General features: G+C 41.8%; 1 protein-coding gene across 1 annotated transcript; it reads right to left on the bottom strand.

Annotated features, from left to right (window-relative positions):
* Positions 1-12025: 12025 nt before the first annotated feature.
* Positions 12026-35843, bottom strand: TBX18 (T-box transcription factor 18). Its single transcript, XM_083858516.1, has 8 exons — positions 35194-35843; positions 34297-34480; positions 32661-32762; positions 29566-29737; positions 23017-23184; positions 21765-21829; positions 18008-18102; positions 12026-15431 (listed from the first exon to the last, which is right to left on the bottom strand). The coding sequence occupies exons 1-8, from the start codon at positions 35456-35458 to the stop codon at positions 14707-14709; spliced, it is 1776 nt and encodes a 591-aa protein (XP_083714642.1). The 5' UTR covers positions 35459-35843; the 3' UTR covers positions 12026-14706.
* Positions 35844-72089: the final 36246 nt, after the last annotated feature.

Genomic DNA, 72089 nt, shown 5'->3' with positions numbered 1-72089 from the left:
CTAACTAAAAGGGGCAAGAGCAGCAGGAGAAAAGGTGGTTTCTGCTCATGAATTTTACTTGAGAAAAATGTTTTCTTCTACTCTAACAACTTCTTTTTACATGCTTCCTTCTTGTTTTGATTCTTAGTTAAACACAGATAAATGTTTCTGTATTTTAAATCAGAACTTTTGCAAGCATCATGATAGACAATCATATCCTTATGAAAAACACAGCATGGTTCTAATTAAATTTTTCAAACATCAGTATCTCAAGGCTTCAAAATATTTTTCTTTAGAAATGCTAATCAAAATAAAAACAAAATCTCTGTATTCACTGAAGTCTAATTGTTTGCAAAGATTGTAAATCACCACCAGTTAGAAATCTTAAAAGTCCTTTGTTTCCTTTTTTGCCACTTTTTATTTGTAGGGGAAGGTATATGGAAGTAATGAACAGTATGTTAGAGAAAAAAAAGCAACAAAGCTGACAGTTTTTTGGGCAAGTTTCAGCTCACTGTGATTTCAAGTGGCAAAGATTTAGAAACCCTCCCAAATCATAGCTGACAGGGAGAGACAAAGCAGTATCTGCTGAAAGGCATCCACTTTCCCAAAACCTAGATGCTTCGCTTTGCAAAAGTGGCAAAGTGCAGTGTTATGCAAAAACCTCTCATTTTACCTTCTAGGATAAGACAGCACTGCTGACAACTAATAATATACCACATCAAAAATCCTCTCTTTTTTTTAATATGAAACCCTTATAACATAGCTTGGTCTTAACACCTGGTGTATAGAAACAGCCAGCTCAAGAACAGCAAGATCTTAAGAACATGTGGACAAAATCTGCTCATGTGCTGGCATTTTAATTATGCTTGCCCTGACCCTTTTCCCATGTTCTATAAAACAGACCAACAGTATGAGGGGGAGGAGGAACCCACCTCAGTAGCACCACCTCAGCTAAAACAGATGAGCACCATGTTCAGAATATTATTAGCAAATGGAAACAAAACAAAAAATATATTGGAAATTAACAAGGAAGTTGAAGCTGATGCTCAAAATAATTGTGTAAAGAGCTGTTACATAATTCCTCTTAATAGCTTCAAGGACACCTTCCTCTGGCTTTTAAGCAGGGTCACAGGCAGTGTTTTGTGCTTTTGTGGAGTTAGATCATTTCTCTTCCCACCCTCCATGCAAAAGGCCAGCAGGGTGAGATGGATTACAGGGATTACAGATGCTTGTGATCGAACACACCACTGAATCAGGGGAAGCACCCTCCGAGGCGATGAATTCCAGCCTCCAGATTCAAACCCGAAAACAGCCTGGGTGGAATTATTCCATTTGGAGTCTGAATGGAAGAGCCAAAGTTCAACACAGCCAGGAGCCTTCTGACAGCCAGGGCACCTCCCTGGGCATGAGCACTATGTGAGGAACCCTGCTAAGCACATGCCAAGGACGGGTTGGCGTCACTTTTCTAATGGGGAAATTGTACTGCATGCAAAATGCTATCACATTGCAAATTCTCCACGGAGCCAGCTGAAGTTGCCAAAGTGAATGTGTTTTTTCTAAGTGTTCAAGTACTTCCATAGTTAAAGCCTAATTTTACCACTAATAGCACTTCTTTGTCTTGTTGGCAGTATTTTCAAAAACTAATTAAAACAAACTGATAGCAAGTCCACCTGGGACATGTTTTTGCCTCAGAGTCCTGTCATTTAACAGCCGAATGAGGTTATACAGATTGCATCTAGGAATATGAAAATCAATAACCAAAGAAAGCACAGGGAAGGCTTAATTCCTCCAATAGCAACACTTGGGCAAGTAGTGATGATGGACTGAGCAGAGCGTGAATTCCCTGCCCTGAGCCTCCAAACAGCAAGAAAAGAAGCAGATTAGCCAGTGATCCAAGCCACAGCTGTCCGTGACTCCTTGTGCAGAGTAGTAAAGAAGTGGAAATGCCTGAGCAATGCTGGAAGGTTGTTGGGGTACCTGTAGGCTCCTCAGGGATGATCTGAGGCCCTTTCACAAGGACAGCTGTTGCAGACTATTGCAGTGACAATGTGCTTCCAGAGAGGTGTCATTGTCATTACACACACTTTCTCTGTCCCGCACCTCGTGTCAGCAGGAGCAAGGCAGCACCTACTGGCCTGATCCTCAGGGAAAGCAGTTACCTGCCCCTACCACTCTGCTGCACCTCACTTGGAGTGTGAATTCACAGCTGCTCCAGTATTAACATAAAGCCCATTAGCCTGAGCAGAGGAAGGAAGCTGAAGTGGCAGGGACTATGACAGATGTTGTGAAACGTCGACTTATTCATAACAGAAAGTCAGGCAATCTTTTGAAAGCTTTTTTCTTTTCCCCCTCCCCACTATTTTTTTTAATGTGCAGACTTCAAAGCAATGAATTGTGGCATCTGTAACAGCTACCAAACCGTGCCAGTTGAAGCCAGTGGAGCACAGTCTACAGTGATAGAATGCAAGTCATGCAATTATTCGAGTTTGCAGTCCTGGTTTTTGAAAAAACATATGGTCTGCAGCAAGGAAGCCAGGATATTTTTAAAGAGCTCCTACAGGGTTTCAAACTTTGATTTTACAGAGGTGTGGGAAAAGAAGCAGACTCATATTTAAATACATGTGTTGTCGTTTTGCTTATTGAAGAGAGCTGTGCTGTGCTTTTACATGTGCAGGGTGTATTCTGAGTTTCTAAGACACAGGCAGCAACATATAGGTATTTCACACATTTCCTCCTTTTCTTTAACATTTAGAGAAACAGGGTGCAGTACTAGACCCTTAATATACAGCAAGTGATGTGAACAGCTTTTTAGAAAGTCTAACATATCAATGTGAGAAAATCCTTTTTAATTATCACAATGAAACTGTCCATCCAAGTATTCTTAGTCACTGACTATATACTGAAACACTGTTGTCAATGCAAAGTGAGGATCCATGAGATCCCATCAGGACTTACAGGCATAAAACCTGGTGACAAAATGGTGTCAAACACTTGGGCTGAAACCTGTCAGGTCAAAATGAATGATGAGTACCTGTGCTGTGTCCTTGCCTGTTCACACTGAGAGCTGCCAGAGCTGAAAGGCAAGCCCAGCCAAGCTGTGATACCATGAGCTCCAGTTTGCATATATTGATGATTTATGTATGTGCAAATGTCCCTTCAGTTTCCTCATTCCCTCTCAACCATGAAGACCTCTTAGTCTAAACTCCACCTTTTAAAAGACCTGAACCTCCAAATCCGGCTTCTGTGTCAGTACCTGTCTCCAGGACACTTTCTTTCATGTTTGGTACCTATATTTGCTTTAACAGAAAGAAATCTAGTAGCTGCTCTGTGGCTTTATCTTATAGCTAGCTACCTACCACCCTTCAAAAGCCCTTATCACTCTTGGATGTTGAAAAGCTAATCCTGGACATAAAGCAAGCCTTATATAAAGCATAAAAAAATCAACACTAGGCACTAGGCACCACAACCATGGTAGAGGATGTTTCTGTTTATTACATGAATTATAACTCCGTTTCCAATGTCACTTTTTTTATTGTCTGCCTTTTAAATATATTTTAAGTATCTATTGCCCAAGGCTAAGCTCCCAGGAAGTGTGGGACACCTTCTCTAGCTTTCAACACCAGAAAGTATCCCTGTCACATCTGGTTTAAACCTACACCTGACACAAATCAGAGCTCTGACTAGTAACTCCTGCAACAGGTCCAGGTTATTTGACTGAGCTGCAGCTGCAGCAAAGCCCTTTGACCTCAAATACAAGGAAAGATATTAAACCTGTTTTGAAAAGTTGACTGGGTTAGCTTCAGAGTGTGAGATCTTAAGTACATATTTTTCATGAAGAGGAAAGAAACCAGTCAGCTCAGAAAACTGTATTTTTTTTTTTTCATCAACCAGGTGCTGGTGCTTTATGGGACTACCCAAACTCTTTACCACATGGCTGTGTAGGCTTTCACCAATCTTCTCCACTTACTACTCTCCATCTCCACAGTCAGTATCTTCCTACACACATCATACTGGTCACTCAATTCTCTCTGGTTTAACAGCAGTCATCCTCTATGAAGTGTCTGCAATCCTCTACCCTATGCCCATGGTCTGAGTAATTCAGAAGAGTTCATACAGGAGAAGAAACCCTGCAAAGCAGTTTTCTCTTGAGAGGCTGAGGACCCAACCACTCTGCTTTCTGTTACACTTGCTCATAGATCCTGATGCTGCCTCAACTTTTCTTCTGGAATGTTTTCATAAAGGAATGTTGAAAGAGTTAAATGCATGAGGCTTGGCTACAGGATCACTGAAGAAGGTTATGATAATGTCTGCTAATATATGAGGTACATAAAAAACCTATGCAAGAGTAATGCTATTTAGGCTCACAGAGAATGTGTAACTATCAAGAATAGGATGGTAATTATGGAAGCACACAATGCAGGACTGTTTCCTAGCAGGAAGATTTATGGCTTATGAAATCATCCCTAATAGAAAGTTATCAGCAGTCAGGTCTCAGTCAACTGTAAAGCAAACAGAATATGTTATTACCAACACAGAAGTTACTTTCTATCTGATTGTGCCTTGGTCCCCAGGAGTCTCCAGTGTTCACGTGGCTTGTACAGAACTGACAGATATTTGTAAAGTCACTCTCTTATTCATTATGAATCATTAGTTTTAAATGGTGCTCCCATTCTAAACAACTTTCTCCCTATTTCTGAACCATCAAAGCCTTAACTCATACTTCTGTGCAAGAAGCCCTCGTGCCTAATGGAGTGTATTTGGATGCAGTTGGTAAGTCTCATCCTCTGCAAATTGCCACAGAGAATGAATGGAAAAGAATGTCCTCAGAAGTGGTTAAAGTAAGTTCCAAACCATTCTGACTTGTTTGGATTCTTGAATGTGGTCTAAAGGCTCTGTGCCTGCTTATAGAATAGAAGCTGAAGTTTTCCATTTTGCAGCCTTGGAAAAGATCTGCAAAAGGAGTAATTTATATTTGATTCAGTTTTATGCATCCTACAGTGGTAAGTGAGGAACCTTCTTCACCAGCCATTATGTGCTTAGAAGAGATTTTTGCCTCTCTGGAGAATGAAGCCACTCAACTGAGGTAGCTTAATGAATCCTTCTTGCATTGCATATGTTTTGCATGTGCGTAGACAATCTGCATGTAGCAGATCTTGTGCTTATGCAAACTTCCAAGTAGCAAAAACCCAACAAGTACAACAACAAAAAACCCCCTAAAACACAGTCCTTCCAGCTGCAAATTTGGTGTGCAGAAGCACACATGTAGGAGTGCAAATCAACCCCTCATGGCTCCTTTCAACTTCCTTTGAAGTCAGTAGCAAAATTCCCATTGAGTTCAATAAGAACAAGAGGCAGCCCTTGAACTAGTAAAAAGTCCTCATGAGGTTTTATAAGCTCTTCATACAAAACTTTATTCTAGTTGTATATGAAATATATTTTGACCCCATATCCACACACAAGATTGTGTGGCTGATTGCAAATAATGTGACACCTCCACTCTGCCCAGGCGGTGACTGTCACTCAAGCCCTGGCTGTGCAGATGTCTGAGGGATTCCAGGTTACCTAAGCAAGTTTTGCTTTTCAGAGAAGAGCCACTAAAGAGAGGATGACAGCTCAAGTACCTCATGTCCAGCTATTCAGGAGCAGGTTAGGTCAAGGCCATTTCTGGCCACTGATCCAGCCTCCCTCATGACAACAGACACATGACAAATGTCCCAGCTAATTCTGCTTAGTTTTGTGGTAGTCTTGGACACAGATCATCACAGAGTATTAATATCAAGACTAGAAAACCTGGCACAAGGAGATGGAATTGCATTAGAGCAGTTCCCTTTCACTCTTTTCTGATCATGTCCAAAGAGTGGTGATGGGCAGCTATTCCTCTGCTTGAGGGTGCTCAGCTGTGAATTCTCTAAGGGATCAACTCATGTTGCTTCAGCTGTTCTACATTTGTATGAAGTCTCTGCAAATTTGTGAGACAATTTGGAAAAATTATTATACTTGGTACTTTGTCTGGTTTCCAGCTGACTCAGAAACCATGGTCACTGGGCTTAACCAGTACTGACAGGAGTAATGCTTTAGCCAAAAGCCAGCTGTCTGAAAGTCTACCCCAAAAATACGGAAAAAATGGTGATTAACAAATATAAACACTGTTGGCCTGGCAGCAGTAGGACCTTCAAAGTGGTGATTTATAGCTCTGTTACCTCTCAGTTTGGTGGCACCCAGATTAGGAGATCCATGTAGACCAATCAGGAGAAACTCTGGGTATTCCAAGTATCTCCATAAAACTGCTGCTCAGAGACTCCATAGTCAGCTCTAGAGGAAAGAATACACTTCTGCACAAATGCAGGGGTCGTGCAGATGAAATGCACAGGCAAGTCAACTCAGTCCAGACTGTGTAGCCCTGTAATTTAGCCCTAAAAAAAATTATCAGACTGATCCACAATTCATATTCTCATCTTGAAAACATGAGCATTATGTGCCTCATTGGAATTTCTCTACAAAGTATGCAGTGGGATAGAGACCAGCAAGAAATGACTGATTTATGGTTGATTCAGCTACAAAAAGATGAATGTTCTGTTATTTAAAATATTTACATGAAAATAAATTTTCTTGGATTTTTGAAAACTTCCTGATTAAATTGTACCAAATTTAAGAGCTACTTCAGGAAGACAGACACTGTGATATCAGGTACTGGAGTCCTTTGACTATCTGGAACAAAGGCGAATGTTTTGTGGAAAAGTACCCATTAATAGACTGAATTCATTAAATGCTAGTAATTTTATCTCAGGTTAAAACATCTGAGCCCTCAACAGGTTCAAGGGCACAGTATTAATCAACAAAGAAAGTTTCTAATTGAATTTGGCCTTGGGAAATTCTCTTATATATTCTTTCTGGGTGATGTTATTGTTTTTTGGGAGCTTATCTACTATCTTGCTGGGAACAACTATCCACTTTAATAAAGTGCCTAAAATAATGTAATAAACACACAGCTTATATCAATAGCATCATATTTCCCCACATAGTATTTGTGTGTGGTTTAATTAGATGGAAGGATTACAGGAAAAGTTTGTGTCATAATGATTCTTTAAAGTGAAACCATAGATCAAAGTTCATAGCTGCCAAATATACAACTTTCAAAACAAGCTCAAGTGCTGCTATTAATCATGGCTGCTGGGGGATTTGATGACAAAGATTAAACTGCTGTAAAGGATACTGCTGTGCATCAGATTCTTGCAACTGTCATCAAATAGTCTGCCAACTATTAACAGGTCAGAAGAGTTGTCCAGCATTTACCATGGGTGGCTCTGTCACTGCAGCTGGTGAGGCCATCTATGCCATGGTGACAACGAGTGACACCCTCCCAGACAGGCTTTCGTGGGTTGTTATTTTTTACAGTGTGGCTGAAGCCTTAAGGTCTGCCTGTAGAGCAAACAAGAGAGGGAAACTGCATGACCTCAGCCTCAAAGCACTGTATCCTCACAGGAACATCCCTCGTGTGGAATATTTTCTCTCTCATTTTTCACATGGAGCACCTTCTCCTAACTGCATGTTAAGAGTGCCCACCTGTGGAGCTGAGGTGTTGTAAATTCACTCCTAGTATATTTCTCAGCAACCTACTTTGTATACATAAGAGAGGTACCCTCAGAGAGTACCTCAAGGAGCAGCTTTCATCCCATTTGCAATTACACCAACCCTCTCTCCTTCTACATTGGATCATGTAATATCCCTGTGGGAAGCTACAGCTCTCACTTAGGCAGAAACATAATATCAAGGAGGAATGCAAAGCACACTTTGCAGGGTGAGAGCCAACAATCTGCAACCCACCGGCCAGTGCTCCGTGGTGGGTCATCGATGGCCATTAGATGGCATGTAGAGAGCTGTTAACCTACAGACCTACAAAATGCTGCTGCCACTGTTCATATGTAACTGTGCTTAAGAAGGGGCCTGGCTTTCTGAGCTTCAGCTCTGCCGAGGCTGAAACTGGTATCAGAGACTTGCACTGAGCTGGTGGTGGAACAGATGCGAACGACAGTCTGACACAACAAGCAACTGGAGATTCAAACCCAAAACCACAGATTTGACTATAGTCTTCAAAGTTGAGGGGAGTTACAGATCTGAATCCAAACTTCACAGCTGCAGCCAGCTATAAAACAAACTTATCTATATAATGTGTTTAATTCAAATTACATCTGAGTATCTGTCATCTCTGGGAAAGTTTGGAGACACATCTGGCTGGAAATTTTTAAGCATCATCTCATCTTTGCTAACAGTATCTTTAAAATAAAAACAAAAACCAAACCAAACCAAACAAGAATGCAAGAATGTTAAGACTTATAATGGATGACATTCAAACTTAGATTAAGTAGTTCAGTTTACCAAAAGCTTTCATTCTACCCAACACTTCACAGAACACTCCTTAATCTAATTATTCTATCCTCTACTGAATGCAAGGATGTGACACCAGGCAGATCATTCTTAGACATTCATGATGATATATTTTGATGTCTAAAGGTCCTTACTCACAGACCAGTCTTTATTTGCCTTAATGTTTTTTTTCCCAAGGCTCCTCTCTTTCCACAAAAAAATTAGTGTGGGACTGGAACCTTCAGTGCTATAGCCCATAGATGCTTAGTCTGCTTCTCACCCTCACCAAAATGTTCAGAAAATTAATAGTTGTAGCAAAGTGAAATAAATGTCTGCTTAGATAATTGCTTTCATATTCACTGTAAGATACTTTTTAGTTACCATCACAAGGATAACTGGATTTCATGGGCTTGGCCTGCAATGAGTTCTCCCTGAGATCTGGTCTCTTAATGTAGCTGTGGGGTCTGTTTAACACTTGTGAGGCTACACTTCTGCATAGGATTACTAGAAACACATAAATGGCATTTGCTTGCACATCCTTGTGTGACACTGGCAACACCTGCCTGAGTATGCTGCAGGTAATCTGTAGTGCTCACTGCATCAGCCGGGCCTTTATCACACTCCAACAGCAGTCATCTGGGGCATGCATCAAAGGGTCTTTGCAGATGTCTCTGGAAGCATTAGTGTCCATATTGCACTTCAAAGAATACAAAGACTATCTGGGAATACTTCCCTGAATTGGGACCCATTTTCCTGTTTTTTTGGCTTCTGCCATCTTACATTTAAACATGGCATCTGGTTTTCTTCTTACTGAGAACCATATACCAAGTACAGTGACCAGGAAAGGGTGGGGAGGTGTTTTCCTTCGAGTTACTTAAAAACATTGCCTGAGGAATGGAAACACTGCTTTTCTTGTGATACAACCTCTATTTTTATTACTTTTCTCTGTAAAATACAATAAAAACATTGTGGGAAAATATATAGTCAATTATCTCCAGTGGAAAGGATACACCATCCATTGGCAAGGCTTCTGGGGGATGGAGCAACAAGTTGCAGGCCTGTCTTGTCTTTCAGTCTATGGCTCAAAAACTGCAGAACCACAAATTTAAAAACAAAATACAAGAATATGAAATGCAAAAAGGCAGTTTTCCATCTGAAAAACATCATAAATGGACAGAAAAATGGCCAAGACCATTATGACTGCAGCTGCAGTGTGGGTAAAGCACTCTGGAACAGAAAGGGGGATGTCTTAGGGTCTGAAAATATGGTATCCATAAAGTTCAAGTCAGTGGCAACATTACCACTGGCTACAGTGAGTCCAGATTTCCTCCAATGTGCTCTAAATTTATTCTTGGCTCTCTGTTCTAGCATCTAAATAAAACCAATGGTGTGCAAATGAACACAAGGGCATGGAATAGTCAAAGTGGCAGCAGCATTGACAAAGGCCAAGTCTGTGCTGGGTTGTGTTTAACACTCACTGCCATGGCCCAGCTTTCAGGTAGACCAAGGATTTTCACATCACACTTTATCATTCCTGGCCAGCCTTTGATGTCAGTTCTCAGTTTAGGCTACAGCCTCCTGTGAGAGGTGCACTGAGATATGTTTGGTTGAACTACACATTGTGGGTGCCCCCACAGCACCTGTGACATTCCAAAAGTGTGTGGTGGCACTGGAGGCTCCATTTTGTGATCTCCATGCCTCCTGCCACTCCCTGCTGCAAAACTGGAGCCCAGCTGCTTGTCCTGAAACCTGGATGCTCCCTCCAGCATCTAAAAAGGCCTCAAAGAAAAACACTAGAAATTTATCCATCTCACAGAAGCTTAATGTTCATTCTGCAGTAGTGGAAGATGTGAGATATTAACTACTTAAGTGCCAATATACCACTGAAAGTGACACACAAGTGAAATTCAGGAGAGTGTTTCTATATGCCCACAGTATTTGACCAGATTTACTGATGCTTCTTAAAAATATTTACTTTATGGACTTCAAGTTCTAAAACTGAGGCAGAAGATTCAAATTCTCATTTTGCTGTAATTGCTCAGTTTGGGCACCAGCTATCTGAGATGTTTTTATGGCCAATTCAACACTGCTTTTCAAGAGTAAGTGGTGAATACATAGGATTTCAAGAGGAAGTCGTGACTGCAAAGGACTTCTTTTTTTGGGTAACAAACACCTTTTCAGAGTTGGAATGCAACAGCACTGACAAAAAGCATTTAAAGCAACTTGAATTCTCTAGAAATGTTACTTGCCAATGATGCAAGTCATCACCTCTTACAAGTGTGTGTCACATTGTCAAGTCAGTGTTTTGAATCAACCATGTAACTGAAGAATATGATGAAATATAAGGCAGAAAGTAAATTTTCCTGTTGTTTTGAATATCTTAAATGACATATCTACAACTTTGTGTTACATACAAGGCAAAATATTGAATCTTGAGGATCACATCAATGAAGAGCTCAACTGACAAATTAAGTTTTTGTCATCTGAAGTGCAGAGAGATCCCAAAAAACCCATTAACTCATTAAGATGAATTGCAACCTTTTAAAACACACTTCTATACAGATTAATTATATATATTATGTTTAAAAGAAAAATATGCACATATAACTTGTGAGCTACTTCTGAGGACGATTTATATTTTTTTCTGTCGAACTGCTTAAGGTACAGGCTTACTAGTATTAATGACAACAATGTCCATGACTTTCAAGTTCCTCCAGTTGTCTGCTGAAGCAGAAATGAGCCTTCTTAGAGTCTGATGGTGCTATTCAAAAAGACTGTTCTCTTATTAAAACCAGAAGCTTTCATTCTCTCTGGAGGCCTGATATTTATGATCAAGCATTTCATGCCTACTTCTCTTGTCCTAATTCTGGTCATTTGCAACAATGCTGGTGTTAAGTGACTATGAAACCCTAGTCTCTGAAGTAAGCAGATTTTCAGGCCCTGTGCCCTACGTCACATGGAATCATTTATTGCAGTACAATAGGAAATAAGGCCACTATGCCTAACAATATTTCTGGAGGGAGAAATGCTGCTCATTGCTGAGTAACAGTATACCCAGATGATTATTGGTTGTAAATCCTGCCTTCAAAATCAATGGCTTTTTGCATTTAGAACTAGCAGAATCAAAGGGCAAATTACCAAAGAAAAAGTGCAGAGTACCAAGCTCCCGCACAAGAAACTGGTCACATGGAAGTGCCAACTTCGCAGATCCAGTTGACATAGGGCAGCAACCTGGTCTTGGCAGCTGGGATGACATGGGCTTTGAGAAGTACCAAAGTTCCATCACTGGATAAAGACCCTGGCAAGCAGCTCAATTCCTTTTCCCCACATAAAAACCCTATAGCTCTGCTTTGAGCTGAGTATCTCCTTACACACATCCCTTACTGGGATGATTCTCTTACATAGAAATAACTAGAGAGCTTCAACTGCAGGTGGTTAAAGAATTGTGGACCTGTTGGAGCTTGCTGTATTAAATCTGAAATTCACAGCTTACCTTCAAATCACTGCCTTTGGTCTTGTTAAAGCTGTAGTGAAAAAAACAGGCCCAAGCCTCTCAGTTTTCCAAATGTAGTAAAAAGTGTTTGAATACACACTTTAATATATTTTCTGTGGCATTTTTTGTAAAATACAGATATATAATTATAGATATAATGCATATATAGCATTTACTGTATTGATAAAAAGCTAGTCTTTTCACAATGACAAGCCAGTATTTACAATATGATTCAAATTTTAAGGAACAAATAAAACAATATTGTGTGGTTATATGATAAGAATAATTTGAGGAAAAATAAGAGACCAGTTTTAAAAAATTCCCAGACAATAAAGTACATAGTCTTGACAGGAGCACCACCATGAATATCCATGCACAACCCTTTTTTTTTTTTTTTCTCTCTTTATAGGAACATGCATGATTTAGCTCTTCCACATTTCTACCTAGTCACAGCTCTTAAGTTGATATGGCTACTTATGCTTTTTCAAGTATTGATTAATTGTACTATCCTTCCACTTAGGTGTTTTTCCAACTGTAAAATTTCAAAGTTTTGGCTAGAGCAGGAATAACTATACACAAGTTACTTAACCAATAGAGCTATGATAATTTGCATAGCTGAACTTCTCCACATCTTCTCCACAACTTAGAACCATTTCACAAACCATTAGCATGAGTTTAAATAGCATTTTTAGCATTGCAGGTCTTTTATAGGAAGTTTGCCTCAAAGGACACTGCACTGCCAAGACCAGCGACAGAGCTGAATACACGAATGCTCTTCGTTATCCTCATATATGAACATTACCCAGCCATTCATCTGTAACATACTGTCCACAGCACAGTAAATGTAAAGATGATCTTCATCTTCAATGTACTTTCACCCTTTCCTCAGAGGAAGAGAAGTGCTATTACCACATTTTCCAGAAGAAAAAACTCTGATAGAGACTGAGTGAACTTAGGTTTACTCAGAAAGGTCACTTAGGAAGTTTAAGACATCAAAGAAGCAAGCCCAGATCACCTCAATTGCATCCTGTTGTCTTTCTAACTTTGAATGAGAACTTTATACATTTCTTTAACAGAAACAAATACATAACTGATAGAAATAAAGCATTCTTCAGGCACAGGCTTAAAGACTGCTATTCTGTTCCCACAAAAGAGGAGGTAGCAAGAGGGCCATTTCTGCATGTATTATCTCCATCCCACTGAAGAAATACTAGCTGAAATGAGTCTTTTTTGAAGTGAGAGTGGGTAAGCCCACTATTTGCCTGAAAAGATAAAGCAACTCTTGAGAAACGTGAAAATTCACCTTCACCAAAAGAATCCAACAAACATAAACCCGAAAGACCTTAATCTCCTTCAATGCTGACTGGGAAAGCATTTTCAACTACATCTTTACCCACCTTAGAAGGCCTTTACATCACCTGCACAGTATAAATGAGGATTAGCATACTGTTGAAGATGACCTGTTTTCTAGAGCACTGAAATTTGTTTCACAACCTCTGCGGTTTAGCTCTGATAGATGGGCAGCTGAAAGGCAGCTTTTGCAGAAGGACTGATACACACCTGGCCTGTGCCGGTGCAGATTAGGGAAGAAATTTCACCATGTAAGTGCCTCCCTGTGTCCTTGTCACTCTGGGGAAGTCTGGTCAGGAGTAAATGGTGATCTACATTCTTACAAGTGCCATTTAGAAACCAGAGGTGGGAATGAAGGAAAGCTCTCCAACACCAGGGCAAAACCAGAGCAACAGAAAGGCAGCTATGACAACATTCTGCTTTCAGAAACACTTTTGGGCAAACTGAGTCACCTGCCTAATTGATACAAGCAATGTATTTTTGAAAATACTGAGGATGCAGGACCTTTCACCCTTATTAAAAAATAAACCAACCAAGCAAACACAAAAGAAAATACCAAACCCAAAACACAATACAGGTAAAACCAATAATGGAATTTCTCATCCTGCTCACTTTTTTTTTTTTTACCTAAATCAAACTGCATTTTCCTTTAAAAAAGTAAAAATACAAAAACAAAGATACATTAAAATATCCTACTGTCCAGTAAATGTCTTATAGGCAATATTTATGGAGGAAAAAATGCATCAAGCCCTACCTTTGACAAAAATTAAGCACCCCAACATTCATTTCATACAAAGGAATGCTGCTTCTAGTGCTGTTGGTTTGAATTATTGCTATCACCACAATTTGAATACACACTATTTGTCTTCAAATATATAACCATAAATCTAGACTAATGCTGAAAAAAGCAAATCCTAGTGAGAATGCTGTGCCATTGATAAGCTAAAAACAGCATATCATGAGAAGGCAAACTAATCTTTCTGTTTACCTTGTAAATAATTCATTAACTAAACTTCTATTTTAGGCTGGATGCTTGATGCTTAACACTAAGAAGTCCAAATATCCTTTGTATCCCTTACAATAGAGAAGAAACTTGTAAAACGCCTTTGGTGCATCAGTTTATGGTATGAATGTTTTAAAGAAACTCACTAGTGCTATAGGAAATGTAAGTGGGCTTTTCTGTGTTGTTTAATACTCCAAGTGTCACTTCATTCTTTAAAGGGGTTAGAACAGAGGAGGGGGAAAGGGGAGGAAGTCTTACTTAATTTGTTGCATATGTCCCAACGTGTTATACAACTAAGTGTATTATACCAGAAAACTAAAGCAGTCTGCACCGCAGCAAACTCTGTATAACTCAAAATAGGAGAAAATTCTGGCCACAAGCAAGTCAAAATTTTAGTGAAACTTCCTCTCATATTATATATACACACTCTTTACAAGCTACATCAAGTGTCCTTTCATATTCCAAAAGAAATACATTGTAGACACCAAACATACTGTATTTTTACTTAAAGGCTTCATCAAACCATATGTGCAGACACTTGAGAAGATGAGAGTGTCAAGCTTCCTAGGGTCCTAGAGTCAAAGAAATTCTGCTGCCCCCCACTGCTAAGTAAGTGCACTCCTTCCACGGGGGGCAACATCTGCCGATCCGTCATGGTTCCACTTGGCGAGGACCCCAAGAAACTTCCTTGGGAAGAAACAATTTTCTCAGGACTGGCAGCCAGTTTAGGGGATGTGGAAAAGTTATATCCATAGAGCGCACAGGGACTGTGCAGTCTAAACGTGTTGTAGGAGCCTTGGTGGGTTTGATTAGTGGTAAAGGCATTGCTGGATGGGGAAGGCATGATGTACTGGAGCTGTGGAGACATCCCTGAAATCTGCATGGACAAGCCAGTCTGCGGGCAGCTGAATGCATCCCCATCATTGCCACTCATAGACATATTCACAGTTGTGCTACTCGACACACCAACATAGGAGGGAGTCCTTGGGGGTGCAAAGGTCTCACTGGTCTGGTTTGTGAGCCGGTTGTAGGTCTCAGCCAAGGAAGTGCTGTATCTGTTCAGGGTCAAGCCTGAGCGGGCACAAGCTGTGTAGTCAGCTGGAGCAAGGGTGCACAGCTGGCTAGTGTTGGGGCTGAGGTGGAAGGCTGGAGATGAGCAAGGGGAACCCGGTAAAAGGTGTGGATGGGTAGATGGCACTCCACTGCCAGATCCCTGGAGTAAAGTAGAGGAACCTGCATTTCCTGGAAGAGAATATTACAGTGTAAGAAGCACATTGGGAGAGGACCACTTCCTAGGTGAAAGATCAAGACCTTTGTCTTTTATAATAACCCTTAAGATTAAATCCAACTTAAATTAATTTAAAACTTCTATATACGTGTGCAGGGGAATGTGTGAGTAAACCACATGCATATTTCTAAAGAAACAACTTGACCAAGAAAGAGAACTGAAGTTATGTTTTTACAACCATCACTCAGTGCTTAGAGCTCTTGCCCAAAAGGTTAACTGCCTCTTATATGACATGGAAGGAAACTGCATGTCAGTTAAGATGTAGCCAAGTGAGTACCACATCACAGGAAGCCTTCTTCAAAATTATGGTTTTTGGCTTGTCTGTGCTCTCACTACAGTTTGGAATGTGTTTCAAGCACTCTGTGCCTGACTGTCACTGTCAGAGCACCAGCTCAGGAACCAGCTCCTTAGCTCAGAGGCTCTCACAGATAACAGTTTCAGGAAAGCTCCCAACTTCACAACAAAATTTCAGAACAAAAAAATTCTGACTTTAAACAAAAAAAATCTGAGAACAATGAAAAAATTCAGAACAATTTCAGGAAAAGTGTAGGCTGAACACTGCACATAGCTGCTTCATTTCTTGAATGGATGGGTTTGCAGCAAACTGTTTGCAAATTGTTCATTTACTGATATCAGAACTTTTTTATACTACAAACACCAGTGCTGAAGGCTCTTGAAAACACACTGCTTGCTATAAGTGAAACCTTTTCTCAGGACTGAAAGTTTCCCAGCTGCAAGAAACATTTCCTTTTCTTAAAAGATCGTATCTTCCTGAAACTGAGTGTAGAAAAATTATCTGGGGCCTTTTACAGTCTTTTAGGAAGAAGACACTTAACAAGGAAAACCTGTTTATCAATCACATTAACAATCAAACAGCTTGATGCTGCAAAGAGATACATGCTGTCAATAAGTTAACAGGTTATCATAATAGGTGAGATAGTAAAATGAAAAATACATTATTAATGAACACTGCTTGCAGCTGCTTCTCTGTTAACAGGACACCACAAGCACATTAGACACTGCCACATTACACAAATGCTAGTGGTATAAGACATACTTTTTTTCTAATCTTCATCCATGCGTCCACTACCTTAAGATGAGCATTTTCAGCATTAACAACCAGGAGAAATTTCTAATGGGGTCTTTTGGAAAGCAGCTATGTCCAAGGTATACATGACTAAAGATTTTGCAAGGATCATATTTGCCATCCTCAGAATATCAGCAATAACTTCAACAATCTTCTTAACCTCAGGCAACAGCAGAAAAGGAAGTGAGAAGTTCACAGCACCAGTTCCCCTGCTACCAAACAATCTCCTACATACAAACAGCCAATAAAGCCGGTCTGTCTCCTAAATGGATTAACTGCATCCTCAGTTCCCTTTCAGTCTTACACAGTGTGACAAGGTGCTTCAGGTCTCATTCTATCTTCTCATTAAATGCCTTTGATGAGACCGTCCCTCACCCCCTGCTACTCCCGAAACTCTGCCAACGCTCATCCAATGTATCTATGATTTGGCATAAAATCTCCTTTTAGTTGCCTACACTGAGGACTAATACTCAAGATTTCTCAAAGGAGTGAACTAAGAAGCTGACAAAAGTGATTTCTCTGAATTTCTTTATGTTCTGGATTTTTGTTCTGAAGATGTTTAACAACTTTGTAATCAATACATTATAAAGAAAGCAGACTGGATGATTGTAAATTTGGTAGCAGAAAATTTAAAGAATTGGGAGCAATATATGTCAGATTTAGCTGGGAAATGGCTGAGAGGTTTTATATGTGCACTGGCATACTGTGGATATAAAAGTACTCAGAAAAGAGTACAGAGATTCCACTTTCTGTCCAAATAGACCATTTAAATATTTTTCTCATTCATTACACTATCTGCTCAATGAGGAAAGTGGAGACAAAGAGGTTTCCAACAAAGAGTGAGGAGCAGGAAAAAGCAAAATGGAGAGAAGAGCCATTTCTTTAAGCTCTAGGATGCAGATAAAGTTTGTTGGCCCATTTACTGAACAATTTTCAGGTCTTTAAGAATCAAGAAGGGGCTCTAAGAAGAAAACAAATTAAGCTTCCTCCCATTTACTCACTACTTAAGAGAACATTTCTTCTCTCATTCCTTTTTTTTTTTTTTTCCTTAAAAACACAAGTAATTTGTACACTGCAGTTTGGATGTGTATAACAGAAGTCACCTCTAAGACATCTTTACCTTTTGTTTCTAGCCAGAGCGTAACACTAAGGAATAGATTATTCAATCCTTAAATAACTGGCATTCTCCTCCACACGTCATCTGATTTTTCTTTACAATTTAACATTTTTATTGCCGTGGTGGTTGAGTTAGCTTTAGTTTTCTAACTTAGAATAACTCTGATTAGAGGGGATGGCTGCACTGTGATTAGTCGGTTGTTTCTGTCTTGCGAGTGACAGACTTACCTAGACCTTTGTAAGGTATGATGCATGACTCAAACCACTACAATGGGCAAAGCTTCATCTTTCATTTTTGTAAAGAAAGAACACAAAGACACTTGTTACCTTGTTTGGGTATCCCAGGTATGTCTTCAAATGTAAGTGTCCTCAGTGAAGGTCTCCAGAAGGCGTAAGACTCTACCAGAGCTTCCAGTCCCATTCTATTTAGAACAAAAGAATCACAGTGTCATGAAAGCAAGTTGTATTTTGTCACACATCGCTATTGGATACTCTACCTCAGAAACACATAAAAATAGTAACATTTCAGGATTATTTTCAAGTTGATTTTGCTTTTTTAGAAAAGAGCCTTACAGCCTGTCCATGAGACCACAGAGACCTGCAACCACTGGGCTGACAGAACACAAAGTGTTTTCCAGTTCCACAAGCCTGGCTCTCTATTTCAGTATTTTGTGCCTTTAGGGAGGGCTGTTTCAGTGGGAAGACTTGGCTAACATGATTTAAAATGTTTTGCTAGTATATTTCTTAAAGAGATTATCCCTCTGGCAGTTAAAACTTTAACTGCCAGAGGGATGGTCTGCTATTTCTTCCTAGAACAAAGGTGATCCACTGGCAACTTCTGTTAAAACAGGATTCCCAGTCATTACTGATGAGCTGGAAAATCACACTTAAAACATGAACAAGGCATGGATGTACAGCTGTTTTGCTACTAAAATCATGTATAAAACAATGTTGTTCTGCTAAGCAAAATGCCTTTAGAAACTAAGTCTTCACTCATTTTCTTGCAACAATGTCCTGAGAAAACAGAAGTAACTGTGTAGACAATGGTGGTAGACATTATTTAGAATAATCTCTCTTTCCTGAAGGTAAAGGCCCATTTTTGTTCTGACAATTATTTATGAATAATGCACCTCAGAGATATATAAACTTAGATTTTGGTGTTATTTTTGGCTGCTAGGCCCCAGAAGCCTGTTGAGTGTCAGCATCAGGCACACACCAAACACAAGTGCTTGCCTGTGAACAGCAGTACTCTGTAAACTTGAATTGTGCAAATAGCGCAATTTGAAGCAACCAACACGTTCTCATACTACTCCTTCCAGCAGGAACACAAATGTCTGTCAGGAAACATTTATAAAGCTTTTATTAGCTGAAGCTGGACTAAAAAGATAGTCTTAATTTTCTGCAGTAATGGTGAATTTTCATTTCTAGTTAAAGTGGAGATAAAAGCCACCTCCTGGAGGAGTGCAGCCAAGGCGGTAATTTATACAAGATGCCTTCGATCAATTCCCACATTTTATCACCACTCTAATTTGCACTATCAAATGCCCAAGTTTATTTAACAAAAAAGTTATGTTTTTCCTGAAGTATTTAAAGGGAGAAATTTTGGTCCTTTCCTGCGTAAAAGTTTTTATAGGGTCAAACTTAAGGACCAACTGAAGAATGAAACTCTTCTCAGCACATAAATTCTGCTGCACTTTGCAAATGCATGGGTAATGTTTTTAAAAGGTGAAGCTACTGATTTCTATAAAATAGCCTGTGGGACTGAATTTTCTATAAAATAGACTGTGGGAATGACCCAGAAGGGCATATTTTTAATTAAACAGAATTACTGCATGCAGCAGTGCAGAGTAAGATAGCTGCATTAAAGCAAAATTGAAAAGTTGGGTATAATTTTGCCACAGTCGTTTTTTAAACTTGTTGCAGACTAAAATGCCTCAATGATAAACACACTGGCTAGAACGATGAGGATAACAGAATCTTAACATTTAATTTCAGTATTTAACAGAGCAAAATAACAATCCATCCAGTGAGTATACCAATAGAAATTTTCCTTGACAATTAAAATTCTGGGCTGAATTCCAGACACACTTATCCAGTAATGCAGACTATAAAAGAAAACAGCGATACTGACTTCAGTAAAACAATGTCAATTTGCAGCAAAGAAGGGTTTGCAGAGTCACTTCTGTAATGAGTCTGTTTGTAGAGTAAAAGCACTCAGCAGCCTAAAGGCTGCTCCAAAACATTTCAGAGATGCTGGCTTTTCCTTCAAGACTTGCCTTCTTAATCCATTTCCATAAAAAAATAACTTTCAATCAAAAAATCCTGCTTTTTTTCTAATACCTGAACCAGACTATTCCTAGCAGCCAAACAAACAAAAAAATTCTCTCTAGATATACCCAGTCCAATAACTATACTTGTGTGGTTGTAGATGCAGTATTCTTACATCATTCTCAGGTAATTCCAGAGCTGTCCTGGCACATTAAAACCTGTTCAAAACTGGCTTCTGAACAACTCTTTCCTTTCTGTCTATCTAAAGGGTATCTTCTCTTGTTTCATATAAAAATGTGCAACAAATTCTAAGTCCACCTAAATCTGTACATTTCAGAGGATCATGGTTTCGCACTTCTTAGGAGGTTCCATAGTACTTATTTTATAGTTCTGCAAACAACAAGCATACCAGAGACACTGTCTAAGAGAGGGAGGGGGAGCTTTCAAACAGGGCACGTATGGCAACCCTTTTCTTCCTAAAGTACACACAGCATGCTTTGCTTCTTCAGTCACTGCATTTACCTGGAAGTTATTGTTCACCTAATTTCTAACTAGAAGGCTACAAAAGAGTGCAAAACTCTATTTATGTGAGTGGCTACTGAACATGGATACTTATGTCTTGCTAGAAGACAAAATCTCAGACATACTGAAAAGATACTTACAGTGAATGCCTGTAAGTCTTTACAACTACCTCATCCCTTCCATAAGTATTCATTTTCCCAAAACTACTCTCATTTGCTGTCCAGTTTCAGGTTTTATGTAACTCAGGTGTAAGCACAAAACAGGCTTTAATGCTCAAGCTCCTGCTAACAGAGAAGCTCAATAAAGCAAGTATCAAAAATAAAGTCTCTTATCATTCCTACCAGCACAGTCTGCTCTCTTCTCTGCAAGACCTGGTCATAAACATATAGCAGCTGCAGACACCAAGCAGTGTGGTCACTGGAACTGATGTATACTATACACCACAAGGAAATATTGCCTTTTTATAGCTGAAATAGTTAACATACAATTCAAAACAGACTTAAATAGCTTGAATTAAACAGTTGTTAGATGAAATATCTCATGGGCATTGGCAGCCCAGACCAGGCCCAAACCTCCACTTTGCACTACTCAGAATTCCCACTGCTATTTTGAAAGATTCACTGCTATTTTGAATCTTTCAAAATAGCAGTGGGAAGTCTGAGTAGAACAAAGACAGTATAAGACAGTATAAGTAATTAATCAGTCCATCCGCAACAGAAGAGGTGGAAATCAGTCTCATTTCACGGTCGTGTATAGCCTGCTAGAAAAGACATTCACCCAGGAAGGGTACTTAAAACTCCTTAGACTAAACAGACACTTGAACACAGGTCTCCCACCTTCCAGGCAAGTGTACTAAAGGTGAGGTTACTATACAAATGAGTTTCTCCCACTTCATGAGGAAACAAGCCGCTCATCCGTGCCATATGCCACTTACATGCAAGAGAACCTGGGCTTGTAGTTCAACAATGGTATCTGCAACTTGTGTCTCTAGCCAGGAGAAAGAGGAGATTTCAAGGACAGCCTGAAATCATGGACCATGGAGTGTCACTGCTTCCACTGAAAGGAAACTTGAGTACATGAGCCAAGCCAAGTGCCAGCCTGTTCTGGACCTAGGTGGTCAGAGGTGTAACAATGGGAGCTCACCACAGAGAACATTACTGCAAAGTCTGAGTGGTCCCTCAATGAGTATGAGTTCACAAATTAGTTTGTCTGTAACTGCAAGTGTGCACCTTGAACAGCCTTCACAATCTGATTCTGTCAGCAGGAACAAGCCCAGCTCCTTCCCAGCACCCACCTGTTACGGCCTGAATCTCTGAAGCCTTTGGCGAATGGATTCCTATCAATCTTCAGACGAGTTATCTGTGAATATAATTGAGAGAAAATATTACCTATAAACTCAGATAAGCAGCATAGAAAACAACTCTCCTGACAGAAATAAGCTGACAGCAGAAACATCTTCCTTATTTATATAGTTTAAGATGGTTGCCCTGAAACATAGCAAAATAAGGGCCAATCTTCTGATCATTATTTTTGCAGATCCCTGGAGAAGCTAATAGGTATTTAAAGCTTCCAAATGGCAGCTAGAATTACCAAGAAAAAACTTCAAGCAAATGTCATTCTTCACCTAAGAGTGTACACTATCTAACTGCAATACAATTTAAATTAAATTTTATTTCTGAACTGGTCAAGAAGGAAATGTGAAAAGAGTAATTATCTCTAGGTTATTATCCTCCACTAAAAAAAACCCAAACCAACCAAAAAACCTCAGAAAAACACAACACATTCAAAATAACTGTAATTTATTTTAATAAATGGGAAAGCCACCAAATACTTATATTTGAGTATTTACATCTCTCCTGCTCTTCTCTTTGTAAAGTTATCAATGCATATGTAATTTCAAAAAATACAGCTGCAATAATTTATATGGAATTAATAAAATGTCACAACACTAACTATAGTGCCATTATATATGCTAATACTTAAACAAGAGGTAGAAAGAGCTGAGCAATACAACCTGCAGTTTACTTTTGACTTTGAATCCGTGCGGACCCAGACAAATTGCCCTTAATAACAGAAGCTGAATGAAATTAATAAAAACAACTGCAGCTTTCTTCAGAACTCAGCTTCTCCATTAACGTCCTGGGAGTATTAAAAGCACTGGAGTCAGGAACAAAAGTGCTTTAAAAATTCTCTCCAGACATGTATCTACATTTAGAGGTACAGAAACACCTTTAAAAATTAGACTGCTCTTTGCCTTGTTCTTCAATGCTGCATTTATAATCAAGACACCATTAAGCATGCTAATTAGACTGTGTGATCTCCATAATACAAATGATTTTTTTACATGCAGCATCTCTGAAGGCTCAGCTGTAGCCTCCAGGCCCTACAGCAATACTGACAGTGAAAGCTACTTATAGTAAAAAAAAGGTTTAGATAATTCTATTTTAATAAGTGATATAATGAAAGTATCTGCTTTTCTCCTATCTCTTACATCTCTGGTTTGCTCTGAAAAGCCTGTAAAGTGCTAACCAGAAAGCCCAAATTACCTGTTGATTTTGGTATGCTGTGACAGTAGTGAAAACTGTCTCTGGGAAAGAGAAGGCTTTCACCCCTTCTCCTGAAGGGATGGGCTTGACAGGGGACAGATCATCACCACAGTCTTTTCGGATGACGTGCACACGAGGCTGGTATTTGTGCATGGAGTGAAGGATAATCTACGCAGTTGTGAAAGAAAAAAGATAACATTTATTAGAAAGGACACCCTGCTGTTTCAGGACTAATAACTTTTTGGAACTGATTATGGTATGTGTTTACCGCACCACTTACTGGAAATCAAATGTTTTCTTTAACCTCTGAAGGTTCTTGTTACAGTAGTCTAATCCCTGTGCATTTATGTTACTGCCAACCCTAAGCATTTAAAAATTACGACTCACGAGTTCCAAATTCAGAGATTGGCTCAATTGAAACTGGCTAAAAGAAAAAAAAAAAAAAAAAGAAAAAAAGGGGAAAAAAAAAAAAAAAAAAAAGAAATCAGGAAGTCAGGTCCTACTGGAATTATGAAAGCTTTGTCACTTTTTTCCACTGAAGTCTGGATTTGACCTAACAGGATTAACAGCAGCAGAAATTTGCCTTTTGTTTTTGGAACCTTCAGGATATGGTATTGGAGCAAGTTTTTCCTTGTATCTCAAGGGCTGGAAACAAATCTTGTTGGAACACAAGCTGAGACTCTCACACTCGGAAGAAACATAAACTTAAGAGTAAAATGATAACCAAATCCAAAACTCTATAGTGTTAATAACAATCAATTTATAAAACAGATAATGAATTTCAATTTAAAAAACCCTCCCTGCATACAAAAAATCAAAACTAAATCATAAAAGAGAAGTGGATGAACTCATACTGCATAAAATTAAACACACAAATATTTCTTGGTACTGCACCCCAATTTTAAAGGAGATTTAAAATACAGAATTTTTCCTCTATTTTACTCCACTTCAGCTAATCACTATTAAAATAGACGATTTCAAGGAAAAAAAAATGAAGCTCAATTATTATTGTTGGAAACTCTACGAAATTAGTAACTTGATAAATAAACAGTCCTATGGCTATTGGCCTGGGGAACCACTAATCAACATTCTGGGAAGCTTTTTAATTTCCTGCTCCTTGAGCAGATTTAGAACATGCGTGTGCTCTAGCACTCAACAGAGCCCCTATGTCAGACACCATGGAAGTTCATTCACCCAAATTATATAGAGGACAGTGCATTCATTTGGATAAACTAGAGCTTAGCTGGTTTAATACACTCGGTCCTGGCCAAATTACATGATCCTGTTTTGGTAAGTCAAGTTTCTGGATAATCAGGGGTTTTACTGGTCATTGAGAAAGATTTTGACAATGACATCACAGGCTCCAATTAATTGCTCAGGGAGTGCCCTATGGATATTCTCATAGAAAGTCTTTTTTCAGTTTCTGAGATCTTGAACAGAGCAAGACTTTTTATCGTACAAAAGTGTTTTCTCTTTAACAACACTCCTTTCAGTTCTCCAACAGCAAAAATCTCCAAAATGAAAATGCAGAGAGGACAGCACATTCCTCACCCTGTTTTTCTGTGAACACCCAGTGGTACCAGGGGAGATACTGGTGCAACAGAAAAAGAAATTATCAAGAAAAGATGTTGCACAGTTCAAACCCACTGCTATTCCGTGCCTGCTATTCCGTGCCTTGCCATTTGTCCAGGTGCCACTGAGCATGCCACGCTCTGTCCCACACAGATGACTTGACCCCATCAGCTTTGTGGTGCAAACCACTTCTGGCTCACACATCAACGATAATCCTGGCAGCTACAAAGAGCTCTGCTTACGCATCAGAACAAGTGAAATCAAAGCAGCACGGAGATGAACACCTCCCACTGCTTATCTGGATGGCTATTACAGCTAAACTGATCCATGTCACCTCCTAAGAGCAACCTGTCTGGTCTCTGCCCTGTACTGAAATTTCCTGCACTGACACACTGTTTTGGCAATTAGCAAATGCATAGCAATATTTTCTTTTTCTTGATTTTGTACCATATCTTCTAACAATTGGATCTTTGTTACTGATCTGAAGGACTCTGAACTCTAAATAATGCATAGCTGCAAAACCCTTGTGAATTAAAGAGCAACATGTGAAGACAGAACATAAAAGGAGAAAGAGATGCAACATCCACTCCAAAAACAGTCTAGCTCTATTATTCAAAGCACCACCTAAAGCTACTGTGAAGAAAAAGCTAAGGAGAAGGAGATTCTGGCTTTTTATTTCACAGTGCTTGCACATTTAAAAGTACCAACAGGATCTAACAGTTTATCTGCAGAAACAGGAATTTTCCCTTCATGCCCTTAAAATCCAACACCAAAAAACCCCAATCAGAAGTCCCACTGTGTTCCCAAATATGAACTGGCATTACATTCAACTCACAGCTGAAGAGCCTGCCTCTCTTCTATAAAGTCCTCACAGAACAAGATCAAAACACTTCATTGCAGGAATAAAGCTCTCTCACAAAAAGTAAAATTATACTTTGGCTACAGCAGCTGTCAAGAAATCACGATCAGATGGAAGACACTGCAGCAGGGAGCCCACAGGTAGGAGACAGAGCAAAGGCCACCAGAGCACCTGCAGCCACACAACGCTGGGATTACCTCTGCAATGGCTTTTGAGAGCTGCTGCCACAATGAGGCCTCAGAGCTGACCCTGAGCATGAGCACCACCATGGCACAACCATCTCAGCCAGAACAAATGAGAGCCAGATACTCCTTCACAGGGGAGACGCCAATCCTCCAGCAACTTGGCGGTGCCAACACTACACAGTCACGTTCCCCCTACCCATACAGTCCTTGCTGCTCTTTTTGCCAAAAAATACTCCTTTATCCTCCCTCCAAAGCACAAGCACTCAGACTCTCTGCAGTTAGGGAAGTGTGTGGGGCTAAGGAGCATGGATTCTCTCTGTACTAAGATGAAAACTGCAAGTGCAAATGCTGATGTTTCACAGCTTTTCATTGTAACAAGAACATATAACTGCCCACTGACTCTAAGCAGAGCTCGCTACTAAGAGCCAAGTCTGGGCAAAGTTACAGTCCGCCTCTGCTTCCAGCCTCGCCCCACTCTCAAATGGGGAAAAAAACCCACCCCAACCACCAAGGAACAATTAACACACTAACAGCCTCATTTTCACTAAAAGTTAAAAGATGTTCCTCTGCATCAAAAAATACTCAGTTGAAAAGCATGGAAAATAGCATAAAAAATGTTGACTTTTCCCCTCCACTGAAATTCAGTATAAAAACTGCATTGAAATAGAAAAATTAGTCAGCTCTAAGCAGCCTCAGGGAGAGACTGCTTTTACAATGCAGCACTCACTCCACAGATGAGAGAAGGATGAGAAGCATTAACAAAGAGCATCCAGACTGTGCACTTTTCAGTGTCAACTGCAAAACACAGGTTTACTTTTCCTTAGAATCCCAACTTAAATGAAACACACAAAAGCCACAGTGTGTACCTTCATGACTCTATAAGAATGCAGTAGTTCCAAAGCAGGGAATTCACCCTGGAACTCCTTTTGAGATCAGAAACACACAAGGAAAACACGTCCATATAGATTTTTGTTCCATCTCCACAGACTGCAAGTGGAACCCATGTATCAGAGGGTGTCCTATGTGCAGATACGTACTGCAAAATCTCTGAGCTGAGCAGCACTAAAAAATCGTGTAGCTACAAACTCCCACTTGAAGTGCTGATGAAAACAGCAGCAGGCAGCACGGAATCTGGAAAGTGCTTGAGCAGTGAGTGTCTTAGAGATGGCTGGTCTCCTTTCACAGAATGCTAATCTCAGGGCAAAAAGGGGAATGAACTGCCACCAACTACTACCACAACATAAATACTGGGCAGGAATTCTACCTTAGTGCATATTTGCAAATACTGTCTCCATTCTTACACACATGGGTGACTTCTTTCAGAAATTCTGAGAGTTAATACTCTAGAATAGGTAAAAGGACTCTAGATTGATACCACGCAATCTCTGTACCTTAACGCCTGCAAAATCGAAACCTACCTCCTGGGATTTTAACACAAAAACTCTGCAAAAGCTTACACCTTGGATGAGCACAGGAAACACAAAGGAACAGTTTCAATGAGGATTAAATTGCCAGAACAGAAAGCAAGGAAAGCATTCCCAAACAACAATACTTAAATCCCAACGCTGCTTGGTGGAAACCCCACCAAGGTTTCTCTGAACCACTCTGCCTACACACAAGAGGAAAAGACCCACTTTGTAATAATCTAAAATATACCCCATGTCCCATACAGGGGTGGGAGAGTCAGAACTTCTGATATAAGAACAAATATTGGAGGGACACTACAGCCCTGACTCCTAGCTCTTCACCATCCGTCCCCTGGTACCCTCCTGAGAAAAATGGTTTCTTCCTGCTTATGAGAAACAATTGGGTTTTTATATTCATCACAAAATATGATTATTCGTTTTCCATTATTGCTAGAGGCATTCAGAGGCTACACAGCTTTTTCAATACAGCATTCCACACTACCATAGCTTTAAAAGAAAAAATGTACCCATTGGAAGAGACACTTTTCTGCTTTCTGCTTTTGCCTTTTCTCGTAATTATGAATGACATGTTTGCAATTTCCCAGATTTGAGAAATATGAAATTATTTTGCAGTCATCTTTCTTTTGTCCTTTTATTTTAATACTTAAATTTCCATTTTGGGGAGGAGGGGCACTGCCATAGCTCTCAATCAGTTCAATGTGTCTCAAATCACTGTACTTGAGCTTTGCTTCACTCATTTCTAAGCCGAAATACTTAACTAAAGACCAGAAAATTTATATCCCCCCATATTACAAATAACGGTGTGCTGTGTACACTACACAGTTTTCAGCTCAGAATAAAAACAAAGCTGAAATCTGGGAAGGAAGAATACAGTAACACAATTCCCTGTATAGCTGAGATTTTATCACAGGGCAGTTTGCAACTGCAAGTGCACAGGTAGACCAGGGTGCCCACAGATTGTCCCTCTGCACCCACCCAGTACAAAAACCAGCTGTCTGCTGGAAAAGCAACATTTTATCCATTTACATCTGCTCCACTTTCAGAGCCCTTACAATAGACTCAAGATTCAGGGAAAACAACTCACACTTGAGAGGAGTCACAAATATACAAATGCTGGGGAAATTAAGGAACTTCAAGTGCTAACCTTAATTCAAACGGACACTGCCAAATAAGACCCCATAACTGTAATTCTGGAAAGAAGCAATATAAAATCTCTTTTGTGCTATCCTAAGAAAAGCACTGCTAACTTAAGAGATGTGAATACCCCCCACATTTCTTTTAAGGAAAAACAAAATGAAATTATGAAAATTATTGCACAAATTGAAGTCTTTTTATCCTTGTTACCACACTTGCTAGGTCAGCCACGCTCCTGTACTCCTGCCTCTGTTAATTCCATTTGCAAACACAAATAAGGGGAGAAAATCTCAGACTATGTATTACCAAAATATCTGGCTCAGTCTCACAGAGTGCAATTATACAGAAAGGTGAGTGTGGTGTCTTTGCACCCTCTGCCAGGTATATTTTCTTTCACTCCTTTCCCTGAAGGAGAAAGTATCCTGGTTAATAAATCGGGTTACGCTAAGGACAATGGAATCCACATCCTGTCTAAAAACTTTCCTCTAACATCTTAAAGCTCTACCACTTGGAACTTGATGCTCCTTCTGAAAGGATGCCAACATTTGCCATTTATTACAGGGGTTTGTAAAATCAAAGGCTTCACCCTGACTAAAAACAATCCTCATTTTTTAATTATTTCTTAAGGTGTCAAGTAAAACTATTTTAGGGATTGCTGGAATGATACTGGCTTACATCGGTCGTGTTTCAACAGTTTTGAAGAGAAAAGGAAATATTAACATAACACATTTTGTCACATTAGATAATGTCATAACTAAACAATTTAGAACTTGCAAACAGAACACTCATACTGCATACGTCTTCGCCAGCTTTTTCAGAAGTAATGAGCCTCAGCTGTGAGAGGGTCTTGCCTCATAAGGTGTGTAATAAATCATCATCGGAGCAAACCCAGCTCCCATGTTGTTCGTTACTGACTGCAATTATTAACACCTCACGGGATTTCACACAAACGTTTAGGTTAAGAAAATACTTAAGTGTATTTTTATCCACGTGAAGTTATTACACACTAGTAATGTTTCTCCTAGCCACTTGTGAATTTAAGCGTCCTCTTCGATCGTAGCAGAAGTTGCGAGTAACACGCTCGGTGGGAAATACCGAGAGCAATTCTGCCCCTCTGTATTAGGCAATTTAGCCTTGTAAAGTCCTCCTTTGCAGAAGGAGTTCTCTATTTGAGGGGGGAGTAAAACAGCAGGCTATAATAAGCAGTTAATTATTGGAGCAGAAAGTAAGCAGATTTTAGATCTTGAGAGTTAAGTTCCAAAACAACTCTGAAAAGTCAAGCCTATTTCTGGCACGCCGAAGCTGTACGTCAGAGCCTCTCCGGGCTGAGCAATGTGCCTACACATAATGCCACCAAAGAGCAACTACTCACATGCCCTTGATCGTCCAGCTCGTTATTGGTAAGCTTCAGTTTGTCAAAGCTGATCACTTGTCTCATCCATGTCTCCCCCGAGGCGGGTGAATCGGGGTGAATATAAACACGAGGCGGCACCGGGGAGTCAGCATTACCAGCCACCATCCACTTGGAGCTATGGTAAACATACCTGTAAAAAGAAAACAAATACCTTTAACCACAAGCACCAAAACAATTTATTAGACCCATTCAGCATTAATAAATTAGGGCCCATGCATACAGCAAAAACCCATCAATTAACCAAACATGAAAGGACTCAATTTTACATAAACAAAAAGAATTTGTTTGCTTCTTTGTTTCAAAACATAGTTCTGGCACTTGCAAAAATAAGGTTAAAATCCATGCTCTGATATGATCTTACTCTTCCTAAAATCAGTCTCAACACTAAGTTTCAAAATGAGCTTTAAGCTGGTGTCAATTGATTGATTGGTTGCTACAGCTCTGCTCTGAAAAGGCATCAGCAAACAGGGAAGAATCTGGTCCTTCTTTTATCAAATTGAATAGTAATTCCATATTTGGAAGTTTTATCATATTGAGTCTAGTATATGACTCTATAAATAAAGCTATCGAAGACAAAGAATGTGATGATTGCAAAAAATAATGAAAATATGTGAAACTGTGTTCTTGATATTTCTGTAGACCATATTAATAGGCTTGAATAGTATTGCAAAAAGGTTAAAAAATGAAAACAAATTGAAAACAGAGTCTGTTTCATTTGACAGGCAAATGCTGACAAGGTCATTCTATAATGAATTCATTCTTATATAGAATGAATTCCATAATAAAATGTGCCTGCTTTGGTTGAAAACCTGATCTGAAGGCAGACACTTCACAAGGCAGTTTAAAAAGCCTTAACTGAAAGTTGTTTTTTTCAAGTACAGTAAAACTCCAGTAATTCAGCCGTGTTTTTAAATAAAAACAAGAAAGACTTTACCAAATCCTATCTTTGCACAATTCAGTTTCAGATCAGAAAAAGACAAGCACAAGACAGTCACAACAGATAACAAAATGATCCAGGTATCACTCTATACAATTCAGATCAAGCTGCACAGCTAAGATCGAGAACGGTGGTGAAATTCTCTCCTAGAGACAAATTCTCCACCCCAGATCACTGCTGTAACATTTTTCATTTATTTTATATTTCTTGGTTCATACTTAATATATTCCTTCCCTAAAAAAGTAAATAAAGTTATAAATACTCATAAACACAAATGTATTGATAAATACACATTTTGAGCTACAGTTTAAGCTCCCAAATATTTATACGGTCAAATTTTGCTAGAAATCCAGACCTAGATGTAATCTTCTTCATTTCCATTTGTTTTGCTATCTGCTCTGTCTGCTAAAGATTAGGCTCCATGTGACTGCTGTCATGTCTACAAAATTTAAAGATCTGCGAGACAGTGTGTGAAGCTTCACAAACAGCCTCAAGTAAAATATGCAAAGCATTAATATTTAGTGGAAAGCTTAAAGGTATGGTTACTAATACATGAATACAAAAAAAAATCACATTTGTCAACTAAGAAAATACTGCCCTTCATACTATACTTACTAAGTTACTTCAGTTTCCTGGGCACCGTGTATCACACCGTGAAGACAGTGCAGGTCAGCATGACCATAATTATTTTAAATGAAATGAGGTTTAAACAATTTATACTCAGTATAACTGCTTTTAATTTTTAGTATTAACATTTTAATAATTTGGAAGTATTACCTTGCTTTTTCTACTAATTTATTAATTGTTCAGACCTTCTAGGAATTATATTTTTAGATTGTTAAGTAAATGCACACATGAAATATGAAGAAAAAAAAATAGCTTCCATTTGAACTGCACTGCACTGGTGCAAGGAAAAAGAAGCATTTTTTCCTTTATGATAGAGGAAAGACTCCCCTGACTGTATATGCTGGGCATTGTCAGCCCTGGTATCTGATGCCACTGGCTGAAAAACTCAAAATCTAAAATGGTCCTAAGAAAGGTCTTACACACCACAGGAGAAAATGACAAAATAGCAGTCAATGAGGTAAGTACAGGAAAAACACAGGGCAGCATTTGCTTAGGAAACAAGGCAGCATTCCTGCAGAACCAACCTTTTAATCTTGGTCTGAAATATTCCTAGTTGTAGAATTAAATCCACAGCGGTTGTCCCCACATTATGCTAAGTACAGGTTAAAACAATCAAACCCTCAATTGGTAAAGACCTGATCCTGTCTCCTCTGAACTGCTCTGGTCAGGCTTCCCCCCTGGCTGCTCTGGAGCATCCGAAAAGCAAGACCTTGGAAACGGCCTCAACTCATAACAGGAACTGCTGCGGGCCCAAGCTTGCAAACATTTCTACAGGACCAGAGCCTTCTGCACAGCACAACCAGCTCCCTCAAAACACAACTACCCTTGAAACACTGAGAGCTTCAGCACAACATTTCTACTCCTAAATGTTCAAAGAACAACCTCGTTTGTTCTTCACATCATTTTCCAGACAATAATGCCATTAATTCTTTAAGTAACAGTAATTAGAAACAGTACCCTTTTTGAGTCTAAGCAACCAAATATCTATGATAAACAGCTTTTAAATTAAATTATAAAAATAATTTGAAGCATGATTTATTTATAAGATAGCTTATAAGTATTTAAATCAGGTATCCATGCTATTAATGTTTTTAATTAATGTTAATATAATTTGGCACTAAGAAATGTACATTTTCACATTTATTTGTTAATAGGAAATAATTCCCACCGACAGGAGGAGGAAAAAATACTATAACATTTCCTGGCCGCAGCAGAACTGCACTCTGAAAGCCAAACCTGAGCATCTGCCCACAGTACAGACACAGTATGAGGCAAATGTATCATAAAGAGCTTCAACACAAATTTTAGTTGCTTTTTCATATTTCGTACAATATGGTCTTTTAAAATACACTGGGATGAAAATAAGAACCTTTAAGGAGAGCTAAACATGATCTTCTGCTAATTTATGTTGTGTTAATATTTTCTTCCAACAGCCAAGCACCCTATAGCTTACATCGTATGGGGTTTTTTTGCCTAAAAGTCACCATACCTGTATCTTTTGTTATCCACTGGCACAATATCCATAGCAATATAATACTGCTGATGTGGGTCTAAACCTGAGATCTTCACTCTCATTGCAGGAAACATCCGCCTGAACATTGGAAAGAGAGAGGTCATTTTTAATACGAAACAGACTTGGGAATGGTTGTTTAGGAAAAGTAACCACTTCGTGGGATTTTTCTCGTTCTTCCTTTTAGCCTACAGAGTCCTTTTGGACGATTATAGTTACATAGCCATGAAATGGCCCATTCGATATGTCAAAACAGATTTCTAAAGTGCATTTACTCGAACAATGCTTCGTATGTTTGGGGATACGCTTTGGGAGTACAGCTATTACCACATCATTTCAACTTTATTGTTAGACAGTAAATCATTTGGGTTTGAGAGTTACTTTAGCAGTACACACATTTAAAGCCCATTTGAGATATTAGTAAGAAATGTATTCCTGGAGATGTGCAAACACCACCTCCACCCAGGAAGCCCAAGGCTTACAGAAAGGCAAATTGCCACTAGAGTTTCAAGTGTCAGCAGAAAATGGTGTCTCGTTGCTGTAGCAGCGAATTGGAAAGCTACATCCACCGTGATACAATTATAACACCGCAAGGATGCAGTTATAAAAGCCAATGTGCCATGCTCTAACCCAACAATATGGTCTTTATTGACACGGGACTTCCTGTCTGCGACTTACTAAAGGTGAAGTGCGAGAGCTACTCTGTCTTTGAAAGGTATAGTAAAACTTCTTTATTGAAAGCAGAAACGAATCTACAAGTAAATTTCTGAAAAAAAAAAAAATAAAACAAAAACGACGAAAAACCAAACGTTCAAGATTTAAATCCTTCTGCGGAGAAACGGATTAATTAACCAGTGAGGTGGTTTTAACATAAAACTGCCCTTAACTCTTAGCTTGACATGCTTTTTATCAGAAAACTTCATTCTTAAAGGAAAAAAAAAAAAAAAAAGAAAAAAAAAAACCCGAAACGTCTTGACTGCAAGCTAATAAAATACTCTTCTGCATTTTATAAACCTGAAAGATATTCCAGTTTACTCAGTATTTGCTGCTGTGCTAAAATATATATGTATTGTATATGTATGTATTTGTGCAAACAAGCTATTATAATTAGTGACTGAAAACAAAAATCCAATTTCCGCCATTTCTGAATAAGGACGAGGATAAAAACCTGACTATGGCTAACTAGTTTTTGCTGTTATTTCAGTGCACCTGTAAGATAAAACAGAAAATCCCCGACTGGACTCTCTTAAGACAAATGCAGCTTTGTGCTGTTTAAGAACTACATTTCAATCATTAATAAAGGCTCTCTGAAAATGCAGACGGTAGCATATGGATTCAATAAAATATGTTTTTGTAATTTCTAATAAGTCCAAATACTTTTATACTTCCCAGGTTTTTACCATGTGTATCCCCTGGAAAGGGGAAAAGCTTCCCCCCAGAAGGGCACGGCGCTGCCCTAATGAACAGGAAACCCGAAAGGCCACATGCTCCCGTGCCCATCTAACATTATCGCCATCTACCTGCCTCGTAAATCTGGAGGTTCCCCGCTTCGGGCCGCTTTGATGTGCCCGCCCGCCCCGGGAGCGCGCGGGTGGCGGCCCGGCCGTGCCCTCACCTTCCCGCCTTGGTGATGATCATCTCGGTGCCGATCTCGTGGAAGCGCTTCCAGAGCTCGGCGCCCTGCAGGTCCACGCGCGGGGCCTGCGGCGTGGGCAGCGGCGAGCCGGGCCGGGAGCCCTTGGGGGAGCCGCCGGGGGAGGCGGGCGGGGAGGCCGCCAGGAATCCCTCCTCGCAGCCGCCTGCGGAGACAGGAGAGGAGGCGATAGCGGCCGGGGCAGCGCGGAGCTGGCCATCGAGGGTTCCCTCAGCTCCGGCCGAGCAGCCTGCGCCGGCCCGCAGCCCTGGCTTCGGGAACGGGGGCGACCCGAGCGCCGGCACCGCGGCAGGACGGCCGGGCTGGCGGGGACCAGCTGCTCCACCGCCGCACCCAGCGCCGGCCCGGCCGCGCTGCGAGGCGCAGCTCGTTTGGCCATGGGCTCCTGCCCCGCTGCGGGAAACTGCGCTCCCCTCCGCGCACAGCAAATTACACACACACACATATGTAGGTGTCGTGTGTGTGTGTAAATGTGTATATATACACACACATATATATGCACACATAATTATATATATAGTTGCAACACATAGTTATATCTATAGTTGCATATGCACTTTCAGCAGCACACGTACACATATGTGTCCTATAAGCGCCTTTGCCTTCCCTCGGAAACAGGGCTGGGGACAGTCCCCGCCGTCGCTCCCCCGGGCTGCAGCCCCGACAGTCCCGCCGGGGCCGCCCTGCCCCTGCCGGGTCCGAGGGGCCGCGGAGCCCCAGCGCCAGGCCAGCGGGAAGGGGAGCGGTGCCCACGCAGCGTGGAAGGACAGAAGGGATAACGGGGAGCCGAAGCGCCGGTGGCGGCGGGGAAGGGGGTCCCGAGCGGGGCCGGGCAGCGGCGGGGCGGCACTCACTCACCGGCGGGGCCGCGGGCGGCGCAGCCCAGCTCCGTGTCGCCGCAGGTCCTGCCGCCGGCAGCGCCGGGCGAGCTCTTGGCGCAGCAGCCGCTGCCGCCTTCGTCCTCCGCCGCCTCGTCCTCGCCGCCCAGCTTCCGCCGCTTGGGCTGCCGCGGCGGCGGCGGCGGCTGCTGCTGCTTCTCGGCGCCGATGAGAGCCTCCACGGAGAAGGCGTGAGCCTTGAGGCTCATGGTGGTGCCTGGCGAGGACCGCCGCTTGTCGGCCATGCCCGCCGCCCTACAGCCCGCGCATCCAGGCGCCCCGCGGCCGCCGGCACCCGCGCCCGGCCCGCCCGTCCTCCCGACCGCTCAGGCAAGGGGCTGCGGCTTTTCCTCGCCTTTCTTTTTAAATCCGAGTTATCAGCCAAGAATTTTTTTTTTTTTGGGGGGGGGGATTGTTTTGGGTTTTTTTAAAGTGGAAAAAAAAAATCTATTCCTTTCTGCAGATACGTTCCTTCTCTCCCCCTCCTCCTCCTCCTCCTCCTCCACGTTCTGCCCCGTCTGATGGGCCAGGCAGGGCTGACATGGGTAACAAACGCTCTGCGGACACAAATTAGGGCTTGTAATTGAAATTTGTTGCCTTGATCTGTCAGCACTTCCAGGCAGGAGACCTGTGGGAAGAACTCGCTCATTAGTGTCACTGCGGCGGCGGGGGCCGGGCGGAGCCGCGGGCCGGGGGCGGTGCGCTCCTGCCGCCCGCAGCCCAATCAGCGCCGCCCCGGCCCCGCCGCCCTTCCCGGGGGCCCCGCCGCCCTTCCCGGGGGAGCCCCGCCATCCCCCGCCCGCCCCGCCATCCCCGGCCCGCGGCGGATGCGCCCGCAGTGTTCGCTAAAGGGGCGCCCGCCCCCCCAGCCGCATCTCCCCCAAAACTCACAGGGACGGGGGGGCCTCTCTGGAGCCCGGCATTTCGGCCAGGAAAACCGTTCGGACGTTAAAAAATGACGTTGTGCCCTGTTTTGCTGTAAGGAATTAGGAATTATTGCTATTACTGTTGTGCTTGGAGATCCATCGCGTTGTTATTCAAACTCTGGCTGCAGTGAGGTTCCAGCGCAGCATCCGCAACCTCCGCTAAACACAACCCATTAGCGCTGGGGCTGCCATAAATCGAGGATTAAACCCAACTTTGTATGAACATCGAAGCGTCCAGCCGCAGCAACTTTAGTAATAATCATATTTAGGTGCATAAAATAGTTACAGGGAAAAACCTCTAAAACTCTTAAAGTTTTGGAACCAGATATTCTTTCCTTTAAATATCCAGGGAAATGGAAAAAATGTACTGAGATTTTTGTTGTGATTTGTTTTGTTTTGTTTTGTTTTTCTTATTGGGACATTTTTCCTTTTTTTTTTTTTTTTATTTTTTTATTTTTTTTAATCCTCAAAACTAAATGGAGTGACGTGCTCCCCTGAAAGAAACAGAATAACAGAATAGAAACCCTCCAGCTGTAAAAAAAAAAAAAAAAATAAATAAATAAATAAAAAAAAAATCAATGGGGCAAATTTTACCGTTTAGGGAACTAGGATCTCAAACTCATTCTGTTTTGGGCAAGGGAGAGAAGGAAATTGGTGCTGTGGTTCGCCTGTGTCACAGCCTTGGAGGTCCCGCTCGGGCCGTGGAGTGGCACAGCTGAGATTTCTGATGGTAATCTGAAACGGAAATAGCTGCCACTGAGGAGACGTAGCCGTTTCCACTATCGCCTTTTACCTACCCCTAAAATGCAAATTTATCGCTAATTTCAATAGCCGTTTCGTCAGAGACTGTGAGGAATGGGCTGATTAATAAATATACCCTAGAGATAAATTATCCCTTCGAATAAGGTTATCAGCGTTAAAATTGTAACAGTGCTTTCCAGACGGGAAAAATTAGGTATGTGACAGAAAGATAATTAATTAAAGAAAAATAAATAAATAAAACAGAAACGTGGTAGGAGCACTAACTCTATCCACATCGATAGAGATGGCAACTTGTCCGAGAAAAACTCGTCACTACGAAAAATATCGCTCTGCAGCTGCTGTCGCTCCAAATTGTTAGGAGAGCAGAAAATGCTTAATGCCTGTCACCGAGGAACAGTGCTCTGGGGTGAGTTTATCTTTACATTAAATCTGGGACATATTAACTGTTCCGTGGTCTAAGGTCTGTCTGCTCTGCCTTTGCAGCCGTGATTGAATCTGAAGGAAATCAGATGTGCGGGAGTGATCGAAATGCGCTAAGCTGGAGGATCTTGCAGGAGTTTAAACGCCGTGGCGGTGGAGATGAGATCGATGGAAGAGAGGAAGGAAGGAAATGGATGTCATCTGTCCGAGGGCGCTCCCGCAGCCTCCTGGCCCGCCCGCCCATCTCCGACGGCACCTTCCGCCGCCCGCGGGGCCACACACGGCACGGCCGGCGGTGCGAGCCCGGGAGCCGCGGAGCAGGTACCGGGAGGCGGAGGAGGCGCGCTCGGCGGCGGCGGGGCCCGGCTGCGAGCGGCCCGGGCCGCGGGGGCTCTAGGGCCAGCCTGAGCTTGCGGAGAAACGCGGCGCGGACGCGGAGAGCGGGCCCGGCCCCGAGCGGCCCCGGGACCCGCCGGCCGAGGGGCGGGCGAGTGGCCCCGCTCCCCCCCCCGGGCTCTCCGCGGCGCAGCGCCCGCGGGGGCGGTGCAGGGTCCCGACAGGGACGGGGACGGAGCGGCGGCGGGGCCGCGGAGGTCCCGCAAAAGCCTCTCTGGGCACGGGGTTGCTGATCCTGCCCGTTTTTTATCGTTTTCCCTCCCTCTAGAGCCAGCCGCCGCGCGTTCCCGCCGAGGAGAGCCCGAGCCCTCGCTCCGCACCGCTCCGCACCTCCAGGGCTCCCAGCGGGGAACGCGCAGCCCGCCCGCTCCAAGGCGGATGGACAGATCGCTCGCATTGGCTTTATTTTTAGAGGAATGCCCCTTGGTGTTGATTATTTTACTCCTCCCTAGATTTCTCTAGGTTGCTATGTGGCATGTTGTTTTCATTTCTCGACTTTTTGAAATAACTGTTTGGATTTAAATTTATTGAACAACCTGTTATCCATATGTCTGTCCGATTAATTTCTTTATGGGATGATGAAAGAGAGAAGAATCTATATATATAGTTATCTGCTAATGGAATAATATATATATCCAAAACACTTTTCTGGGGTTACTTTTATTTCCGGACTTTAAAATGCAGTCTGGGTTTTTAGGCAATTGGTGAGGCGGTGCTTATTTGATGTAGGAGAATCGCATATTTAGAATTCGGGGGGGGAAATATATTGTTTTCCACCAGAAAGATCTTTTCCTGTCCTCCCTTCGAAAATCTTGAGGGACGTTTACAGGAAGGTTATGGCCATATTCTGCCATTCACTGTGATTTTTGCAAATCTTTTTGGACATTGAAGCCGGGCGCCACCAGCGAGTAAAATATCTACAGGGTCCTTTTCCCTTCAAAGCCGTGATTTTCTGTAACTACCCAGCAGGGATCCATGGAAGCGGTCACTGAGGAAAACATGCTTATATCATCAGCCTCTTGTTCCCTCCGCCCCCCAGGTGAGCCCGATCGCTTGGCCCTGAGGAGACGTGGCGTGTCAAACTGACAGCAGGAGCTGACGGCGGCTGCTCAGTCAAACATTAGCAACTGCAGAAAGAATTGTAGGCGCCTGTGAGAAAGTAGTCTGTAAACCCCATTTCTGTACATCCCGAGTGCACCTTCGCCCCCGTCCCTCTGCCCTGCCCTTGCTTGCGGCTGAGCCTGTGTCGGGGGGCAATAGGCACTTCCAGCCCTTCCCTAACGGGATGAACAGCAAGCCTGGAGCGACTGTCCCGCAATACAGATGACCCTCAAAAGGGTTCAGAGGAGGTTAAGCGTGGCTTAAATTTAAAAGAGGCAGGAAAGTTCCCTGGAGCCCTCAGGTCCCCTTCCAGCGGGGCTCCTGGGGCCGGGCTGCTTTCCCCGCTCGGGTGGGCTGCAGCCCGTCCTTAGAGGTGGCCCTGGGGCGGCGGCAGGAGCGCTGGGCCGGAGCGGCAGCGGGGCTCTTTACGAGTTTCCTACGAGCACGGCCCGGCCCCTGTTCCCACTGGCGTGTGTCACCTTCCCCGGGCGCAGAGCGAGCGCGGCTCCCGGCGCGGGGCGCGGGCGGTCCCCGGCTGATCCCGGGCCGGGCCCAACCCCCGGTGTCTGTCCCGGGCCTGTCCCGACACACCGCCCGCCCGACGGCCTTTACCAGCCGGAACAGAGGGAGCGGGGTCGGTTTCCCGACACTTCCCCGGCTCGAAACTACATGACTCGACTGACGGGTCCCAAAACAAGCGGATGGCGGGGCCGCTGTGTACCCAGCCCCCGGGACCAGAGAGCATGCAGCATCCGGTTCTGAGCTGAGCTCGGGAGCCGAGAAAAGGGAACAGGGCCGGGGAGGAGAAGGGAAGCCCCCGCGCTCTCATCGCGCACAGAGCCCGTTGTCGCCTGGAGTGACCCAGGTTTAGCCCGAACCGCGGGGAGCCTCGTTGCGGCTGTCGCCGGTGGCGCCGGAGCCAAGCCCAACCTGCCGAGGAGCGTGGCCACGGCGGCCCTCACACGGTCGCCACGAGCGGGGCTTAGGGGAGGGCTCATCGATACGGCGTGACGAGTTTTGTTCCCGCTTCAGCACGGCGGGACGGGCGCGCACCGAAGGCGGCGAACGGGTCGGGGCCGGCCCGCCGTGACTGCCCACGGGGCGCGCGGGCCGGGGACAGGGGCGCGTCACCCCCCGCGGCGGGCACCGACCGGCCTTTCCTCCCCGGGCACCGACCGGCCTTTCCTTCCCGGGGCACCGACCGGCCTTTCCTTCCCCGGGCACCGACCGGCCTTTCCTTCCCCGGGCACCGGCCTTTCCCCGGGCACCGACCGGCCTATCCTTCCCCGCGCCGCCGAGCCCCGCGGCCCGGCCGCCCTCACCGGCCGCTGCCCCCGCAGCCTCAGGTCTCGTTTTAAAACTTAGGAAAAAAAAAAAAAAAAAAAAAAAAAATAGTGGCTCCCCTGCTGCGGTGTATAAATAAGATCAGCGTACGGAAATAAACGCTCAGCCAACCGACCGGCTTTCCGGACGGGTGGAAATGCTGAGGGACTGCATTAAAGCATTGAAAACACAGTTTAAAGGCATCCTTGTTCAAATTATAAACATTCTGGTGATTGCATTTTATAGCGCTTATATTACTATTTTAATTCTTAACTACACAGGCACGAGTATGAATAATTTTTAATGAAATCTCCATTCTTTCATACGCCGCTCCCACTTATATTTATTTTTCGTTTCAGACAAACGATTTTTAAAAATTGCCTTTTCATTACTTCAGTCACAAAATAAGACTTTGCAAGCGCTAAATGAGGGTTGAAGAAACCTCTAGCTTTACTTTTTTATTGCTTTCTTATAAATTTAACTCATATTTTCATTATTGTCTCAGGAAAAAAAATTGAAAACGTGTATGGAGTAAAATTAAATCAGGTAGCTTTAAATCACTGTAGTTTAGAGTAGAGACACTAATTGGAAATATTTATGTTTGCGAAGCTGGGATTTCAGCAGTAAAAAGATACAGTATATCCCCTTTTTATCATAACGTGGGTCTACGAGAACATTTATATCATAGCATTGTAAGAAATGATGTGTAGTTAAACAACAGTTTTTAAGCAGGGTTTGTGTCTTTTTATGGCAACCCTCGGTCTTTAGTCAGGGCTAGTTCTCATATTACATGAAATGTACTTTAAGAAGTACTACCTGCTCCAGCTGTCCAGGAAAAACTGAATTATGGAACTAGGAAACATATGGCAGTTGCATATTGCACGAGTAAGGTACATATGAAAGTTATAAATTTCTTTTTTAAGTAACCATTGTAAACGCATTTTTATAGGTTTCACAGTATGTATTACATCTGTAATTTTAATTTTTGCAATATACCTTTTTAAAGATATCTATGTTTTCTGTACTCTGGGGAAGGAAATGCAAAGCGACGTTTACACTTTAAAAAAAAAATGCTGCAAGCAAAACAAACAAGACAGGTAAATAAATGGAGAAGCGGAGCTTACTCACAATGGAAAGGACACTATGCCATCTATTGGCAAAGCTGTTCTTTACAGAGCCAAGGGTACCCCAGCGAGTATTTTCTGTTCTTTCAATATTGTGGAGTGTCCCAGCTGTAGCTTTCGTGTATTATAACAAATAAATAAAGACATTTCCACAGAGGTCTAGGGAATTTTAAAAACAGTTAAAGAAAAAAAAAGTTAAAAAAAAAAAAAAAAGAAAGGAAGAAAGCAAGACACTTCGTGAATTTATCCATCACAAATTAGGTCATTAACTCACAGGGGATTTTGCAGCTAATTGCGAGCTCCCTTCTTGGTGCGCCCGAGTAAGAGAGATTTAACTTTTTGGATTGTTTTATTACTGAACCATGTTTTCCCCCTTGTGTTTTTAATGCGAGGTTACTTAAGGACTTTACGGCCACGAAGCTGCCCGGCAGAGCGCTTCGGGAGCTGCCCTTGCGGTCTCTGCTCAGTCCGGGCGCTGTGCGGGTGTCACTGCGGGGTCGGGCCTCCTTTCCCGCGCCCCGCGGGCTCCCCCAGACACGGCCCTGCCCGCCGAGGCGCCCTGGGCTCTGAGGGACGCGGGTCTGGGGCAGCGCTCATTCCCCGCGACAGAAAAGCTTATCCCGCAGCAGAGAGCTGCTAGTGCTTTTCCTGTTTCCAGGGCGGCGAGAGAGAAGATGATGTTTCCCCATCAGATATAAATAAACCGAAATAGTCGGACAGATGTGAAGGGAAGAGTCAATTTTTCCTGTTTCGAGCGTAGAATTTCTGAACGAAAGTCTCTGCCTCTCCGTCTTGAAGTGGCTTCCTTCCTTCTCGCTTCGCTTGCTGAGGACTTGACTTTCTCCCTGCCATGACCAGCCCGCTACTGCTCGGTGGGAAAGGCGAGAGCCCTTTGTTTTAACTTCCAACGTTGTAATGCCTCTTTCCCTGTCCCGCAGAACCCAGTTTGGCCCTTCTCTTCTAGATGTGTGCCTAGGGGGGAGGGAGGGGGGGCGGGGGGAGAGAAATTCCTGGGAGCACCTGTATTTCTCAGCTCCAAAGGTTAATCTTTCCCCACGTAAAGAAAGAAAAAAAAAATCCCTAAAATAAAAAATTAAAACCACAATCCCCTCCGTCTAAAACCAGACCCCAGAGGACAGAAAAATATAAAATCCAGACCCTGCACTCATATCCTTTTACTGCTCTTCTCGGTGTGAACGTGTGAGTAGATGGTGTTTTACAAAGTTGTCTGAATTTCATGAAAGGCCGTTCCTGTGTTTATATGCGCGGGGAATTGCACTGTCTCGATGACTGAACCGCACCTTCCCCGATTGGTCTTTCCCCGAGCCGAGGGACGCGGCGCCGGGAGCCCCAAGGCTTCGCCTCACGCCCGGATTTTCGGATCAGCCCGGCGCGTCTCTCGCTGCCGAGGGAGCGCAAACAAACTCACTCTGGGGGAAGCACTCGTTTACGGCTTTTTTTTTTTTTTTTTTTCCTCCCCTGCGAACATCCCCGGAGCCCAGGCAAGCCACGGGCTGGCGGCGGCCCGCGTTTGGGGACAGGGATGTGACACGGCGCACAGTGCGGCTCCCGCAGTGCCGTGTCTGTGCTGGAGCATCCCCAGGCCCGCAGCCCCCTCAGTTCCCTGTTTGGGGCAGTGTGCCGGGGAGCGGGCCGGGACACCAAAGAACCGGCGGGCGAGCGCGTTGTTGGGGAGCTGCCGGAGAAAGAGGCAGGAGGGGAGGCTTTAGGGTTAGAAAGGCATCGATGGAGGGGAAAACCGAGCTCCATCGGAGCAGCGATTTTTGAGGAAGGCATCAAACAGAATTCTCCCTGCCGTGCAGCCCCCGCCCGCCCGCTCCCCTCCTGCCCCCGCCGCCCGCTGCGGGAGGTGCCGGCCGGGCCCCTGAGCACGGCCCGATTCGCCCCGGCATCGCAATGAAGGGATTTAGCTCGTCACAATTAAATTCCTCCGTAATCAGCCGGACCAAAATGCTTTCAGAGGAACATCCAAGAGATCGTCTACCCGGAGTTCCCTATCAAGTGTTTCAAATACATTGTTTTTTCAAATATATTGTTTATTCGATGTCGTGCTGAAAGGGAGACAGTTATTAGAGCTGTGCGAGCGCTCTGCTCGGGATTACCCGGGGAGCGGGGCCAGCCCAAGGCGCTGGTGGGGGACTCAAGGAAAGCGGGGCTTTAAAATCGCTGTCCTTTAAAGTTCGAGTGGGTAAAGTCCCCTGGCGCCTTTTTAACAATAAACAAAAGCCTGTTTGTATATCCACGCACAAATACATAATAATATAAATCTATACGTATGTCCGAACACACATACACACATACATGTGTATCGATTGCACTATTCTATATTAAATACAGACACGCCTTGTGGTCCAGATTCTTTCAGTCGTTCGTGTCTATAGATAAACGCAATTATTTCCTTTAGTGTTTTCTTCTTTCACTCTATTCTTTTTTTCTTATTTTTTTCCTATTTTTTTAAAATTTTTTTCTTCTTTTCTCCTTCTTTCTCTTTTCTCAGTGGAAAGTGCACAGTAAGTGTGAAATATACATCATCGCCGGAGGAATTTGTCTTGAAAAGTCCTCTCAGCCCCCTGGTGTTCAAAGCCTAAAGGATGATTATTGATTATTGCACCAGATCAGAGCCCGCATTGAAGGCCAGGGGAAGGAAACGGGCCGGCTGTGGGGGCTCCGCTCTCCCCGCCGCGCTCCGCACCCGCGGCTTCGGGACGGGCCGCCAAACGCCTCAGAGCCCCTGGGCACGGCCCGCGCCCCTCTGCGCGCCCGCGGAACCCCGCGCAGCTGCCCCGCTCTCCCCGGCCCCGCGCCCGCCGCTCCCTCTCGCCCCGGTCCGGCCACAAAGCGCCCGTGGCGTCCTGCGGCAGTGCGGGTGTGCCCTCGGGGCCCGGGCTGGGAGTGCCCGGGCTGCAGGGACGGGCCCGAGGTGTGTGAGTGTGTGTGTACAAGTGTGTGTACACGAATATGCACACACGCACAGAGACGGCTTCAGCTGGAGGCAAGAGGACATACATTTACAACGATGAACTCTTGGACGTGCTTAGCTGTTCTTAACACACTCTGCAATCCATTACCTGTTCCACGGAAAGTTTCACGGGAGGGGCTGAAGGGAGTGCTGAGGTGTGGGACAGAGGCTGGGAGACCCACAGGCAGGAGAGCACGGCGGGAGGGAGCCTCAGTGCCAGGCTGTGCTGCGGGACGGAGTGAGCGCTTCAGCACCGCGCTCCAGGGGATGTGAGGGGGATGCCACATCCCTCCTCCCTGCCTGACCACAACTGCCGGGGTGACGGGGCTTCTCCCGGAGCTGTAGGTACCGCTGGCCTTTACCACCCGAGATGCTTACACCGGTGCAAACTTCCCGGCATGGCCTGGAAAGGGCGAGGGATTAACTGGCGACTGCAGCCTCCCAGAGCCATTGCTTCCTTGCCCAATGCAAAACAGAGGGAGCATCTTTTGTCCTTGCAAATTGACCAGCAGTGGGAAAAGATAATGCTGAACGTGCTCCATTTATCTGAAGACTGATGGTGCTGTTTAGGGAGGGGGGGTGTGGACGGCAAATAAAAGAGGAGCTTTGGAAAGCACCGTGACCTTGGGCTTTAATTTATAGCGAATTCTGCCTTGCATGTAAACAGAAGATCAAGTATATTGTGGAAAACTTCAAAATGCATTTTAAATTTTATTCTTTTTCTCTTCCTTTGGGCTGCAGACACTTGATTCATGACAATCGAGAGGATTTTCTTTATGAATAAGAACATCAACAACCCCATTGTGTCCTGTCACAGTATCCTGGTATTTCTACATCCTCTCTGAGGTTCACTTTGAGACTTGGAGGAATGTGATCTGGGAATTAGGTTTTGGACCATTTTGTTTCCATTTTGCAAATGCAAAGATGCGACAGTGAAACACACAGTGGTTTCTATTTCTTCCTCTCTGTAGGCATGTTTAACTCTCATTGACACTGATGTGAGTTATGCACATGTCTGAAGAGGAGAAGGGAGTCTTAGATCTTTTTCTCGTCGTTTACATGAGATCAAAAGAAATCAAATAGAGTTAATGAAGGGCCAGATGGTGCTCTATTTGTGCTCTGGAAGAGCACAGTACAAGATAATGGGAAGGAATAGCTGTAGTTTAACCTGGCAGAGAGGAGGAAAACTTACTATCTCGTTTAATGGGCACTGAAGCAAGTATGCCGTATCTTCAGAAGTGGGAAAGGTTTGCTTGTTTTCTCTCCCTCAGTAGATTTTGGATGCAGGGCTTAGGGTTGTTTTTGGAAAGCGACGATTGAAGGGATTCCAGACTCTGAAATCATTCACATTTTGTCTTTTTTGGAAACACAAGTTTCTTTGGACCAGGCAATTCTTCAGGTTTTGCTTTTAAGCCGTAGGATATGGGTGCTCCTCTAGTCCATGGAAAATGTGTAATCTAAGCTGCTATGAGGAAGCAGGGCTGCAGAAGTAGAACAGCCTTTGATTTGGATCCTCACTGTGAGCAAGAGTTTGGCAGGAGAGGCACAGGATGCAGTAAACTTTACCAACTGTGCACACAGAGCAACTCATATCCCAGAGGATGCAGCCAGGGCCGGGGCCATCCTGTGCTGTGCCTCTGTGGCATCTCTTAGCCCTTGCACCTGGCTGGTGGGTTCATAGCTCAAGCTGCCCCCAGGACCGTGAGGGAGGAGACTAGCACTGGGCAAAGCTAATGACAAATTACTTTTACCCTCGCTGATGGTAGGATTATCTGAAAAGAGATGAAAAGCTTGATTCCTCTGTAGACCTTACACCGATCCTGGCAGGCTCTTTCCGATATAGGACACTCCAAAGGGTCCAATTTCGTAAACGTGAGGGAAAATAGAAGTTTTACAGAGGATTACCCCTGCCTGTGCTGATCTTGTAGGGATGAGTCTGTGGGGGCAGTAGAGGCCATCTTATTACTTGTTCTCTGTACATCCCATCATTGTTTTAATGCATGACACACCTATTCAAGGATAACTTAGCACCAGACGACAGATTTCTCAAATAACTTGATGTCATGTGTCGGCCTTGCATGATATTGTAATACCAGTTGACAAAAAAAAGTCACTTTTGTGTCATTGCCCAAGGCTTCTTTTGTTGACAAAGTAGCTGTCTGGATTTGGAAGTCTTTGCAGTTGAACTGAAGGCCTGGAGGCTTTCCTGTTTTAAAAGCAATGGGAAGAGATGCAACTAACAGCTGTACATTTGTTTAAGGATGCCAGAAATTTTTTGTGTTTATGCTTTCTTCTCAGAAAATTGTATCAAGAGTACTTTAATGGCAGTACAGCCACATCTACTCTTTGCCCCCTGGTAGAAACCTAACATTACAGCTCCAGCTGACATTATTTCCACCTGCTTTAAATGTGTTCATGTGCCTCTAATCCTGTGTGCAGCTTCACATTTGTACCCATTTCCTGTATTTTATAGGCACATGTGGTATGTCAAGGTTTCGAAATGTAAGCCCTCATTTTGTTCTGCTAGTTTTTTAACATTCATTTTCCCTGGCTGTGCTCCTTGCTTAAAAAAAAAATACAAAACAAAACAAAAAACCCCCCAAAATACAACAAAACAAAAAACACCAAACCAAAACTATTTTTCCCCCTGTTGAGGTTTAAACAAAACTTAGAGAACTTCCTTGCTAGTTTATATATCTAGCACTTTTATTGAGTGAGTGTGCAGTAATTTGGTGGGTTTACTAAGTAACTTGACAGTTAATGGGATACATCTGTAATAGATTCCAAAATAACTGGCTGCTTAGAAATATGGAAAAGACTAGAATTTTCACTCCTTTCTGTTCTTGTGAGAAATTCCTATGTGCTCCAGCTCCACAGAAGTCAAGATTCCATTAAAAATCTATGTATGCCAAGAGCTGCTACCAGCAATAATAAAACTAATTAGAGCTGACTCTTCCAAACTTTCTATTATATTAGAAAAATATTATGGATTTTAATCTAAAGTATTTAAGAAGCCAAATTAAAAACACAAAACCATGCATACACCTGGAGCTACACAGTGGCTTTGTGAGGCTTGAGAGCATAAAAAAACCCTCAGCCATGAAAGCAAGAGCCCAGACTTCATTTTCCACAGACAAATTGGCTGCTTTGCGTCAGTGACCCATACTTGTGTGCAAAGGAGAAATATAGCAACGTCAGTAATCCTTCAGCTGGTGCACTGTGGCCCAGAAGGGTTGGGAACCCTTTAGTGTTAGGGAATGTAGGCTCAGTCAATTGGGGGTGGAAGTCTCTAAGAGGAAAACCCTAACCAGCAATCCCATATCCCTGGGAAAATTTCTGCATTTCCTAAACTGACTTCTTCATGACACAACAGCCAAAAGCTATTCTACTCTTTACAGTAAGGTTGATTTTTAGGGATAGCCTGCACTATAGAGAAGCCCATGGTAGTGTGAATCCATAGGAATGAACAGGATGGGGGAGGAAAACCGGACGTTCATGCTGGAGATCCAAAGTTTGAGTGGATGTATCTAGTGTCCTGTGGTTCCAGAGGGAGTAAAGAAAAGGAAAAAGATTAAGGAAGCTGAGGAGAGCTCTCCTGTGCCTGAGTAATTTTTCCAATGAGGGGGTTAGTTGATCTAATATCTTCACTGCAGCTTAATTAACTTTCATTTGCCAAATTTTAGATGACTTCAGATAGGTATTTCACAGTAATGAAGACAAAAAGTATTGGTAAACAGCTGAAATATCCCAATGCCCTTCATGACACTGATGTGTCTAGACTCAAAATGTGTGTGTCACTTTTCAGTTCTTGGGGTTAAAAAGTTGGTAAAAGGAAGATCCACCTCAGATTCCTTCTGCAACTTGTGAACAAATTCTCTATACTGCTTTGCCAAATGTTGTTTAAAGCTCTGACATCTGTCTGTTTATTCTTTAGAATTCAACAGAAGGGTAGGAACATTGTGCTAATATTTATGTTCCCGTTAAGGAATTCATTTATGTTGCCTCACTTAGAAATATTCTCCTCACAGAAAATATAAGTCCAAAGTTGATTTATCAGGTTTAAATTTAAGAAAACTATATTGTCAGAACAACCACACATTCTTTTTTGCACCGCTTTTGAAATCTGTTTCCTATTACCATCTCTGCATCAGACAAATACAACAAAGTTATTTACAGGCTGTGAAAGATACTAAATCTTTTCTGAGTAATATTACATTGGATCACAAATTCTCACTTTTAATAATAATTGACAACAAACTAAAGTGAAGGATATTCACAATTAGTAACAACAGCACATAATGCTCTCCCAGTGCCTTGTATCTCCAAGACCCTATGCAGACGTAAGCTGCTGAAGTCTCATTAACATTTACTTTGGAAGGATGTTAAGTATTGTTATCTCTCGTTTACAGATGGTGAAAGAGGCTCAGTAGGATTGTGACTTGCCTAAAAAAACTTAGAACGGTTTAATTGCAGAAGCAAGACCAGAACTCTCAAGCTCTTGGCTCCTACTTGTGTGAGAGAGCGAAACGCATTTTTAAAAGCATCCTGTGACTTAGGAATCCCAGTTCCAGCACACACCAGGGCTTGAGCGGCGCTGGGGCAGTGCAGCTCCTCAGGGGCGCTTTGGGCTCCCGGCTCCCATTAACTTTGAGTGATTTTGGAGCTCTTGAAAACTCCTTTCAGTCCATGGAGGGAAATGCACAACACCTGTGATTCATAGAAGCGGTGCGTGGGGAGGGAGAGCAGAGGCGGGGAGCGATCGCCAGCTCCACGTGCAGCTCAGCCGCGATTCAGAAGCTGCAGGGCCGAGTGCTGAGCCTGTGCTCCAGGGCTGAGGAGCCGGGGGAGCCGGCAGCAGTGCTGCCAGCTCTTCTCACTGACATGATTTTCTCAGGAGCGGAGCCAGGAAAGATCTAAAGACAGAACTCCAGCCCTCTAATAAATTTCAGCTTTGCCTTTGGGAGGAAGCCCTCCTTGCCTGGCCCCTTGTGCCTTGCCCCTACACCTTCAGGAGAAGGGAGCAGCTCAGGTGGGTGCACATCCCCAGGCTTTCTTCCTGGCCAGCCCCTGCTGCCACACTATGAACGGGAAAACTGGGAACAGGAAGATGAGCAGAGAGCAATGAAAATCCCTGCAGGAACAGATGTACCAGCAGTGTATTTCTGTGTGTGTGATGCATTCCTATCACACGCACACAAGAATGAAGAATCACAGTGCAGACAGGGAAGCGGTCCCTCAGGGCTGGAAATGCAGAGTGAGATAGATCTGGGCAGCAGGGGCAGGCAGAGGGCAGATCTGGGGCAGCTGGAAAGGGGCAGGAAACAGCCTCTCTGGTTGTTAGATGGAGAAGTGCACTGGTGCAAGGCATGCAGGTTGCCAAATGAAGCAAAGGCCAGAAGAAGCCATCAACATTCTAATGCCCAAAGACCTGTGGCAACTATTCGTGTTAGGATTGGGATTGGAACTGGTTGCGCAGCTCTCACCCACCTTGCACCACCATGCACACCACAGCCTCTGGAGATGAGGAAGTGAAAGGAATTCAGGCTCAAAGGAGGGATCAAAGTTATCCCTCATACATGTACACATCTGGCAGTGTCTGTGTCTTGCTGTTACCCAATTCGTTAACTTTTCCTGTGGCAATACCTGTGTACAGCTGATTGGAAGCGTGGAACAAGAGTGGTTAGAGCTGAGGAGGAAAATTTCTTCATCATCAGGAAAGAGACTGGATGTTGCACAAAGTTGATGTTGCTTCCCCAATACACTACTGAGAAGGGAAAGAAAACCTTGGATTAGGGAAAGGATGCTGAGGCACGTGCAGGGAGCTGGGTGAATGCCAGCTCTGGAGAAGGCAGAGCATCCCCGCAGCCTCAGAGGGGGTGCAGTCCTTCTTTGACAGCCAGATACTGAGCCTTGATTTTCATGGCAAGGTTTTAGACTTGCTTCCTTGGCTATGAGTTTTGGCCTTAGACAATGCCCAAAGGGATGCAGAAACCATTTACAGTACAGTCTCAAATTTGCGTCTATGTTTAGAAATGCTCAACAGCTTCATCACATTAAAGCATTTTAGAAAGGTGTATGGCTAAGCAAATACTCACTGCTAAGAAGATCTTGAGGTAATTCTGAGTAAGGAAGAAAGAGGTCCCTTATGTGGGAAAGACTACTAGGCCAGCTGACCAACTTTCTAGGCCAAACCTCATTAAATTCAAGGGAAAAACAACTTTTAGATGGCCTTGTGCCTACACTTAGAAATTTAATTGAATCTGGAATAGGCTTTATAGACTGAGGGACTCACAGCATGAGATAAATTGTTCACTGCAGTGATGGCAAATGCAAGCAGTGAACTGGCCAGCTGGTTCTATCAGGGGTATAGAGAAAATCTACTCAGGATAAATCAGGTAAAATATCTAGATGGTGGAATGTCACTCCAGGGGCCAGGATGAGGAAGGGTGAAGGGTCACTGAGAAAAAAGTTGCTTTTTAATGTCCTTTTTGCTTGAACATGTTAATGTCCCAGAGGCCTATTCTTTACATAATTCTGTTTGCACAAGATGAAGGGGGTACCAGAGCTTTGCCAGCTTCACGTAGCTCATTGCAAAATCCTTGAAAATACAGTTTAAAAATATTTATGCAGCAAAAAAAAGCTATTTCACACATTTTGAATCAGCAGCCAGGTTTTTAAATAAACCAATCTGTCCTCAGAAATTAAAAGAAGAAGAAATAAAGATCAAAATTCACAGTTGGTGTAAATTGCCAGACTTTCAGTGAAGTCAATGCAGGGCTGCCAATCTAAACTAACAGAGAAACCAGTCCAAAAACCATGAACGTGATTTTAAAAGTCTTCAAAACAGAGTTTCTGAAACCTTACATGGCTGCAGAGTACCTTGCAGAATGATAAAGCATGAGATCAGTCTCCAGGTACCCTAGGACCTGGCAGCAGTAGGACTGAGGAATGTTAAATCTGTTAACACATAATGTTTCAAGAGTACCAATAAATGGCATGTGTCAATCAATAATTGTTTCTCCATTAAAAAAGCGGCACAATAATGAGAGTCTTCTCATGCTAAAACAGTTAGGTATTTAACCAAATTTGTTGAAGCTAATTGAATACTTTTTTTTTTTTTTTAAACATTCTTAATATAAATGAATGAGCAAATGAGCAGTGGGCTTCCATGTCTCTTCAGCAGATCACTTATCTGATCCATGGAAAACGTCCTTCAGACAGGCTTTGTTTGGTGGCATCTCCTCTGTAGTCCTCTGTACATGGCACTGTACAATTTCTAAAGGTATGTCTGACAGCCAGAAGTTGGAAGCATGCACATCTTTTCTCCCTTTTGGATGTGAAAGAGTGATCTTCGAATCCTAGGAGGGAACATAAGCCATTAAAAATCTCTCTTTCAGAGAAACTATGACTGGAATATTTCTGTTGAAAAACAGACTGATGTTGATGCACAGATCCGATATTCTCTTCTTCTCCGAGGGCCACTATCACCTCTCTATCTTACCCTCGGCTTTATGTTGCATCCTATAACTTTTCTTTCCAGCAGACTTCTTGAAGTTGTGAAAAAGGAGGGTGAAAACCTGCCCTCAGTACAAAAGGCTGGGTATTTGAAGACGGGCATGGCTGGTGTGCACCTCCCTGGCAGCCACAGGGGTCTCCTACAGCTCAATACCTCCAGTTCCCCTGCAGGCACACACCAGTGATTGCTGCCATGGCAGGGCTGACACTTTGGCCCAAACCCACTGCTGGGACCTGATGGGATCTCATTCCAGGCCTCTGGGTGCTATATAATATTAGCATTACTGACCCACAATAGTAACAAGAGTACATGTTTCATGAGAATTTCCAGAGGGCTGGAAAAAGCAGTCAGTGCTGGAAAGGGAACACAAGGCTTTTTGGCTGAAAGTTGCCCAGTGAACTCCAAGGCAGGCTCCTCAGACCAGGGGCCAGGTCCCTCAGGTGAAGAACCTGACATAGCCTTGCTGTGTTGATCAGATCAATCCTGATGCATGAAGATTAAACGAGAACTGACTGTGCTGAATTTTCTTTCTGTTTACTCCAGTGGTTGCCACCAGGCAGTCCAGAGAGGCTTTGCAGGCCTTCTGAGGGCATGGGAAAATCAGTGTGTTTAGCTTTCCTGGGCTGAGCACTGGGCTCAGCTGGAAGTGTGGACCTTGAGGTTAGCCTTACATCACCAGAGGTGGGCTCATAAGCCTACCCTCTGACTTCTGCCAGAGCTAAATTTAAATCCTTGATGGCTGAAATGAGTTCTGTGGCAACACAGTGATGGGTTTGAAAGGGAATGAGAGAAAAAAAACCCAAAAAAAAACCCAAGAAAAAAACCCCAAAACCCAACAACAACAACAACAACAACAACAACAACAACAACAACAACAAAAAACAAACCAGAGAGAAAGAGAACACAGCTATGACATGTCAAAAATGGAAAAACATGACTTCTTTGCAGTCAGCAGTTCAGAACATGGCCTGGAGGGGCACCAAAGACTTTGTGCCCTTGCTCTCAGCTGGGGAATGTCCACCTGTCTTTGGTGAGGAGCTTGCACCAGCCACAGCTGCCTGGCTGAGGAGCAAATTACTTTCTCAAGCCTCTGAACTCTTCAGGGAAGCAAAAATTTTGCTCTTCCATGTATGTGAGGTGCCTAGAAAAGGCAGGTCCTGATCACTAACAGAGACTCTAAGCATGAGCAAGACAGCAAATATTAAATATCTGGTTTTTTAGATGAAGGTCTAACATAGCGAGTGCTATCCTGTTTCTGCATGAGAGGGCTGAGCTACATAAATTTTACAGGAAAACATCCAAGGGGAAAGATTTATGTATTTGCCATGAAAAAACACCAATTCTTGTATTAGATGAACTTGGACTGCTTTATGTTATAGAAATAAACACATCCCTATGGAAAAAGAATGCAAATATTTGCATTATTTGTAATGTCCTTCAACTATCTGGCTACATGTGGATGGTATATTTAATGCATGTAATATGTTTGTTGCACACTGTTGGATAAAGTCACTAATAGAGAATTAATAGCTGCAGCCTTCTAATTTGCCTTTATCATTTTATCTTTAGCTATAACTAATAATTATAAGAAACATCTCTGTCCCAAATAGTCTCAAAGGAGTTTATTAAAAAGATCTTCACTGATGGCATCTTGTTTCACGGGGCTGGGGGCGGGGCGGTGGAGAGAAAAGAAAAGGAAAATAAAAAGAGAAAAAAAGAAAAAAGAGAGACAAGCTCAGCTCTTCTGCTAAAGTAAATCAATTAGCTCATGGATTAAATGTTTCCTTAGAAATATAACGACAGGGAGTAATGTTCTCCTTTTTCTTGGATGAAGTTTTAGAACACAAATTCTGCTTCTTGAAGTGTAGATATTTGGCAGCAGTCCTCTCAAAAATGTTGCTGGTGTTATGAAACTGTAACTATAGGCCCAACATGGGATGCGTAAATAGTTTATAAATTACAGGTTGGGTCATGTGCAAAACAGCCAGTTGGATTCATGAATAGCATGAGCTATAGTCCAGTGCTGGATTCACAAATAGCCTGGGAGCCATAGGTCTAGTGGATTCAGCATTTAACAGTACCTAGAAACTATAATGTGTCGTTTCTCATTTTTAACAAAAGAAGAGTACCTATAATGTTATAGAAAATGCGACTAAAACTAGATAATTTCTCTATCATTTTCTTTCACTGATCCATTATTTTTCCTTTACTGTCATTTCTCACCTCCTAGGAACAAATAACAGAAGAGACACAATAAATAGGAAGCTAACCATGAAAAACATTTCCAGGAATCTTGCCCTAAATACTGAAAAACAAAGGTGGAAGTTATGAAACTAAAAAAAAATTGGAATATTAATATTATGGTAGAATATTTAACATTTTCTTACTACTTTTATTTTAGACTTACTTCAAATGATAAAATGCCTGGATAGTAAGCTTTCAATTTAAAGTTCATTTTTTGATTTGATTTAATTTCTCATTTTCTTACCATTGTTATTATCAGATAGATGCAATACTTATTCTTTGAACTTGTCTGTTATTATTAGTGTTATTTATGATTCCGTGTTTTATTATTTTGACTGACATGTTCTAAACTCATTAAAATCATTGTGATATTAAAGACAATTTTATTGTGTTACATTTGGTTCAGGATTCAAATGTTATTAATTTGGAAGGGGATTTCTATACAGTCATTCCATCCACCTCATGAAATCAGTATTTCTAAGCAGTTTCAGAATTTTTTTCTGATAATTCTTTGCAGTCACTGGTCTGAGTAACAAAAAGGCTTTGATAATGTACTATGAGACAAATCTTGTAAAGCAAAAGGAATGAGTTTAACTGATTTTGGTGGAGATATTACAAACGTCATCATGATTGAATGAATCTTCTAACAGAAACCAGCTGATTTTATAGACAAAAGATGCGATCCTCACTTTGATAAATCTCTTCTTATTTGAATGAAGATTGCAGTATTGGACCCACATGGAACTTGGTCAGAGGCCAATAATGTGCTGTGAATGGAAACATTAGTTTGTGATTAGAAATCTGACTCTATTGTTCTGCAGATTTACTCTAGCTATTCTCCTATAAGAGTGAAAAAGGGCAAGTGAGGTAATTTCCCCCAATAAGAATTGCTTTTTATCCATGCTCACAAGACCCCTATGTGCTTGTTTACTGCAGTGGCCTGTTGTACATGAATGGCTGTATGCCTCATTTGCACCAAGTTGGGAGCAATCTGAAAGTGCACATCCTACTCCTATAAGCTCCCCAGGAAGGCTGGGAATCTGGCTCAGATTCTGTCATGAAAGTGTGTTTGCGCATGGCAGTTCACGGTAGGTGCTCCAAAAGTATTCCCATGAACTCTGCAGGGAGGGGAATGCTCAGCTGGAAGACGGTAGGTGTTCCACTCTTGCACCTCAAAAGGTCCTTCTCAGTCACAGGGTGACTTAGCAGAATTCTGGGTCAACCTTGAAGAAGACCAAATGTAATTAAATACTCGCCTGAGTATAGGTCAAGTATTAAACATTGTGCAAGACTGTCAGCCCAAAAGCATTCTCTGCTGTATGAAGATCTTGGAGAAATAGCTCAACTCATGACATTTATGAGGAAATGTGAATTTTTCAGTTATTTGTCTCTCATGGAATCAAAACTAGGAACAGATTCAGTACTGTATCTATTCCCAAAGCTTAGCTCTCTGAGTTAAATGAGCTCTTGCTCTATGCTTTGACAACTTCCATTGACAAAGCATTATCAGATACATCTCCACCACTACTTCACAGATATTGCGGTCATTGCTCACATTGGATCACAAAACACATGGAACTCCAGTAAATGTGGAAATACCATCAGCTGTCTTTGTTCATTATATTATCCAATCATGACTGCAAACAGGCATTTTAGTAGTTTTTCAAACCCTATCAGGAATGTGGGTTTATTGGGTTCTGTCCAAATTGCTAGATTTGGATTTAGAAAGCATGCTGTCCTCATTAACATGCATTTAATTAATAGCATGGCAAGTCTCTGGAAAAGCCGCTGATGTTTAGTAAGTCTTTTGTGTCTGGTTTCTAGAAAGTTTTGTATTAGCAGAAATGTGATAGATCAGATTCAGGCTGCAGTGCATTACACATATTTCTTACGAAACAGCTACTGTTGAAATGGAATCTTTATCAAGTAAGGACATAGCTGCGCTCCAAAATCTATTGCAAGATTAGCATTCACCACTGTTTTCAGATGTGTTCTGGAAAAAAAGTGTGTTTTGGTACATATGAGGTCTTTCAGGGGGAAATAAGCTATGTTGTGTGAAGCAGCTAGAGAAAGCTGCATTTAGTGGCATCCAAAATAGAAGTCCATTGGGTCAAACTAATCTCTGTTTTATTCTCAGGCAGCTGAGTAACCATTTGCATTTTTGTCATGTCACTTCTCCCTCCCCACTCCCAAAGCTTCATTATGACAAAGGTATTAAGAGCATTTCACTTCCACTCTCAGAAGAACCTGGATGCACCTGCGCGAGAGTGCCTTCTGTGGGTATTAAATATGAATTCTGAGCTGTCCTCAAGGAAGGACAGGTGTACAAATCCCCAGATAAAACACCCCGGGAAGCAGAAAGGAAAGTATTTCATCCTTACCTCCCTACTACTTGGACTCATGAAGTTGAAAAGAATTCACCTCTTAAGATTTTAAGTATTTATTTCTGCCACTTATGTACATTCTAAATTTTAGGACATTCCTTTGATCATATTTACTTCTTAGACATGCTTTTGGAAGTGATATTATTGCTATATTGTGACGGTTTTGCACAATGAATAAAGTTTTAATATTTTTTAAAACTTCAATATTTTTTAATAAACAAAATTTTGATTCTTAAACCAGCAACCTTAATGAATTACAGGGTTGTTGGCTTGTAAAACTATTATATATTTATTATATCAAATATATTAGTATTATATATATAATTATTATTTTTAAAACTTCCAATACTTTCTTTACACTCTACATGTTTATATATGTTTTCATACAAGATGACAATAACTTCTTGCTTTCCGTAGATCAACATAAGATTATTTTGCTCTCCCTGTGTGGTGCTGTTCTCTCTTCTGCTTCAATTTTGGCTCTGTTTAATACTACAAGAGCTAACATTTTTCTGATATCACTGTTTAAGCTGAAGAATAGATGTACTGCTAACAAAATTCTTATGGGTAGAAAAACACGGGGAAGGTGGCAGTTGTCAAGAGCAATAAAAGCGTGCTACAGAATCTTTGTACCAAAAGGTGATCTACGTTATCAAAGTCCCTGAGAACTCTGCTTTATAGTTTAATATATTTAACAAAATTTATATATATACATATAAATATTTATATTCCAGGCTTTTGTTAGTCTCTATGCAACCTTTACAGTAATAACGTTTTATTTTTTAATTTTCTTAAAGGAAAGTTTTCTTTGAAAGCCATGAATCCTTCAATGTTTTGGAAAGATCTAAATATATGTCAAATATCTGTTGAGACTTATGATGCTTTTTCATTCACTCAGCAGTCATTTCATGTATTATTTTGAGAAACAGCACTATATGTACTATAAATAAAATAGGAAAAAAAAGTATTATCTGATAAGCTGAAATGGCTCTGTCTGTTGGTTAATTATCCAAATACTAAAGAAAAGTTAGGCTAATGATTTCCAGAAAGTTGTTATGCCATATCATGTTAAAGCAGCTGTTAACCATATGCACTACTGTAGTTCTGCTTATATTAACCATTATGAAATTTTCCTTGGGGAAAAATGCTCACGTGCTTGCAGAGAACCTCTGTGCCCTCTTTTTAAATGAAATAAGTTGGTTATTCTTAGAGCATGGCAAATAATTTGTAACAAATCACTTGGTGATTTTCTCCTGCTTGTGAATGGAGATTGTATTTTCCAAAGCCACCGTGCACCCAAGGAGCTGAAGTCTGGTAGCTGTGCTAGAGCAGAGGCAGCACTAGGAGAGCCTCCAAAACTAGCCCTGGTGTCACTGCACCAGTGCAGCACTGATTCTGGTGGTCTCATGGCTTTGGGACACAAGGTCACATTTCTTCATGGCACTGCATCTTGTTCTATCCACCCATCAACTCATCCAAGGCTAACACAGGAATCCCTGACGCTGTTGTATCCACCCATCAGCTCATCTGGGGCTAACACAGGAATCCCTGACACTGCTTTTTTGCACAAGACTATGGACCTGGAGTGGGATAGGGTTTCATCAGACCTTTTCCTTTCTGTCTTTTTGAGAGGGAGAGAGACAGAATGATCCATAAATTCCTAGGGGCCTGTGGTGGCAAATACCACAGTGATAACCAGAAGAGAAACAAGATCTATGGAGAGAGGCTATCTCTTTTATTAGGCTGACTAATATCATTGGGAAAAAAAGAGATGAGCTCTCAGGTCAAAACCCCATTGTCAGGTCCAAGACAGAAGAAAGACCAGCTTGTGGATGACAGTTCATTGTTGGGGATTTTCTGTGTAATTATTCCTTCTTGTTTAGAGCATAAGAAGATACCAGGTATTTTTTATAAGCATTGCCTCATTTTTTCTTAAAACATTAAAACTAAAACATGATGTACATCTACTACCAGTTTGATGAATATATGCCATTTTATCTTCTCAATCTTGCAGAATAATTTATAATCTTGCATCATTCTAAAGAAGGGCACCTATATTAATTCAGGATGAGATGACATTTACACTTATTTTAGGGATATCTGAATTTGTTACAGCTGCCTTTGTGTCCACAGTTGCATTCACCTTCTGTGTGTATTCAGGCAAATGTTCAGGAAAATAAATGGAGTTCAAAATGAAAATGGTTTTATTGGATAAAGATCACAGAAATGTTTTGTCTTACAATACCTACCCTGGTCAGAGTGTGAATGATTCACATCTCTCTGCCTCCTAATCCCAGATGTTAGAAGAAGACGGATGGCAGGGATATCATGTAAGACATAAGTCATATTCTTTCTATTCAGTGTGTGTAAACCCTGGGTGTTGCATACCAAAAAGACATGGTGGGCATCAGAGGAGGAGAACACCAACAGTGGGCAAAGGTCTAAAATCACATCTTGCAAATAATGGCTGAGGAGATAGTTTGGTCTGCAGAAGAATCAAAAGGAATTGTGAAAATAGACTTCAGATATATGAGGGTAGGAGCAAGAAGAATGAAAAAAAATCCTTTCCCCTTTGTGCACAAAACCAGGAGGAAATTTAAACAAGGAATAATTCTCTTAGGTAGCAGAAGAGTAAAAATATTTTTTCTGTTGTAATAGATAATCAACCATTGAAATAGATTGTCTAGGGAAACTGTGAAGCCAAAGGGACCAAAAAACAGGTTAGAAAAGCAAATGGCAGGAATTATATACATGTAGTTATATGCTCTACCATATTGGAGGTGGATCAGCTAGATAACATCTTAGTGCCCCTTATAGGTGCCTTTTCTCTGACCTTATGAGTGATAACTGTGTGATAATGCAAAAAAAAAAAAAGGGCACAAAAATTATATCATCCAAAATAAGTTTTCTCTCTTCAGTCTGCACGCTTGACAATGAATAAACAAAGGATTTTTTCCCTTTAAAAAATGTCAGTGTTTTTCCTCTCAAACCTGACTATTGTGATATAGTGGTGTTATACTAGCACAATTCAGTCACCCTCACAACGATCAGTAACTTAATTTCACTAGTGTATTATTAGATTACAGTGTAAGTAGATTATTGAACAGAAGGAGCCTACTGATTCAGTGCAGAGAAATATCCAGATGACAGGAGCTTCCACTGTGTCCTAGTGGGTGTTTCTGAAGCCAAACAATTTCTCTCAGCAACCCAACCACTTGCTCAGGTGTCTGCTCTTGCTTGTGACAGATTGGAAAAACTTATGCTTTGCAAAGAGACCAAACCTGCTCAGACAATGACAAACAATTTGAAAATAACTGGTCTGACCGGGTGTCCAAATTGCTGACAGAAAGGAAATGTTCATGTGTGCAATGTACATGAAGGATGAAAGCCCTTCCCTGGTGCTGTTCTTCCACTGAAGCCTTTACTCTGACCTGTGGCCTCACTAGATGACCTGTGAGCAGAGAACAGGGAGAGTATAAGAAAACAGTTGCAACTAAAGCTTATTTTTTGAAGGAAAATCTGCCCAGATGTTGCAGTCATATTTTTTCATATTGTCTGCTAAAAAATCTGTAAAAAGTTAGTATAGAAAAATCTGTAAAAAGTTAGTATAGTGATCTGGAAAAACAGTAAATTTTGTCTTTTGGATACAGAAAAACTGTATTAATATTTATAGTGCATATTTGGGTCCACCCAGGGCAAAAACTGCAGGGGTGGGAGAGCTGTGCATGTCTCATTCACACCCCTCCTTTCTTTGGTGTCCTATGGAGTCCAATGGCTCTAAGGCCAAGAATCTTGCTTCTGACCTCTCGACTTTTCTTGCTAGGTGGGAACTTTGTACAGCCTGGCTCTTGCCTTCAGCACCTCCTGGCACAGATATCACTTTGCATGTGAAGTATTTCATACCTAGGAAGAACTGAGAGTGTACTGGGGCAGTGACTGCTTCACCCCATGGACAGCTAGAGTGCTAAACACAATGATACTGTTGGCTAGACTAAGAGCTCTCTCCTAGCAAAAATAACTCTCAGAACTCTGTCCACACATCTGTTGGTCCATTAGTCTTGCTTATCTTAGAAACTAGGCAGAGAGTTTTTTCATATATTTCCCATGGGCAAAGAGCTTCATATGATCAGATTATATGGGGATACTGCTTTAAATGACCTTGATCTTGCAAAATTATGTGGGTTTTAACCCATTATCATGCCGTTTTCATAATTTAATCTAAAAAAAAGTGTGTTCCAATCCTTTTCATCCTGTCCTCCAAACTCTTTACCAGTGCAATGACCGGCTATGGCTGCAGTGCAATCCTGGCTGAAATAGGTCTTAATTAGCTGCCAATGATGTCATGTCCATGTCTGTGTTAAAGGCACAGGACTAAGTATTTGTCCTTATTTAATGTACTGTAGAAATTCCATTTAGGGATAGCATTAAGACACTTCAGAGCCAATCTTGTATTTCTCCCGTAGTTGAGACACTTGGCCTTCAGCCTTCTGACACTACCCCAGTTGTGCTGTAACACTCCAGAAATACACTGCCTGTTGCGTTTTATTGTTCATGTGAAAACTGTCCAATTCCTTGTCAGTTGACAAGGGAGGAGCGTTGCAGTGAAGGATTGCACAGCAGTGTGTCTGGGAGCGATGTTATTTCACACCAGCAGCAACCTTTCAGTGTTTGTGCAGCAGCCCAGTAGAGCCTTGGTGCTCTTGCCACAGAGCAGAGAGCAAACCCCATTGTAGTCATTCTCTCTGCCAGAGGAGACTAATGCATGCTGCCAAATATCTCCCCTCAACACATTTATTGAACATTAAACCAGCAGAATAGCATTGAATGAAGTCCAGTAATTTTATAGGATATATTTTAGTCACTAGACTTTGAAGACTAGTCCAATGTTAATTATAAAGTTTCTGTGTCTGGATAACATATTGTTAACAGTTATTTTGTAAGTGCTAATGGCAAGATGGAAGATTTCCAATAGTTTTATTGAGGAAGTGGCAATTAAAATGTTGAGCACTGCAACATACATACAAAATAAAAATAATCCTGCCTACACAGCACTTTGTGTCTAAAAAAACACCCCAAACCAGAAAAAACAAGGATGAATATTTTCTTATGAAATAAATGCAACCATTTTATTTCTAAAAAGTTTTGCTTTTGGGAAAAAACCCAAACGTTGATTTACTTGCCAACTTCAAATGTCACAAGCCTTGAACAAGTTTGACATTGTTTAAAAGCACATCGTGAAACTATTAGAAAGCTAAGACAAGTTGCTATGTTATGTTTTTCCACACTCAAAGAGCAACAATGTGTTCTGAGTTTGAGTAATTTCTTTTAGATTAAGGGAAACAAAACAAGAAAGAACAAAAGCAAAGTGTTCACAAGAAATGTGTGGAAATGTCTGCACAGGACAATTTTTAATGTGTGAGTGGATAAAGGTGCTATGCAAGCGCTGCCCCACGAGGTCAGATGGGCACACTGATGCTCCCATGCCTATGTGCAACAACATAAAAAAGAGGATTATCTACAGCTCTGTATCAGCTGTCAGTTAGCAGGTTCAACACAGATTTTACTTTGCAGAGCAAATGGCTACCACCTGCTTAAAAGACGAGTCTTGCAAAAAGGTGGGATCTAGAAATGAGATGGGAGTTGAGCAGCACGGGGGCTGGCTGCTGGTGTGAAGTTGGTCAGTGTGAGGCACTTAATCCCTGCAAGCTGAGCAGGAGCTGGGTCTCCAGCCATTTGAGTGGGTTTAGGTTTGCTTGCAACATACCTGTTTTAATCCAAACCTGCTGCAGTGGGCAGGTTTTAAGGCCTTTCCTTAACACTTTTCCAGACAGCTCTGTTTCCAGACAGCCTGGTGAGGCTGGATTTCACATCCTCTTCTGGGAGCCAAAAGCTGCTCTGGGCTCCAAGGGCACATCCTTGGCTCCCTTGGCAGACCCAGAATTGGATTTTGGGCCTCCTTACAGTCCCTAGGCAAGTTGTAGCCAAAGCCATTCAGCTTCCTTTAAAGTTCAAAGCTGTGATGCATCAGTGATGTCTGGCTGAACACAGAGGAAATATGCTAATGTAGATCTAAAGTAGCTCAATCCTGCTGACCTCCAGTGAGAGCCAAATTCTTTTTCAATAAGCTTTTTAAAAAAGCTACTACCTCTCCTCTGCAGTGCAAAGCTGTCTGAGTGCATCTTACAGAGCATTGTTTGAGGGCTCAACACCTCTGAGCACTGGGGAAGTTTGACTTCACACCTTGCATGATGTACCTCAGCTGTACCTCTCATCTAGTCAGTCTTTTTAGTCCACAGCCCCCTTTCTAATTTATTTCAGGGAGTATGCTCATCACCACAAATATAAGCATTCTGGCAGGAGGAGGTTGTCTGTTTCAGTTGCAATTTCCAGGCCCTTTCAGAATAAGGTACAACGTCCAGCTGACCTTCAGGCTGAGACCCATCCCATGCCTGAAAGGCATCTCAAATATTTTCTTTGAAATTACTAACCTGTCTGATTTTAGACACTGAATTCAGCCCTAGAAGAGATCCCTGGGCTTGCTCTCGGCAGGGGGGTAGGCTAGTCCATAGCTGTGGTCTGGAGCCTCCTGACAGGTCTCATGACCACCTCCTGCACAGAAAGGTGGCCAGATTTGCTCCTAAGGACCCTCGGCCCAAACTGAGCCACAAGCACATGAAACTCTCACCTCTGCTTCTGCTGTTGTGGAGATCTGCAGGCACATCTCCTGTCAAACATGTGCTTCCTGAAGAATAGCTTTTAGCACCAGTTTTAGTGCCAGGTTTTGTGAGCACTGTTCAAGTTGATGAGTCCTGAATGGGGCAAGGGCTGCCTGTCCTGGCAGGAGCCAAGTGCCCTTGAAGGACACTTCAGCTACTCCCTGGGGTGCACAAAGGGGCCAACCAGTATTAGCCATTATATAGAGAACCCAGTAGTGATAAAAGAGCACTTTGGAGATCTTCAGCTGTAAAACCTGCCACACTTTTTTAATCAATCCAAGCTTTCCCTATAACTTGATAAAGATTTATAAGGTGAAGGATAATAAATATGTTGAAATGAAAGGTATGGAAAATAAAAGTAATATACCCATAAATGGTCTGCTATGCTATACTGAGCTGAACTAAATAAGACCCTATCTGGGACAAGTTGCTGCATACAAGGTATTTACAAAAAAAAACCAAAACCCTAAAACCTCCACAAAAATCCAAACCAAACCAACCAAACAAACAAAAAAACCAAAACCACAAACAAACAAACAAATGAGCAGGGCATAATGACTTTCAGTAAAATCTGTGCTAAAGAGCTGGATTTTCTGACCACTGATGCTCTGTTCCTTCAGCTGTTTGTCCAGGGTCTTTGTTAGCTTAGGAGTGGACTTTGAGGTGTTAGGTATCAGCATTTGTGCTGTTGTTCACAAGAAGTCACAGTCAAACTGCTGGTCAAGATCAAAAGGTAGCAGACTCTGATCGGGAAACACAGACCAGCAGAGCAGATGCTGGATACCTTCTGTGAGTGGTTAAATGATCCATCTGGTAACTAATAGGACCCTGACACTGTGAATTACTGTTATTAAGAAAGTTAGGAACACCTGGAGAGAGAACTGAAACTTTCCAGAAAATGGTTATACTGGTACTTTTGGTGTGGCCTAAGTAGTGATTTAAAGGCAATGTGCTTGAAAGCATCCTTGCAATACACTCTGGAAACTGTGCCAGGACTGAGCTGCTGAATGAAGAGAGAAGAACTCCAAGAGAAAAATTTGCAATTCACAGACAGACTTCTCTACTGATGATGTTAGAACTTTTCACTGAGAATATTTCTGTCAATAGAGAATCATCTCCAGAAAAAGTCAGCAGTAATGAACATTTATTTTCATTATTCCATCATCTAAAAATGTCAGCAGTGCACTCTATGGCACCTCTCTTTGTCAAGACATATCTATTCTGTAGGGAGACCAATGAAAACACTTCACACCAAGTAAATGTTCATGTGTGTGATCCATTAATGCCATTTCTTTATTATAACTACACTCTTCAAAGGCAGCATATAGTATCAAATAGGCTCATTAGAAAACAGTAGGTCATTCCTGATTAGCCTCTACTCATGGAGAAAAGGTTGAGGATGGGGGGGGTTTGAGTGTGTTTTGTACAGTTTTTGGGGTTTTCTTTCCACTGGACTCTGGCTTAAAATGAAACAATGCTAGAACAGAGGTCAAGAACTTGGAAGAACTCATTCAGGCGGAACCAGGTACAGCTTGATTCAATATCGATATTTCATATGTTCTGAGATTGTGGTTCAAACTACGAGATAGCAGAACACTGTTTTTATAGCTTTCCATCTGTGAGAAATTATTTCTCAAAGCACTCTGTATGAACAATCTAACAGATATTCATTTTTGAGATCATATATTCTGCAAAGTGGGATCTTTTTGATGCACAATATGGCTGTGATAGTAATTTTAAAACTAGAGAGAGAATTTTAGAGTGAGATTCATAAAATAAATGTCTTTTACACAAAGTTATTTTCCATGACGCTTTAACTCCTCCTTTCCCAGGCATTTGTAGGAAAGTAATATACTCGATACTATATACTCATGGAGCAATGCAATAATCAAAAGGAGATGGTAAAGTTTATATTTAACATACTCTTTCTTTTAAAATATTTTCTTGTTTATTTCAGGGCATAAATACAAATTCTTTGAGAACAGCTAGAACTCTTTAATGGTATAGCACTAAAACCATTTTGCATTGATTCTCTTATAAATATGATGCAGTTGTAGCAGACCACACACCTAGTATTTAAGGCATTTTGGAAATGCTCGAAATCAGTTTCACCTACCCAGAATTCAGGAACATCTGAGAATGCCTGTTTTGACAGGTCAGGCTGGAACCTGGAACCTTGTTTTCTCTGGCCAACAGGACACTAGCATGGCCACTGTATCTCCATGCCACTATCTTTGATTTTCCAAACGTGATGAACAGGAACTGATATAGAGCAGGTCGTGGCCTTGTTACCAATCTGTAGCCAGTCTTGCCACATACCTTTGGACCCACAGTGAGGACTCTTAACCCACACTACATGTGCCACCATACTTGGTTTAGTCTTACCATCCTTGGTTTAGTCTTGGTTTAGTCTTACCAACCTTTTGCTGTGGTGACAAGAAATCTCTGATGAATTTGTAGGAGCCACGTTGCTGACCCACCCAGTTACTCCAGTTGCTTATGTCAGGACTGAATTTGAAGCTCTGTGTCAGATGTCATGCAGAAGAACATGGAACTTGTGGATAAAACAACTTTTTCTGGCCTTTTTCCATGACCCTGTTGAACTACAGAACAGAATTATATGGAAGTGTTAGCAACTGTTGTGTTCGCCATCACCCTGCTTTTGTGGCACTTCTCTCTTTATCTGCTCTAAAGCTTTCATTATCCACCTCTGTAGCCTCTGGTGTAAAAGGATAGTGACTAATATGTCTTGTGGTGTCTTTTTCTTCCCAGGTACAGGTCTTGACTGAAATATCAATTGACCATTGCCTGTCACCGACCTCGGTTCTCTTGTTCCACACACTTGAAGTTCCATATGTTCAGACTTTGAAAGAGAAGAAATCTTGCATGTGTTCTAAAGGTGACAAGTGGCTAAATAGAGGTTTAGCTTTCCCCTCCCCTAGTAAGCTACTTCCACAGTAGGATGTCTTGACAACAAGGGCTATTTTATCTACTGTTTTGGTAGCTGTATTGACCTGGAAAAGTGCAGTTGTTTTAAGGGTTCTTGGGCACTTTAAAATAAAAGCAAAATATCAAAAGTAAAATCTAACAGCAAACTCTATATTAAATAGTTAAGAACAAAAGCAATAGTGAATGAAAGTATCAGTTCACAGGAAGGAAGCACTTGAGATGCTTATATTTTTGCGGGAGAGAGGGGCTGCAGTCTTCAGGATATAGAAGCTCTCCACTGCTGTTGTTTTAAATCCCAATTTTGAAGACTGATGGTTCTCATTCAGAGAAAAAAAAATCATGATATGACAACTCAGGAGGTGTAATAGGGTTTCTCTGATAATGGGGTTGATATTCAAACCTTCATTTTTCTGTCTGTCTAAAGACTCTTCCCCAGCGTGACCATGGTATGGGCCTCAAGGGGTACCTGCTGTATGCAAACATGGTATAAAAATAGCATCAGGTTGAGTGTGGGGTGTGTGGAGGGTTGAATATGGGCATGGCATTAAGCCCCAGGTAACATTTACAATTTAAAACTATGAGATCAGTGAAATCTTTGAAGGAATAATTCCACCAGACAGCAGAAGGGGCTTTCCTTGAAACAGTCCCAACAATGGCAGAATTACTGGGTACTAGGGCCTCTTTCTGCAGAAGGAAAAGATACATTTTGAAATGCATGTGGAGACCTTTGATATCTCTCCTTCTCCAGATGACCAGACATCTGGAGGAAATTAGTACAAGTCAGCCTAGATCCAACTGTGAAACCCTTCATATAGACCTCCATTACAGGAATCTCTGCAATTTCTAATCTGAAGAGTCTGTTTTGTTCAGTCTGAGAATACAAATGAGCCAGGACTGAACATGAACACAGTGACACAGGCTTTGTAGATCTCAGAAAAGAACAAATAAGATAAAGGGTGTTTTGTACAAACATTCAGCTCTGGAGATATTTGCTCCAGCCTCTAACTCTCCATTACAGAGAGTTACAGAGGTTTGGAATGGCACTACAAGTGCAATGTGTGGGTGCACTGACATTTTCCAGCGGGGGATATTAAAAATGGAAAGAAATTAAAAACTCGTATGTTGGTTATAACTTCAAACATTTCAACAGGATAACTACATGCAGAGTCCTTAGCAATACTGTGCAATGTTTTTTTGAAATTTATACTCCCTAATGTACTTGGTAAGCAGGGGGAGTTCAAACAGCAATCAGCCAAAACTCAATAGGTACACTCCATTAGAATAGATTTTGCTTATAGTTGCCCTCAAAGCAGCATAATTTCTCATACTGCCTGGAGCTGATATAAGGGTTGGTTCTGTGCCAATTATTTGTTAAGCCTTCTGTCTTTATTTTATAGCTTCTATGATACAACTGACCAGCTCATGGAAACATCTGTTGCAGGCAAAGAACAATAGAATCCTACCAATGCTTAGATGATCACTTTGTCCCTTTTCTGCCATCTTTTTTGCCTCTGAGGGAGGCCTTAAATGCAGATTATGCTATTCTGAAATGTCATTGTGTTCATTTTGTAGAGGTGGGAATTTATTGCTCATTTAATATAAGTTGATCTTTGTTAACTAAGTATACAATTAAATTTACAGTATTTAATGGAGATCTGGGTGGCTTATAGCACCAGCTTCTCACTTCTAAGCACAGAGTTAAAGTTCAGCCAGAGGTCTTGCATAATATGAGTTTTCGGGGATTTTAGCGTAGTCCCCACTGGAGTGTTATCTACAACACAAACAACTATACATCATCTGGCAATTCAGGACAAAATTTGATTAGGAGACACTCCATTCTAGCTAATTTTAACATATCGAAGAGTGTTCTCCCTTTGCACAGCAGTTATTTCTGGCAAGACCTGGAATTGTTAATGATGAAGAGGAGATTTGCCATACTACTAGCCTTCGAGCCTATCAAATTTGGCACTTCTCTTAACAAATCTATAGCATGATATTTCACCTAAAGCATTTTATTGAAAGGCGACTGATCCAGTGCCAAAGAGATCTGAATCTCTTTCTAAGAAACAATCCTTTGGCTTTCATTATGTTTTATACTTTTTATTTAACCCAACACTGCCTAGTGCCTTCAGTTCCATATTTTCTAAACACCTTGTAGTGAATGACAGCATTTTATAGAACAGTGTCCCTTCCTCAGCAAAACTATTGCACATTTTAATGATGGGCTTCATTTTGCCAAAGCCTGTGTCATAACTGTCCAGCAAGTTATGACAAGCAAACTCCTCCTCTAGTAAGTGGAATGGCCAACCTCTAGTGAGGGACTCCCATACCAACTTCCTGCAAAAATGCTCTCTTCAAGGTTATCTGTTCACTGAGGTTATAACCTTAAATGCCGGAAACATTCAAATCCAGTTTGAAAACAGTTCAAAAATCCATGATGCCAAAGAAGACACTGCTAAGGGATGTTTCTCAAAGACCCATTCAAAGACATATTCATTCAGATCAATAAAATTCTCCTAAACTATAAAAAATCAGATGGACAGTTTTCCTGTTCAAGGACTTACATGAGGAAACAAAAGTCTGTGGAGCATCACACTGTTGTGAACTTTCCCCAGCTTCTTGTTGCAAAGGAACTGTCTGCCAAGCAAAGTCACAGAGACTGATTTAAGCAGAGTTCAACTTCAATTGTGTCAGCAAAAGTGGGAGCAATGTTTTGCTTGGGCAAATGCAGTTATAAGGAGACAAACAGAAATCTTTCAACTGCCCTCAATTCCTGCACTTCTCAACTCTTTTGCTAAATATGAGCTGTATGCCAACTTCATAATGATATTTTGAAGTGTTTTAAATTGGATATTTAAAACCTGGGACCCATGAAGTCCTGCCGAACTTCAGTACCTCTTCCCTGTGCACCTGCTGCTGTAAAAAAGGCAGCTAAAGCCCTAATCCTTCAGCAAAACATTTCCATGCTTTTTCTCAGTGTTGTTGTCCCCTCTCTTTTCCTCTATTTATTCAAAGTTCTTTGTATTTTACCGTCCAAGTCCTCCTTTGCTATATGGCGGTTTATAGCACGCATTTAACCATCAGCTTTGTTATCAGCTTTTTAAATAGCTTTAATTTTTTTTTTAACTAAATTTGCCAGCTTCTGGTTTTAAATAGGCTATTTTTCATTGAATTAGATGAGTCTTTAATTTAGTTTTCTCATGAGAAGTAGTTCATCTTTTTCTGTTGGCTGTTAGCTGATCTCTAACAAGGCAAATGCAATTTGTTTCCCGAAGATTTGGTTCTAGGTGTCTTCTTTTCTGTTTTCTCTAATTCTGTCTGCATATATTATCACACTGAACATCGTATTTAGATGAACTGCCTAAAATGTTCTTGTGTTGGCGTATCATGCCTACTTACACATTATTCTCATCATCTACCTGTGTCTGATAATTGAGAGAATCTCCACATCCATCAGTCCTGAGATGTTTGAATGCCTCAGAGTTCCAAAGTGCCTTAAACCATTGAAAATGTACCTTTCTAAACAGAGGAGGGAGATCTTATTTAGTACCTTCACCAAGAAATAAGTAAACAAAGATCAGCCTGTGGTGGCCATGTGATGCCTGATCCATCAGCATTGGACCAGCCACAATACCAAAACATCAGGTAGGTATAGAAGGGCTATTGAATGGTAGAGGACAATAAGAAGATGAGGATGCTGGAAAAGCTGTTAAGGTGCACAGGACAAAGCTTTTGTGAAAATCAAGTTTGTTTAGCTCTACCCTCATGAAACAAACTGTTGACTGTTACTGTCTCTACTAAAGAGCTGTTCCTTGCTGCTTTTTATTTCCTTGTTTCCTTATTTTTATATTCTTCTCACATCTCCTCCATCTGACTGCTATGTAGTTTCCTACTCCTATAGTCATATAAAGTCTAATATATCCTAAAACCAGACATAGGTAATGATTTGTTTTCTTTTTATATATTTAAAAGTGGTGAGGGGAGGTGGTGAATTCTTAGCCTGCAAAAGAACCAGATGAGTTTACCGAAGCTGCTCGCCCATTCCCAGCCAGCCTGGGAACATTGTATTCAAGCAAGCCCTTCCAATATTTCACAGAGCCAATTCCTTGACCATTGAGGTTTTACTAGCCCACTAAAGGAAAACCACCTCCCTTCCACTGGTTTTCTCATCTCTACCAGTACAAAATTTAATTTTACACATTGACAAAACAGAGGTTTTTTGGTTTTTTCCTTTTCCTGCAGCAAAGATACAGAAGGCACATAATTAGCTGCAGACACTGAGTCTCATAACATCATGGTGTAAAGCTTTGTAACATTCAGGTGACTGACCAGTACAAGAGAACACTTGGAAGTAACTTCTAATTTGTTTTGGTGGTCAACATCGTGAAACATACTTTGGGCCAGATGGCTTGTCTGTCTTGTAACAGCAAATCTGCCAACTCAAAACTAGAGATTAATCAGATCAACACATTAGGAAAATCTTTTTAGAAAAAAAAGGTCACAATATAAAGAGAAGGAAAGAGAGGCAGGAGTGCAATTCAGTATTATTTCAAGAAAGATGAGACTGAATATTGATAATCACTTGCAAAGGATACAGCAAAAACTTCATAGCAGAAACATCCACTTCAAACAGAGACTGGAAGTCAGCCAAACCCCCTAACCTGTCTGCGACAAATCATGGTTGTATAAGACATCCTCCAAATCATAGTAGAAACTAAAGAGGGGAGGGAGCAGAGCAGATGTTTGGAGGTCATTAACAGGAGCTCAGTTTTCCTTGCCTGGTGGCTACCTCTAGAGATATCTGATTCCCAGAAATTTCCTTGACCTCCAAACATCTGCTCTCTTCTCCTGTTTTCTTTACATCCGTACTGCAGAGAGCCTCATGCAGTCATAACCTTTTCAGTCCTTTCTTATAAAATATTTGTATCTCACTCCCCTAAATCATGAAGAAAAATATTTAACAGGTCCGGGCCTATCATCATTCATGGTAGGACCTTCATGTTCATTGCAGTTGATGCTAAACTGTACTACTTGGCACTTCTTCTTTCCTTGCGTGCTGTGAATGTACACATAAACTGTAAAAATAAGCCAAGCTAGAGTATTTAGTTCTTTTGATTTGAACACTTAGGCACTTTCCTTATATTCTATACTTTGCCATTTCTTTATCAGCTGCTCTTTGTCAAGTGTTCAGACTCCATGAGAACTAGACATGCCTGAGACAGCTTTATTACTTCGCAAAACATGGGGGCCAAACACATATTTCTAAGTATGATTGCTGCTACTTTTCTTTCTTCTTATGGTTAAGCATATCTAGGGGAAGTTGTTGAGTACAATGAGCTCTGGTATTGCTCAGGAGTCCATTATCTATAGCCATTTACAATGTTTTCCCCTGGGACAATGATAGCCAAAGTCATTCTTCCATTTTGGATACAGAGTACTGTATTTGTGCCTTTTATTTTTCTTTAATTGTCCCATACTTCCCAGTTTTAATTCAAATAAAAATTAGATTACATGTGCTACAATAAGCTTCCTTGCTAATCTTCTCACATCCCTCAGCACTCATGTCTAACAGATAGTAAGTTCCTTGTGTGATCACATATTCTAAATATCTCCTGCTTATTAATATAAATTTCTAGAGTAAATATTTTCTCTGTATTATCTAGTTTACTAGGAGAGTTTCTTAAAATTCTTTTTTTGCTGAAGTGTTTTGTTAATCTGTTTCTCACAAAGCTCTTGGTATCCCAGACATTTTGGAGTCATTGTTCTCTGTTTCTTTGCTCACATCCTTGCCAAGATAAATGGATTTTGGACTAAGGAACTGATTTTTCATCACAACAATCAATACACCTGCATCTAGAGAGGGACCAAGTCCCTTTTTATTATTTGGATTCATGGGAAAACCTTGAGAGCTTATAAGTGAAAAGGACCTTGGAAATAAAAGCTACAATCTTTGCATAGGAGCTTAGCTCAGAGGCTATTGAGAGAGCTCAACAGTCAGCAGCCACCCCCATCCTTCAGGCTATTTTGTGGTTTCT

The sequence above is a fragment of the Zosterops lateralis genome (assembly GCF_965231275.1).
Source record: "Zosterops lateralis genome assembly, chromosome: 3".
Lineage (NCBI taxonomy): Eukaryota > Metazoa > Chordata > Aves > Passeriformes > Zosteropidae > Zosterops > Zosterops lateralis.
The sequence above is the reverse complement of the archived record's forward strand: the minus strand, read 5'-3'. Positions and strand labels throughout refer to the sequence as shown.

What these genes read in the sequence shown, in the direction of transcription:
- TBX18 (XM_083858516.1), bottom strand. Translation starts at nt 35,458, where the DNA reads ATGGCCGACAAGCGGCGGTCCTCGCCAGGCACCACCATGAGCCTCAAG. An exon ending in ATCATCACCAAGGCGGGAAG is followed by an intron (nt 32,763 to 34,296) that starts GTGAGGGCACGG and finishes TCCAATGTTCAG; the next exon opens with GCGGATGTTTCCTGCAATGA. An exon ending in CAGCATACCAAAATCAACAG is followed by an intron (nt 21,830 to 23,016) that starts GTAATTTGGGCT and finishes TTATATTCACAG; the next exon opens with ATAACTCGTCTGAAGATTGA.